Genomic DNA, 72,089 nt, shown 5'->3' on the forward strand with positions numbered 1-72,089 from the left:
GACAACGTGGATCTTGCTGTGGTTCTGAAAGTCTGTGTAATTGTTTTGTTTTCTAAGTCCTCATAGACTATTTTTTCAAGGCAATATCATTCTAGAAGAAGCTTTAATCAACAGGCTTGCCAAGTGAGATGGATGCTCAGTTACATGTAAATATAAAAGGCCTTTTTTTTTTTTTTCCTGTTTAACTACCTTAGAAATAGTTCTGTATGCCTTGATAAACTGACTTCACTTTTACCTAAGATAAACACTGCCCTTGAAAATCACTTGATACCTTTTGCCCTTGGTTAGATGTCAAATCTGATGAACATTTCTAAAAGCCATTTCTCTTTCAAATGACCTATGGAGGTTGCTTCCAATACTGAAATTCTAAATTGCCTTTTATTTCTCTGTAATAGTCTTCTGCCTCTCTATGTGGAAGAAAGGTTGCTTATTATACCCTCTAGTGGTGATTGTGACAATCTTAACAATATTTTTATTGCATTCTTTGGCCTTTTCCTATAAACTTACTATACATTTACTTTAAAATATATGTATATCATTCTTTGACTTTATACTGTAAATTGTACAGTATAAAAGAAATTTATCAGTCTATGCTGCTGCCGTTGCTAAGTCACTTCAGTCGTGTCCGGTTCTGTGCAACCCCATAGACAGCAGCCCACCAGGCTCCCTCGTCAAAATACAAAATGTAAATCATTTGCATTATACTTAGTGTTTATAAATACATCAAAAACAGGTTTATAGATTGATCCATTTTCCTCACATTTCGTATACTCCAATTTTATTCCAATTTTAAAAATATGTCTTATCCTTCTCTTCCATTTGGAATACTGTCAGTAAGCGGTTATTCACACCACTGGAGGAAGTATACATAGACTTCTACATATCCCAAAATGTCATTATATTTTGGTTTAGAGTCCTTCTTTACTCATACTTAGTCATGAGTACATCTCATTTTCTAAGAATTCACAACATTTGAAATAAAATAAGGAAGCCACCCATGGAACTTCTGATTCTACAGGAAATAGGAATTTGTCACTCCTTCCTTTTTCACTCTGCCTTCTCCACCCCAAGAAGGACAAGGGAACATTTTTTAAATTGAGGAGAAATACACATTTTGAAAGAACATCTGCCAAGATTGTTGCTATGTCTCTGTCTACATTCTTCTCAGGTAAAAATTTAATTAGGTATTTTCTTCTAAACTTCTTGCTTTCAAAATCCTAATCAGTTACAGTTTGTATATAGATGATCAGAATAAAGACAGTTAAGAAAAATAAAGGAGACAATCAAGCAGAACAGGTGGTTCTCAACAAAAACTTGAAATTAAGAGTTGTCTGCAACTGAGAGTAATCAAGAGATAACCATAAATTAAAATGACTTTAATAAACAGATAAAAATGTCTTGTTTCCAGATAAAAAAGACTCAGTATTTTGAGATATCAATTTTCCTAGATTAATTCACGTATTCATTGACAACCCCAGTAGAAGGTTAATATACTTCGATCAAAGTATATTTTGACCAAAGTATTTATGTATGTTTCTAAAGTTTATCTGAAAGAATATGCAAATGAAAATAGCCAAGAAGAGCAAAATTAAAATAAGGATACTAGAAGGAAGGACTAGATTTAATGTGTTTGAATATGATATGAAGCTGTAATAAAAAACAGCATGTTATGAGCCTGCTAAAAGAGACATGTATCAGTGGAATAGGAAAACAAACAGTGATATTTTAGTAAATGCTAATACTGACATTTTGAATTGGTGAACAAAGAAGGATTAAAACAACTATTTGGAGAAAAACTACAAAATCTTCCTCCTTTTCTCTTCACATCAAAATATATTCCTGTTAGATCTATGAGTTAAATTTTGAAAGACAAAATACAAGAAATAAATAAGAATTAGTATTTTAGTAAGTCTTGGAGTTAGGAAGGCATTTATGAGCATGTGAAACCAGAGACCACAAAGAAAAATATCTGTAAATATACGACTGCATATATTTTAAATGTTGGAATTATTCATAAAAATATTTCATAATTATGGTCAGAAGTCCAAAACTGGAGAAACATTCATGTTTGTGAAGACAAAGTGCTAATTTTCTAATTTACAGAGAGCTCTCTTTTGTCACTAAGAGAAAGAAAACCCAATAGAAAAATTGGCAAAGTATGTAAATCAGAAAACCACAGATGAACAAATATAAATGAACAGAAAACAATGAAAAATCTTGTACCACCTCACTAATGAATACAGAAACACAAATCTAAATAAGCTTAAAAATCTCATCTGATCAACTTGGAAAAGATGAAAAGAGTTGGTAATACAGAATTTAATGTAGTGAATTTCAGCACTATAGGTAGGAATGTAAATTAATATTTTGGGGGGTAAAGTTGGCAATATTTATTAAAATGTTTCTCAGTTATTTCACTTCTACAATTTTAGGATTTTATTCTATGGAAATACTTCACATGAATATTCAGAGATATATGTATAAAGCTGTCTTTATATTATTAAAAATGACCCAAATACCACTGTGGAAGAAAGTATGGCATGCCCTCCTAAAGATAAATATATAAATAAACATAGTAACTTAATATAACATGGTAACTTCACATGATCTAGCAATTCCACTTCTGGGCATATACCCAAAAAAACATGAAAGCAGGGACTCAGATACTTGTACGCCCATGTTCAAGCATTATTCTCAATTGCCAAAGGTAAAAACAATCCAAGTGTCCATCTGTGAATGGATAAATAAAATATATTACAGTTTGACCCTGAACAACACAGATTTGAATTGCCTGGGTCCATTCATACATGAATTTTTTTTCAGTCGTTAATACTGCAGTACTGCATGATCTGCGGTTGGTTAAATCTGCGGTCGGTGGATGTGAAATGACAATATGGAGGAAACTTGGACATGGAGGGCCAAATATAAGTTACACATGGATTTCTGACTGCATAGAGTGTTGATACTTGGAATGATGTACAAAATGCATTGCGAAGTGAAATTAAGAAATGGAAGTGGAAATTGCATTATGGTTGTTTTATATATTTGTTTTATAAAAATAATGTTACATCCAGTTAACCAAGGGTACGTCTATCTAACCTATATGATAGAAAAATTGCCTTTGTGGTTGTCTTTTTGGAAATAGAGAGTCAGATCTCACTTTTGTACCTATGAGTTGGGTTTCCTGTAAGCAATGAATATTCTCTGCTGTCAGTCATAGTAGGAAGAGCTTGATTCATCCAGGGACAGAAAATGGGGACATAGTGAGCAAGAATTAATTAGACTGAAATAAGGAAAAGATTTTCCTCCTTTCTCTGGGCTTGAGACTTGTCACACTAGGAGCCCTGCCCTGTGCTCTTTCATATGGAAACAATCTAATGACAAGTTAGGAAGGTGTCTTCTCTGGTGCCTCAGAGGGTAAAGCATCTGCCTGCAATGTGGGAGACCTGGGTTTGATCCCTGGGTCAGGAAGATGCCCTGGAGAAGGAAATGGCAACCCACTCCGGTACTCTTGCCTGGAAAATCCCATGGACAGAGAAGCCTGGTAGGATACTGTCCATGGAATCACAAAGAGTCAGACACAGCTGAGCAACTTCACTTCACTTCACTTAGGAAGGTGGTTCAACCCATAGAGGACCCAAAGTAGGCTGGACAAGAGCTGTAGTAGCAATTTATTTTTCATATCGGACTTCCCTTCCATTTGTCCCTGTCCTTCTGTAAGGTCAGCAGGCTGAAGAAAACTTACTGGAGAGGCTGTGTCCATGCTAGTGGACAGTGGTAACTGCCAAAGAGCTCCCATGTCCTGTGGAGCAAAGATGGTGAGCTTCATCTCCAGAGCAAAGAGGGGCAGTTTAACAGGAAGAGAGGACCAGAAGGGAAGGGGACATGTTCCTTAGCAGATGTCAGGTACCGAAAACCATTAGAAACATACGAGAAACAGTCTTTGCAGGGGATTCTTCTTCATCATTGAGAAGCTTGGGGAGAGGTCCCACCATCATGGTTTGGATTAGAATAATTTTAATCCAGATATTATCTTGGGTCTTTCTGACCTTAAAAGATGGTTCAACACCCAGCTTCGATGTCAAGTCCGGTAGATTTCAAAACTTTCCCAAGGGTTCTGTGAATTCAAGGGGATAAGGCAGGAAAGAAGGGACTTACAACTCATGGCTCCGTCTAGTGTGGACTCCCTCTGCTGCTGCGGCTAAGTCGCTTCAGTCATGTCTGACTCTGTGCGACCCCATAGACGGCAGCCCACCAGGCTCCCCTGTCCCTGGGATTCTCTGGGTAAGAACACTGGAGTGGGTTGCCATGTCCTTCTCCAATGCGTGAAAGTGAAAAGTGAGAGTGAAGTCGTTCAGTCGTGTCTGACTCTTCGCAACCCCATGGACTGCAGCCCACCAGGCTGCTCCATCCATGAGATTTTCTAGGCAAGAATGCTGGTGTGGCTTGCCACTGGACTCCCTCTACCCAGCCTCAACATGGCTTTGACACTCAGCCCCAGGACCTATTCTCACAAGGAAAGCTGATTCATACCAAGCATTCTGTGGATCTAACAATCTTTACTACACCACTGGGGGTCATGGAAGAGGTGGCATCACCACTGCATACAGATGACATGAAGCCCCCAAGAGAGACCCTGGTCTCTGTGCTTCTTGGTACCTCAGCACCGTGGATTCTCTTAACTCCTCCTCGTACATTCTCACAGTCTCCTTTCTCCTCCCCCACCCCGTATTTCCCCCTGATTATTTCTTCTCCACACTTCCCTCTGCCAGTGTTTAAATGAAAAAAGAACTCCTCTGCTTGTCTCACATAGAGCAGTTCTTCCCTATTCTCTGTGTATCACATCTTGGCCAATCACTTTAAGGGTTCACCTTTCAACTCAGTCATTGATTAAGGTCTTAGGCATCTTTTCATGTGATTTTTGGCCATCTATATGTCTTCTCTGGAGAAATGTTTATTTAGCTCTTGTATCCATTTGTTGATTGAGTTGTTTGCTTTTTTGATATTGAGCGGCATGAGCTGTTTGTGTATATTAGAAATTAATCCCTTGTCAATTGCCTCATTTGCAAATATTTTTTCCCATTCTGTGGGTTATACTTTTGTTTTGTTTATGATTTCCTTTGCCCTGTAAAAGCTTCTAAGTTTAATTAGGTCCCATTCGTTTACTTTATTTTTGTTACTCTAGGAGGCGGATTCAAAAAATATCACTGCAATTAATGTCAAAGAGGATGCTGCCCATGTTTCTCTCTAATGGCTTTATAGTATCAGGTTTTACATTTAGGCCTTTAATCCATTTTGAGTTTATTTTTGTGTATGGTGTCAGAGAATGTTCAGACTTCATTCTGTTACATGTGGTTATCCAGCTTTTCCAGCACCACTTATTCAAAGTTAGTGTTAGTCGCTCAGTCACATCCGACTCTTTTTGACCCTATGGACTGTATTGCCTGCCAGGCTCCTCTGTCCATGGAATTCTCCAGGCAAGAATACTGGAGTGGGTAGCCATTCCCTTCTCCAAAGGTCTTCCTGACCCAGGTATCAAACCCAGGCCTTGTTCATTGCAGGCAGATTCTTTACCATCTGAACCAGAGACTGTTTTTTTCCATTGTATATTCTCACCTCCTTTGTCATAGATTAATTGATGGTGAGTGTGTGGGTTTCCTTCCAGGTTTTCTGTCCTTTTCTTAAATTTTCACGAAAAAAGGATTTATTTCTTTCCTCTGGAACTTCAGAAATCTGCCTCTTGCCCTTGGGGAGCTCACAGTGCACAGAATGAAGGTATGAACCCCAGTGTGATAAAACTGATCGGTACAGCTTGTTTCACTAGCAACCCAAAGAACTGAGATGTCTAATTGCATTATCTGTACTTGTCAAATTAATTTTATATGGCTGTGAAATATTTTCTGAGTGACAATAGACATACTTCCTGTCTCCCTAGAACCATAAGTTGCCAGAAGTTCCTAGTTTTGATGGATCTCCGTAATAGGATCCTTCTAATAAAACTGGTATTTGATTTTCTCTGTCATTCATGCTACAATTTATTTTTTGTTAGGTTTTAATTGAAAACATCCACATATTTCCTCTGGCGCTGTAATGCCAAGGAGCCAGTTATAGTAGTAGGCATACTTTCCTGCTCATCCTGATAAGAAAGCCAGGGAATTTTAATTCTACCTGTTCTTCCCCCTAGATTTAGAATGTAAATTCTACATATTTATGAAACAAGACAAGCTGATAGCAAGAGCAGTACTCAGTAATTGGAAAGTCAGTTACCTTTTATCTCTTGGTTAAAAAGAGGAAGTAGGTCAGTTCTTTGTTAATATTAGAAAATACTATTTAGGATGATACATTATCATAGGATGATACAAATTACTAGGGGAAAGACATTGTAAAGTTGATTTTCAAGCAAGAGGCAATAGCTAACTTATTCTTTTTCTTAAATATATTAAGAATCCAGTGACCGATTTTTCAGTAATCAAAGTCTGAATCTTTTTGTGTTCAAACTAATTATTTTAATTAGTTTTTTGGATACCTTACCAAAAAAAATAACAAAAACTAAACTAACTCAGCAAGCTATTTTCACTACTCAGATCAAGCACCTGCTAGAAGGGTTTGTTCAGATGCGTTTGTTGCTATTCGGTTGCTAAGTTGTGTCCATGCATCTGAACATATTTCAGCCATATACCACAAGTATATGTGATGGAGAGAGAAATATAAATGTGAGAATAAAATATTTATGGCATGGAATTACTCATGCCCATTTGTTTATATAGCCTTCTGTGTGTGTTTCTGTCACAGACGTGAAACTAAAATTCGAGTAGATCCCTCTGCATTTGAGTCTTCTGGTGAGGAAATTTAAATTGCCCATCTACTAATTTTTTTTGCATTTGAGATAAATCATGAGGTATTTATAAATATCATTTCAAAGGCTAGGAGATGATATCTGTGTATTTGGCTTATACTAAACCAAGAAGAAGTTTGTTTTAGAAGTAATATGATTCTCCAACAGCCTCCATGTTTGCATACATCAGAATTGATGGCAGTTTGGAAGCCAAATACAAAAGCAAACATTTCTCAGGAAGAACTACAATTTGCTGCCATCCATCTCTATCAAACTCTGGGTGAAACATTACTGAAAACCTACTTCTCAGCCTTGATCCTAAATGGCTTAGAAGGCTGGTGACCTCATCCTTTGATGTTTAAAAAAGGAGGAAACTATATTTCAACTAAAGAGGCTAGAAAACATTAAAACTGCTCAAACTGGAAATTTCCACAACATCTGACAACACACCAAAAGCCGCTGAGACAAACATGCTCTCAAGTGCTGTCCTGCTTCCAGTTTCCTGTGCTTTCTGCAAGTACTTCAGTTTTTCAGTCTGCTCCTGGAGACTGCTGGCCACTGTTTCAGGGAAAATGCTTCCATGACTGTTGCTCCATGCTGAATTCTTGCCCAGACCAGGGAGAGCCTAGACACTAGCCTGCACACAACGGCTGCAAGTGAAGTCAGGAATCTGATCCGCAGGAGCAGCTTCTAGGTCTGTCATTGTCCCAGAGTCCGTGAGCTTTGAGACTGGGAATTAAAGCAAGAACACTAGAGGCTGAGTGCCTAACTCCTATCAGAAACTTCGAACCATCTTTAAAGATGCGAGAACTCAACTCTGAGTTAGCGCATTTTCAGTAGTTCTTTGCTTGCTCTTTCCACAATTAGTGAACACCCCTTTAGATTCTGCAGTTCTGTAAATCCATGGATGATTTAACCTGAATCATGACTCTCTTACTTGGTAGTTAAGAAGAATGACTACGAATAGGATAGACTCAGTAAAGTTGAGTCTCCCAAGGATATTTGTCCCTTATTGCTGATCCATTGGACTTCCATGGCCCTCAACCCTCAGCTCTTTATATTCCTGAAACATTTGAATCCTTTACGCGATCTGTTTTCAGAATAGATCAGCCAAGTTAATTTGTAGTTCCATTAGTTACATTGCAACCTGAACTTAGATTTTTGATGTCACAACTCTTGGTAGACTCCTCTGGAAGATGATCATGATAATAACTAGCATTTGCTGAACTCTTCCTATGTGGTAGCTCTTTTACAGACATCATCTGTCACAGAAATTCTGGGAGATAGGCACTAATATTAGCCCTATGTACAGATGATTAAACAGAATCAGAGAGATTAAGTTACTATCCCAAGCTCACACAGTGGTTGAACTGAGACTTGAACCCAAGCAGTGTAACTGCAGAAACTGTATTTCTGTAAAAGTCAAGTAAGGTGTAATCCCCTGACCACAATGTCTGGGAAAAAAATTAAACGCTCCAAGTAGTAGGATGACTGAATAAATTATGGTTTACCCATGCAATGAAATATCAGGTAATAATAAAACAAAATAATAGTTTTATGAATATGTAATGGTATGAGAAAATGTTAAAATGTAATATTAAATGAAAAAGTGCTGCACAGTAAAATCTCAATTTTGTACTTAAGAAAAATAGATAATAGAATGCCAATGTTGATTATCTCTAGAAACTGGATGAAAGGTGATTTTAGTTTTTTCTTTATGCTTCTCTGTATCTTCTAAATTTTGGAAGTGGCCATCATCAGGAAAGTGAGCTCAGTCATGTCTGACTCTTTGCAACCCCATGGACTATATAGTCCATGGAATTCTCCATACCAGAAACTGGAGTGGGTAGCCGCTCCCTTCTCTGAGGGATCTTCCCAACCCTGTGCAAGTGGCCATATATTACCTTAAATTCCAAAAATTAAGGTATAGTGAAGCATAAAAATGTCTGAAATTCGCTTCTGCTAATTTCTAGCATTGAAGAAAAAGGAGTCTGTTTCTGTTTTGTCTGAGACAGTGATGTCCACCTCTACCCAGAGGTATGTGGCCTCTTATCCAGACCTCTGTCTGGATTAGACTCCTTAATTTTCATAAGAAAATGTCAATTCTACCACCAGCTCAGCTGACACTGATAGATGTGTCCTTCATTGTCCTCATAGATTATCTATACTCGAGCATCTCTCCACAGAGGATAACCTTGAACTCTGCTGTCCCAAACAGAGAGCTTGATTACTTTAAATATGTTTATATATTATATTCATGTGTATTATTATATCTGAATATATATTATATATTCAGATAAAACTCCCAGATGCCCATATTGTCTATTTCTCTGGGACTTAACATTTTATCATTGATCCTTACATCTGTATCCTACAACCACCTTGCCGAGCTCCTCACAAAATTACGTTTGCTGAGCTGAGTTTAGCCCCAAAACCATGAGCTTGGCAGTGAAGAATCTTATAAGTAAGAGCCCTATTACATTAAATGTAGAACTGTTGAAACAGTTGTTCACCATATCATTAGACTATTAAAAGGAATTTTTCCCAAGTCAAAAGTCATCATGATCTTTCTAAGCAATAGATTTGTTTTAATCTTATGGACACTATAATTTGTATCATCAACTTAAAAATTACAGACCACAAATAACCCTCTGTCTTAGCTGCTGTAAAGCCCTGGGCCAGATACATGGTGGTCCTCCAGCAAATGTCCAGATTTGTTTGTTGAACCGATCTCTGATTTTCTTCTGGCATTGACTTTCTCTCTCTCTTTTTTTTTTTTTTTCATTTTAATGTGCTCCTTCAAAGCATATGAGGAAGGGGAGAGAAGAAATAAATGGATAGATAAATGAATAAAAGCAAATTTGTGTTGGGAACTTATGGCTATGATTTCAAATCAACACAATGAGCATGAGAGTGTTCTTCCTTGATCTGTTTTTCTAGAACAATTTACAGAGATTTAAGAGTTGGTGACATGATGATGACAAGGCAAATGGAAGATTTTCCCCACCGCTATTTGTTTTAAAGAAAAATGACAGAGTTCAAGTCCTGGGTTCATGTACTGCTCTGACAAGATCCAGTGTAACACTGGGAACACCCTAACATGAACTGTTTTCTCAGGAAACAGGCCAACTGCTTTGATCTCAAGTGGACAAATCAGAAAGGCACGTAGGAGTGACTTGTTTCTTTGTAATTTTACAAGCTCAAATTCTACATTCCATCCAGTTGTTTCACAAGCTCCTGAACTTACAAACTTTCAACGTCAGAAAAGTGAACACAAAGCCCCAAATGAGAACAAAGGCGTGCAGGCTCTGCCTTCCCCACAACAGACTGATCACTTGAGCAGAGCCCTCTTGCTCCTGGTACCAATAAATTTACCTGCTCACATGTGACAGAGCTTCTGCAGTTGCTTTCCCCACCACCTTGTCCTTGCAGGACTTCCACCATCTGTTGTTTTTTTCCACTCAGTCTTTAAGTAAGGTGTTTCACCTTCCCCTGGAGGCAGCACTTGATCTCTTTCTTTCCTGTAAACAGCAGTGTGGCCTGTCTTAACATTCTCTCCAGAACAATTTTTCCCTCTAAAGTGCTGAGTCACTGAAGGGAGAAAGAGACATTCTGTGGGCAGCAGTAGTCAACTGAGAAAACAGAATCATTTCCCAGGACTTAAAAGGGTACTTTTAAGAGTGAGCAAATTCAAAAAGTGGGCAAGAAGTCCATTCAGGGTGAAAGGTACAAAGTCCTTTTCACATAGTCTGTGGAAGATCATCTTTCATAAATGAAAAAGGTATGAGTGGAAAATTCCTTTATTCTGCAGCAGGGGGGCAGTGCATCAGCCCTGGGCTGGGATTGAAGAGAGTTCTCTTGAGTTCTTAGCTTTTCTTTCTGGCCCCTTCCTTTCAGTTTTTCACCAGTTCAATGGGAAGATGACCTCTGCTCCTACCGCAAGAGGAGGGTACCAACAGAATGAGTGTGTGGGAGTTCTGAGTTTTTGGACACCTGGATTTGACTGTTGATCTTCAAATATCCACTGCTTCAAAATCAGTCTTTTTTTGAACTTTTTATTTTGTATTTCTCAAAGACTACTGAATTAAACTTTTTAAGATAAAGAATGAAGTGGGGCAGGATATACAGGAAGATTCTAACACTATAAGCTTTTAAAATGGAGACTGGTGGCAACTTCTTGTGAATCAAAAGTATCGCAAAATAAAAACAGTTTAAAAATGATTATTAGCCCTACCCAAACTCAGGGTGGCTTCCCATACAGTAATGTGTGTTATATTTCCACAGCCTCCTTTTCAAACCCTTCCCATATCCAAATCATCACACAGCTACCATTTGAGTAGCATGGTCTCATTATAAATATATTATCTTACCCATCCTGGTTAGAAACATATGAGGTAGGTATAATTATCCCATATTTCCAATAAGAAAACTGAGGCTCATAAAAGTTAGGTAATTTGTCTAAAATTATGAGACAGTAGAAACGGATGTCTGGCCTGGCTGAACTCAAAGCCACTCTATTTCCACTGTTTGGCTGGCTAATCTGCTATGCTGATTTCTATCTTAACTTCCTACCTGCAGTCATTCTATGGAAAAGGTGTAAAGTTTGGAGCTGTATTCTTTAATCATTCACTGTATAACTGGTAATGGTACACAGCTGTCCAGGCTTTAATTTCCTCAGGTCTTAAATATGGATGACAATGCCTCCCTAATGTTAAAACCATTAAATGAGATAATATATTTAAAACATGGGCCAGTGTCTGGCTCATACTAGTTGCTTAATAAGTATCAGAATATGGCCATACCATCCTTTACTTACACTAAAATTCTCCAGTATTAAAATTCTTTATATGTATTCTAGTTCCCCCACGAAAAAAAAAAAATCTATGGCTCATATTCCTTTATAACCTCCTTGTGTCAGCATGCTATTGATTACATGTTCTGGAAACTAAATTTATGCTGAGTTAAACAGGAAGGAAATCAATTACCTCACATAGGAGGATGGTCAGGGCAGGCTTGAGGGGTGGCTGATTCAACAGTTGACAGTGTCATTAGGAGCTAGAGTCTTTCTGCTCCATGATGGACAGAATCTGCTTCACCCTAAGGTTTGTTACCCTCCCTGGTGAAAAGGCCTCTGGTTGCCTACAGTACCCAGAAGTAATCACATTTCATTTATATCTGAGAGGAAAGAAAGGCTATCTCACTATGGTTCTACAGCCGTCAATCAGCTAATCTTTCCTTGCAGAACCATTCACTGGTAAAGGGAGGTGAATTTTCAGGATTGATTTGATTCATCATCTGAAGGGAAGTAGAATTTGTCCACTACCCTCCCCAAAGTTTTATACTGTAAATCTCAATGGTTGAAAGAACAAGCTTATTTATGAGTACAGGTGGAAACTCTAGTAATATCCAGAAAAGAGATGGTGAATTTTCACAGAAATAAACTGTCTATTATATTTCAGAGCCCAAAATGCCTCCATGCCATTGGTTATGCAGAAAGGAGTGGTAAGAGTAAGCTCTTTAACACATTTTTGCTTTAGATCAATTCTGTTGTGACACTGATTAACTTAGATCTCTAAATATACTTCTCAAGGACAGATGACACAGACACACAGAAGAAAAACAATACCCTTAACACATTATCTATAGCTGGTTCCCCACAAGATGATTTAGGTGGTACACATTTACCACCTTAAATAACACTGAATTACAGAGAACTGAATCCTTCTGATACTATCAGAGCAAAAGCCAGTTTAATGCTCTGAGTCTGCAACACTTTCTAACAGGTGTAAATCTCCCTTTAACAAAGACAGGCTTAGAGCTTTGAAGGACATCACCTGGACTTTTAAACATTGTTTTGTCTTCCTTTCAAGTAGCTTTTCAGTTACTTTGTATTTGTGATAAACAGTACTGGTCCTGGGGCTTCCCTGGTGGCTCAGCGGTAAAGAAACCACCTGCCAACTCAGGAGACAGGGGTTCGTTCCTGATCTGGGGTTCGTTCAAGATTCCCTATGCCATGAAGCGACTAAACCCATGCGCCACAACTATTGAACTTGTGCTCTCGAGTCTGGGAGTCGCAACTACTGAGCCCACGTGCTGCAATCGCTGAAGTCCTAAAGCCTATGCTCTGCAACAAGAGAAGCCTCTGCAGTGAAAAGCCCATTCACCGAAACTGGAGAGTAACCCCTGCTTTCAAAAACTAAAGAAAAGCCTGTGCAGCAATGGAGACCCAGCACAGCCAAAAATGAACTAATTGATTTTTTAAAAATTGGTCTTTCCATTTGAGATAATGATAATTAGGAAATAATATGAAATTCCCTTTGAAAGCAAATCTAGTTAAGGAAAACAAAATTAAGCCAAAGAGTAATTAGTTTTGAGAAAGGGTTATGCATGGATGTTAAAAATTATGAGGCAATATGTAGTGGTATATGAATAAGGAAAAAATATGAAAGTGTTTTGAGAAAACTAAAGCTTGAAAAGCACTTACCTGGAGTAACTAGAGAACGAGTGCAAGAATAATTTAAATTCAAGACTAAAGAAATTGCTAGCACGCAGGGTAACTACTTCAGGAGCCACAAGAGGGCAGTGGATCAGTGGCTGTAAAGCCAGTTTGGTCAGTGTGTCTTCCTTACCCAAGCCCTTGTTCCTCAAAAGTGTGGTCCACAGACCAGCAGCATAAACATCACCTGAGAGCTTATTGGAAAGGTAGTGTCTCTGGCCTCATCCCTGGGCTACTGAATCAGATATGCTTTCTAATGAGATTCCTACTTAATTCTTATGCACATTCAGTTCAGTTCAGTTGTTCTGTTGTGTCCAACTCTGCAACCCCATGGGCTGCAGCATGCCAGACTTCCCTGTCCGTCACCAACTCCTGGAGCTTGTTCAAATTTGTGTCCATCGAATTGGTGATGCCATTCAACCATCTCTTCCTCTGCCATCCCCCTCTTCTGCCTTCAGTCTTTCCCAGCATCAGAGTCTTTTCCAATGAGTCAGCTCTTCGCATCAAGTGGCCAACGTATTGCAGCTTCAGCTTCGACATCAGTCCTTCCAAAGAATATTCAGGGTTGATTTCCTTTAAAATTGCCTTGTTTGATCTCCTTGCAGTTCAAGGGACTCTCAAGAGTCTTCTCCAACGCCACAGTTCAAAAGCATGGATTTTTTGGCACTCAGCCTTCTTTATGCACATTAGAGTTGGAAAAGTACTGACTTTGGGCTCAGAGTTTTGGGTCTCTTTTGGCTACTCTTCCTGATGTGGAACAGGGCTGACCTGGTTATAATTTTAAAGAAATACATTTGCCACGGAGTCTACTATGATGTTGTCAGATTACTACGTTCGAGTCTCAGTTCCTCCTCTCACAGTAGCATTTGGATGAAAAACTGCATTTCCAATACTTATAACATTTCTTTAAAGAACAGATGCTCAACAAATGGATGGATAAATGAATAAACCATTCAGACACAGAGAAATCCTATTTCCTAACAGTGTTTCTGTGTTCATGCCATCCTTTATTTTGTCAGTTTGATGGAAGATGAGGGTTTATTTGTGTCTTGTAGTATCAACTGCTTTAAATCTTTTTGCAACAAGACAGGAAGTAAATGTTCCCACATGAATACATATCTGTTCAGAGGTTTCTGGCACATTTGGGTGAGCTTTCCCAGGGCTTTCCTCCATATTCTGATATCTGCTCCTTCTAATATAAGACTGTGGGTATGCAAGCCATGTACAGGTTGAGACAAGTAGAGTTTGAAAGAAAGGGTTCACATTCTGATCATGTTATAGGTTTCAGACCGTCTAGGCCTTAGGGAAATTGAAGTAAAAGAATAAAACCTACTTGTGTTTCCTTGCCTAAAAATCAATAGGTTATTCCAGAAAAATATTAAAAATGACTTGTATACTTTGGGGAGTAGAGCTTTTAGTAAAATACTAAAAGAATACTTTCAGTATTTTCCCTTTTAATAGGTACAAGTGCAGGATATTGAAAAAGCAGTAGAATGCTTCAAAAAGTCCAAAATATAAGGCCTCTTGCCTCTGTAGGCTTTGCGTGTTTTCCAATCATTCACCCACCACAAATCAATTTACAGTTGAATGGTTTCTCCATTAGGTCTGGTGCTGGAATATATTGAGAGGGAAGAGAAGTCTAATTGATGGGGATATTCCTGGGCTGAGGTGAATCTCCCAAGCTCCATCCTTGAAATTTTACAGAGTAACTGGTCAACAACTCAAGAAGGAGGTTTTCATAACCCCAATCATAAAACCAGTACATAAAACTCTCCCTACTATTAAAGCCTAAGTAATGAGATACTCCCTTCCTCCTTTCTAAAGCTGCAACCCTGTGATTTTTCTTTCATTTCATTTTTGCATTCATCCACTCATTCATTCAACAAATATTTTTGAGTACCTGCTAAATGCTAGGGATATAGAACAAAAAGACAAAGTCTCTGCTCTGGGGAAACTGACATCTAGCATGTGAAAGAGGAGAGAGACAACAGCCAAAGAAGCAAAGATTAATTCTGTTAGTTACAGAAGAAGGAAAAGCTGGGTGATGCGATTGTGCACGTGGAACATGTGCAGACTTAGCATGAACCAACAGGCAAAGATTCTGAGAATGTGACATTTGCTCCAAGACTCGAACGGGAGTTAGCAGAGCAAGCCTTGCTGGAAGAGTCTTCTAGCAGAGATCAGCTACAAAAAATCACCAAGGCAAGAACATCATGTTCAGCATGTTTGAGGAACAAAAAGAATATCAAACTATGTCTGTATCAAATCGATTAAGGTGGAGTGGTGTGTATAAAAATATACTCACGAAAGTTCAATGAGCAGATACATTTATGTGTAGTGGAGGGTATAGGGAATGTGGAGATACTTGATAGCACAGTGTAATGAGCCCAGAAAGCCCAGGCTCTGCTGTGATTCTACTTATTCATACTACCTGTGCTTAATTAGTGGTTGTAGGGAAAGAAAGATGCTTTGCATTATTGGGACTGCATTGACTTGAGTTTTGTTGATGCTCAGAAGTGGACCTATTGGAATAGACTTCATCATGAGCTGCACTGGTGTCTTATCCTATCAATTTATGTTGTTACTTTACATACTAAGTTATTTTGGAAGCTGCTCAATCACGGTGGCTCTTAAAGAGAAAACTGCAATATAAAATTCCAACCCACCCATGAAAAGTTTTGGATATTAAATTTTTGAGACCTATCAGTAACTGTTATAATTAGCTCCTGCTGAAAATCTGTATTTTTTCAGAGCATCATTACTCTTCATAATTAGTTCTATAATTTCCCCATAGAATATGATCCATTTTATCTGAAGTGCTAAAATCAAACACAAGTAGTTGATCACTGTCTATCTGTAATTTTCATTGCTCTTTATCCAAGAAAATATTAGTTTTTGTTAGCCAGATAGAAATCTATTATGAATGTCAATGTAACTTAATTAAAGCATAATATTAATCATAAGACTATCTTCCAGACTCAAATACGTCCTCAATGATGTTTACTTGTCTAGGACTTAGCTGATGAAATGCAAAAATAAAATTGGATAAAGGCATTTTGGTGAGTAGGGAGATTTAACAAAAGCCTTTCTTAATGAAAAAATAATGTAATAGAAAGTACAGAAATAATTGTACCTACTAAATTACATTTGAAAGACTATCACAGTAAAATAAGTTGTTTTGCTCATTTTATATCTAAACATTAAGTAATATTTATTAAATTTCTGCATTTCATCGCACTGTTCTGTAAGTTAGTTAACAAGACATAGGTCATACCCTCTATTAGTTTTTGCAAATTTTATTCATTTTAATATAAAATACCCGAGCAGTTTTAGGCATTAGAAAACGTTCTGCCATAATCACTATTTTTTGCATAATTTTAATGTATGTAATAGCATAAAAAACTGAAGTGTATTCTATATTAATGAGGGTGAGTGCAACTTCTTTGGGGAAAATTGTCCATTTCTTTAGAGAAATATTTTAATGGATCTCTGGTTATGCAAGATAAGGCCCCAAACTTGGTGCTAATGTGGTAATTTTGAGGTCGTGGGCATATTCAGGTAATGAGGTATTACGGAGAGACAGTAATTCTCTCTGTAATTAAATAAAAGTCTGTCTTCCACAAATGTAAAGATTGTTATAGTAACTAATTTGGAACTTCCTGGCTGGGGTTGTACTTGTCCTAGAAACAGAGTTGTCATCGTGAAACTAGAGGGAAAGAGAAAACTTAGCTAATGAGAGGGGCCCCAGCCATGAGAGAGACAGTGACAAGAGAACACCCCACAGAGAACCATTTCCTAGCCATGCTCAGAGCGTTCGGAAACCGCACGGCACCGCTAGCATTCTCCCGGGGTGAGGGCCGGATTACGGTATTAAAGGAAAGAATGACTCCAGAAGGTAGGAGAAGTTGGTGTGCGCTCAGATTGCACCCAAAATTGTGTCAGCTGAAATGCTTTTGGATGGAGACAGCAAAAAACCTCAAGCCAAACTGAATTAAACAGTAAATGGGAATTTGGGGCTCAAAAGGCTAAATCTTCATCCAGAGATTGTGTGGGGGTTGAGGCAAGATTCAGGGTACAGGAACCTTCGAGGGATGGTTCTTCAAGTTCCTGCCTTCCCTCAGGTTGGCTGTCAGCCTCAGCTGCTGCTCCTCATTCACACCCAAGGTAAGGGAAGAGGCAGGCTTCCCCAGCCACTTAACAAGACAAAGGTCATGTGCTGATCACCTAGGCGTGAGTTCAGTTCGGTTCAGTTCAGTCGCTCAGTCGTGTCTGACTCTTTGCGACTCCATGAATTGCAGCACGCCAGGCCTCCCTGTCCATCACCATCTCCCGGAGTTCACTCAGACTCACGTCTATCGAGGTGGCCAAAGTACTGGAGTTTCAGCTTTAGCATCATTCCTTCCAAAGAAATCCCAGGGCTGATCTCAGAATGGATTGGTTGGATCTCCTTGCAGTCCAAGGGACTCCAAGAGTCTTCTCCAACACCACAGTTCAAAAGCATCAATTATTTGGTGCTCAGCTTTCTTCACAGTCCAACTCTCACATCCATACATGACTACTGGAAAAACCATAGCCTTGACTAGATGGACCTTAGTCGGCAAAGTAATGTCTCTGCTTTTGAATATGCTATCTAGGTTGGTCATAACTTTCTTCCAAGGAGTAAGCGTCTTTTAATTTCATGGCTGCAGTCACCATCTGCAGTGATTTTGGAGCCCGAAAAAATAAAGTCTGACGCTGTTTCCACTGTTTCCCCATCTATTTCCCATGAAGTGATGGGACTGGATGCCATGATCTTCGTTTTCTGAATGTTGAGCTTTAAGCCAATGTTTTCCCTTTCCTCTTTCACTTTCAACCAGAGGCTTTTTAGTTCCTCTTCACTTTCTGCCATAAGGGTGTTACCTGAACTAATAAAGGTGTCAAGGGAACAGGATCACTCCAATTGTTTTAGCTATATCAGGCCTAAGCCCTGTACCTGGAAATGGAGTCAAGCCTGAAAAAGAAAGTCGCTCAACTGTATCTGACTCTTTGCAACCCCATGGACTGTAGCCCGCCAGACTCCTCTGTCCATGGAATTCTCCAGGCAGGAATACTGGAGTGGGTAGCCATCCTCTTTTCCAGGGGATTTTCCTGACCCAGGGATTGAACCTGGTCTTTTGCATTGTAGGCAGATTTTTTACCATCTGAGCCAACAGGGAAACCCAGGAGTCAAGCCTACTGAGGCAGAATAGTATTAAGGGAGCCAGGGAGGATGTTTGGAAGACAACTTTGGTGTTCTTTATAAGATCTAACAAGCTTCCTGAACTTTGCCTTCTGGAAGAGTTTCAGGAATGAATTTTCAGTTCAGTTCAGTTCAGTCGCTCAGTCGTGTCCCACTCTTTGCGACCCAATGAATCACAGCACACCAGGCATCCCTGTCCATCACCAACTCCTGGAGTTCACTCAGACTCACGTCCATCAAGTCAGTGGTGCCATCCAGCCATCTCATCCTCTGTCGTCCCCTTCTCCTCCTGCCCCCAATCCCTCCCAGCGTCAGAGTCTTTTCCAATGAGTCAACTCTTCTCATGAGGTGGCCAAAGTACAGGAGTTTCAGCTTCAGCATCATTCCCTCCAAAGAATGAATTTCAGGTCCACTCAAATTTCAGTGACTAGTCAAGAAAATTTAGTTTTAATTCTCTTTCCATAGCTGGTATATAGTAAAATCATGTTAAATTTAACAATTCCATTTTCTTGGAGTTAAATAATACCCATTTAAGCTATAGTTTTTTTGTTTTTTTGTTTTTTTTAGTGAAATCTACTATACTTAGAGCTAAGTGTTAATGAGCAATTTGAAAGCATTTAAGAATCAGTAAACTCAAGAATTCTCATGAAGACGGCAGGTGGGTACTGAAGAGTTTGACAGTCTTGGGACAGCATGGGGCACTGGCTTCTCATCCCCACAGACAGAAGCTACGGCACACTGCCCACATATACCAGCTGTACAGCCTGAAAAGAAAGCCCAGCTGGGAGCTGCAAAGGATTTTCCAGGACTCCCTCTGGGCATCCTTGCACCTACACATGGGGCTCTCCCAATGAAATAGCAAAAGACAGAGCAGCAGGAAGCCTACCAGCAGTGCACAGTTGGAGTGATGCTTCAAGCAGCAAGCAATATTTTCCAGATGTGGAGACTCAGTGTGCTTAGAGATTTGCATGGGAACTATAGAGTAGCTGTCTATTGCTGCTGACGAAAGAGCATACATATGTGGCTGGAGCCCTTCTAGACGTGAATGAGAGGATTTGGTTTGTATTTGCTTTAGCACAGTGAAGAAAACTAAAGAATAATAAAGGTGAAGTTTTTAAGACTCAGGAGACCCTGGACTCAATAACAGGGGGAGATGGAGACTATTTCACTTTCGTGAAAGATCTCCTTTTGACTTACACTGAAATCTGTCTGGCCAATGCTCTCCTTCTAAAGTCTTCTGTGAAATTCACCTGGTAGAAATTTATTGTCTATTTAGCAAGGTCTCCAAAGACATGAGTTTTTGCATTTTAAAGAATGTTAACTCCCTTGATTATGAAAGCCAGAAAGACAGGACAAAGTTGGGTGGCAAATGCATTATGTATGTGAGTTTGTTTTTAATTGATTGATTTGAATAATCTTCATCATGCTGGTTCAGATTGACAGCTAACACATACTATTCTGTAGCTGCTGCTTTAAACTGTATTAGCCTTTTCTGATAGAGAAGGAAATGGCAACCCACTCCAGTATTCTTGCCTAGAAAATCCTGTGGACAGAGGAGCCTGGTGGGCTGCTGTCCATGGGGTCGCACAGAGTCGGACACGACTGAAGCGACTTAGCAGCAGCAGCAGCAGCAGCCTTTTCTGAAAGAAGTTAGTTTTTCACCTGACACCCTGACCTTTGACAGAATAGACTTGGCTGTAAACTCATCTCAGCTGTTGCACAGATTCTCTACCTCAAAAATTCCTGCCTTGCAGGTGCTAAACTACCCATATGCCTCGCAGCTTCGGAGAAGGCAATAGCACCCCACTCCAGTACTCTTGCCTGGAAAATCCCATGGACGAGGAGCCTGGTAGGCTGCAGTCCAGGGGGTCCCTAAGAGTCGGACACGACTGAGCGATTTCACTTTCATTTTTCACTTTCATGCACTGGGGAAGGTAATGGCAACCCACTCCAGTGTTCTTGCCTGGAGAATCCCAGGGATGGGGGAGCCTGATGGGCTTCCATCTATGGGGTCGCAGTGTCAGACACGACTGAAGCGACTTAGCAGCAGCATACCTCACAGCTTAGAAGAATTAATTTTCTTTTAAGAAAATGAAGGCAACTTCTAAGAGTTGCCTTCTAAAATGCAAATACTACTGGCAATTCTTATATTTAGCCAGCTCACATCTGGTTTATATAGAATGTCTTGAGTTTTAATTTGTTGTCTTACACATTCCATCTGGGGGTGGTACCTAAGATTTTTTTTTTCCCCATTCTATTTGAATTCTTTATATTTGAGTTGCTCCTCCTTCCTATGGGCTTCCTTGTGGCTCAGCTGGTAAAGAATCTCCCTGCAATATGGGAGAGCTGGGTTCAGTCCCTGGGTTGGGAAGATCCCCTGGAGGAAGGCATGGCAACCCACTCCAGTATTCTGGCCTGGAGAATTCTATGGACTGTATAGTCCATGGGGTTGCAAAGAGTTGGACATGACTGAACACTTTTCACTTTCATTCCTTCCTATAGACGTGCCTGTAAAATTTTAACACACATTTGCACACACCTGTTCATGCAACCAATCCCCTGAAGTGTGTGCCACAAAGCACCATTTTATATTGATGTAATTATAAACTTATTGATAATAGTCATGCATTTTAGCCCTCCTGAGATCAGTGTCACATCCTATTCTTGCTATTCTGTTTTGCCATTTTCTAACAAGAACAACAAAATGTTACTCTGTTACTAGGCAACCGTGGCAATTTTGTATGTGGCCCTCTACTTTCATCATTCTTCCGGCTTCCTTCTTGTGGTCAAAATATAATTGCTTTTCTTCTGAAACTTTTTTCCCATTCCTGGCTGCCATTGTCATCGGATAACTGTCATCCTATTATTCTCACTATTGAATTCAGTGATGAGAAGCCACAATTTGCTCATCCTTCCACAGAATAGAAAATTGACATGTTCTTATGATGCATCTGTGTGCTTTCAGAGAGAGTTCCTCTTTTAGAGGTCACATTCCGAAAGAAGGCTTTCAGCACTTGGCAACCCTCCCTCTCTAATTCGCCTCCTCTTTACAACCCCTATTATAATCCCTTTCTTTCCAGAAGTAGGTTTGTGGCTAGAGTATGGTCATGTTTTGTCCACAATGATTACATTCTGACAGAAAGTGAAGTTATTTTGTAGATGCTTCACCATGAATGATGCTCAGTCTGTGAATTGATATACATCAGCAACAATAAAAACAACAATAACTCTGATTTCAGCTGTGGGCCTATTGTGTGCCAGGCACTGCTCAGTGATTGATATACATTATTTGGTAAATCTCCATAAACTCTGTGAGATACTATCACTCCCATGGTGTACATGAGGCAGGTGAGATGAAACTCAGAGAGCCCAGATCATACGCTTAGTGGGTAGCAGAACCAAGGTTTCTTAATTGACAATGTTGTTGATTATGAGAAGTAACATCAACTTAATAACAGCTTAAGTATAGATGATAACTGGAAGATGAATCTTGCATTCAGAAATATTAAACTGGAAAAACGTGCACATTAGAACCAAGAAAATACTACACATATGTGTGTACTTAATCACTCAGTTGTGTCTGACTCTTTGCGACCCCACGGACTGTAGCCCACCAGGCTCCTCTGTCCATGGGGATTCTCCAGGCAAGAGTACTGGAATGGATTGCCATGCCCTCTTCCAGGGGATCTTTCCAACTCAGGGAAAGAACCCAGGTCTCCCACATTGCAGGCAGATTCTTTACTGTCTGAACCACCAGGAAAGCCAAATATATATATATGCGTGTATATATATATATATATATATATATGTATGTATATACACATGTATATATCCCTGGAGTAGGACATGGCAACCCACTCCAATGTTCTTGCCTGCAGAATCCCATGGACAGAAGAGCCTGGCGGGCTGCTGTCCATAGGGTCACAAAGAGTCAGACACTACTGAAGCCACTTAGCACACATAGTAAATATACACACGTGTATAATGTACTACCATTCTCTTGCTTACAAACTGGAATTGGTTTCCCCTAATTATTGTTCCAAGTAAATCACATAACAGTGCCATCTAATTTCATTGTTTCCCTTCCCCACACCCCAGCTCCCATCTCCCTGCTACCATTTAATGGGGTTCTTTCCAATACATGCATGCCTAATGAGTATTTTTTAAGTTGTGAAGAGGTGTCTTTACAATTAGTAAATCTGGAGTCAACACCCACCTCTGCTGCTGCTGCTGCTGCTAAGTCACTTCAGCCATGTCTGACTCTGTGTGACCCCATAGACGGCAGCCCACCAGGCTCCTCCATCCCTGGGATTCTCCAGGCAAGAACACCCACCTCTACCACACGCAAAAAAAATCACCTTAAGGAAGATAATTCTCTGACCTTATGTCTCTGGGTATATTTTGTTTATCCTTATCAAATTTTTGATAGAGATAGATAAATCTATGTGAATGGTTAAGTCTCCCACTAGCCATGACTTCTTTGATAACAAAGTCTTTCTTTTATTTATCCAGGTATTTCTCTGTAGTATCTTGCACATACTGAAGTAGGTGTTCAATAAATATTTATTTGATCACATTTGTTAATACACTTCTTTTCCCCAAATGGTTAATCACAGCATGCTGGTATTATGAGAACTAATCAAGTAATTTGGGGAGAACTTTCCATTTCTTCCATAAGCAGTATCACCTCAGAGCTGTTTTCACTTGTCCCTTGAGGATTTGCTTCAAGAGGCAAAGACCCTGCCCTTTCTGAAGCAAACCTGCCTTCTCAAAAGTTGGATTTCTACCTTCTTCCTTAAAGAAGAGAGAAGGCACAAATCAATGATGTAGAGAAAGGTTGAGCACAGAGTTAATTTTACTAAGCTTGACTCTTTAGTAAATTGAGTTTTTAAAAAGTTTCATGTAATGAAAAGAACAGATTATGTCTGAGTTCTAGAAAAGAGTTGAAATTTTATTTATCAAAGATGGCACATTAAACTTTTTAAGAAAATAGACATTTTCTTTTCCCCATTTTAAGAAAATGGCCAGTTCAAATGCATAAATTAAGCCACATAAAATGTGGTAGGAGACATCTATTTCCTAGATGCTTCTACTTAGCCAGCAGTGAAACAAACAGAATAGCTTAATTGTGGCATTATTGTTTTGCAAAGGTGCCAGCCTACTAGAAGGAAAGAGATAGGAGATAAGCCTTTAATTTAAATAGGTGATTAGTCATTTAATTTCCTTTGTCTTTTCTTTGTTTTCTATTACATTTCATCTCAGAGTTGTATATAAAATAAACCTAATTAAACTGAAAGAGAAAAGTAGAGAGATAGCCTGATTGACAAGTTGGGAGAAAAGCTCTACTTTGAATCAGCATTAAAATAAAGACAATCTAAGACTGAACATCAAATATTTGTTTAAAGTTTGGGCTTATATTTCATTCATAGTTTTGAATGTTAGGTTTGGTGGAACGAATCAGTGATGTTTAGGTCATGCATCTCTGGATGATAGGAATGTGCATTTTCCTTGTTTTGATACCTAGATTCTCTGTTCCTTATTTGATAATTTACCTCTTATATCACGCTATTTCAACAGTATCAATGTTCACAAATTCCAGCCATTACTAAGATGCAGAATTTCCTTCAAGGGCTATTAATTATCTCTTCCCATGGCAGACATTGTCTTTTATCTAATCAATGTTTTACCCATTTTGTGGGGGTTGTAATTTTACCTTCCATTTTCAGGAATCATGTTTACATCACAAGTGCCACACTCCCTTTCAGCATGATGATGCCCTTAAACTCTGGTTGGTAAATACATGGGTGGGTGCTATCAATCCTCAACTCCACACCCAAAGCAAGCATCATTCATTGATCCTTCCTGTTCAGCCTGTTTTTAAACTTGGAATTCAATGCCACAAAACAGACATCTGCTGCTAAAGCAATCTCAGCATAAATCTGTTTGCCAGTCTATACTAGACATTAATCTATCCCCTTCCTTTTCTTTAATATTTTTAAGTACTGTCTTCTTAACTAAATTGTTTTAGTATTCCTTCTCTACCTGATCCAATGTCTCCTGCCTTAATATATTTTCTCCTGAATTACAAAGTAATATTCATTCACTAGGACAAAGAGGATTCCTTCATGGAATTTCCAGTAGAAATTCCAGTCTTGTGGTTTGTTTTACACTTTGAAAGGAATGGGCAAAATTTTAATCTAAGAATTTTGTAAGTGAAAACATGGAATCAGAAGTACAAGGTAAACATGCAGTCTTAGATCTTTCTATCTTTGGTATATACTTGATTCATGCCTTCTTAGAACATTTTGAAATCAGTTGAATCGCTGTCCCTCTGATGTTCTTATAATGTGCTCATTTGCTCAGGTCAGAGTATGGAAACTTCTTCAGAGTTCATTTAGCAATGATGCAAACCATGTCAATTTTCACTCATAACAAATTGTGGTGGGAAAAGGAAAAATATTTCCAGCACTTAATTTGGAGTTTTATATGTGTTCTTTTCCTCTGCATCAATTTTATCAAAGTTCCAACTAGTTTTATTAAATTTGGCAAAGTCCAGCAGATCCTACTGGAATTGTTGCCGATTCTTTTCTCCCTTTCTTTCCTCCTTTCTTCCTTGTTTCCTTCCTTCCTTTCTTTCTTTCTTATTTTTATTGGGGTATGGTTGATTTATAATATTATATAAGTTTCAAGTGTACAACATAGTGATTCACAATTTTTAAAGGTTATACTTCATGTATAGTTTTGTAGTATATGTTGACTATATTCTTTGTATTGTATAATATATCCTGTAGCTTTTATTTAAGTAGAAGATGTATTTCCAGGCAAATTTCAGCAAGATGTGGTCAAAATAGTGCTTTGAGTGGCCAATTACCATGTGATAAGCAGACCTGTCCTGTAACTATGTGTTTGGAAATCTAAATATGAAGTTCAGACAGAAATATGAGAGCTGAAAATATAGCCTGATCACCTTCACATCCCTGCAGGAGGTATGGACCATACCTATAAGTATTATGCAAAGATATAGAGTGAGTAAGATGAAAGAGAGAGAGAGTGTGTGTATGTTAAACATTGGGAAATGGCCACATCGTCATCTCAGAGTGAAACATTTTCATTGGTAGATTAGCTCAGAGAAAGAGTCTGAAAAGTGGTCTGAGAGGTTAAGAATAAAAGCAGTAGGTAATGGAGAAAGGGAACTCAAGGGAAAAAGAGTTCCAAGAAGGAGAAAGGGACTCACCCTATAAAAACATCTTTTTAATAGAAAACGTAATGTATAACAGGCTCAAATTGAGACTATAAAGAAAGGAAGTACCAAAGAAAATAGAGACACTTACAGTTAGAATTGTGGGAAGCTGAGAAATCATTTATTGCAATGCTTCCATTTTCATGAGAAATTGAAGGTAAAGTCATTTAATAAATATTCTTGGGGTGAATTATGAGACTTTGGGACAGCTGCAATGCAGATGGAAAAAAAGAGACAAGCAGGAATAAACAGAAATATTTTGGAGAGCTTTGAAACCCAGGTAAGGCTGGAGACAAATGGCAGTGGCACCAATTATGTTGCTATACTAGCTTCTCTAACAGCTCGGGGACACACACCAACAGGGAAAGATTAGAATGAATTCATCCTTACTTATAACACACTGACTTCAAAAAACGGATTGAAGGGGCTTCCCCGATGGCCCAGTGGTAAAGAAGCTGCCTGCCAGTGTAGGAGACATGGGTTCAGTCCCTAGTCTGGGAAGATCCCACACGCCACGGAGCCACTAAGCCCATGCTCTGTAACTGCAGAGCCTGTGCTCTAGAGCCCAGAAACTACAGCTCCTGAAGCCCGTGTGCCCGAGCGCCCATGGTCCGCAGCAAGAGAAAGCAGGGCAATGAGAGAAGCCTGTCCACCAACGAAAGAGAAGCTCCTGTTCCTGCAGCAACAAAACCTGCGCAGCCAAATTAAATAAAAAATACTAAAAATAAAATGGATTGGAAACCAGTAACAGCCAGAGTCAGAACTAAAATTCTATTCAAAAATATCAAAGAAGTATGGAGTATACTTTATAAGGCAAATAACCTAGATTGTATCACTGACTCTGCCACTAACTAGCTATGTGACTGACTAGCTTAAATGACTAGCTTGCCTGCCCTTCACCTTTCTGGAACTTAACCCATCTATAATATGCAAAAGCAGAAATGATTAAAGTCTCTTAAACTCTAAAGTCTGAGATCTATGAGTCTTTGTGATATTCATTTATTTACTTAACAACTGTTAATTATCAATATGTGCCAAACACTGTTTAAAATATGGATTATAATAATGAACAAGTTGTTGAGTTACATTCTAGAAGGAGAAATCAACAATTAACAAGTTAAATATATATAATTGAAAATAGTAACAGGTAAGAGGAAAGGAAAAGAAAAAGAAAATACAGCTGACCCTTGAACAACCTGTGGGTTAGAGGTGCTGACCCTCCACACAGTTGAAAATCTGCGTATAACTTATAGTTGGCCCTCTGGATCCATAATTCCTTTGTATCCTGGGTTCCTCTGCATCTGCAGATTCAACCAACCAGGGATTGTGTGGTACTGTTCTATGTACTATTGAAAAAAACCTCTGTGTAAGTGAGAACTCACAATTTAAACCCCTGTTGTTCTTGTTAACTGCAAGGTGAATGGAAGGTAATCTGAGAGAAATAAGGAATAAACTATACAGGCAATGACATTTGAGCAGTTATACCAATGACAAGAAAGAGTCAGCCATACAAATACTTAAGGCAATAAACACTCTAGGCTGAACAAGCAGCTAGTACATAAGCCCTGAGTAGAACTGAGCTTAGTATATTTGGAGAATAAGAAGACCAAGTGTGCCTCACTTCTGTGATATCCTTCCTCCAAATTCATATAACTCCAGTCTAATCATGAGAAATATGAAACACTCAAATTGAGGGGCATGGGACATTTCACCAAACAGCTGACTCAGTTCAGTTGCTCAGTCGTATCTGACTGTTTGCAACCCCATGGACTGCAGCACACCAGGCCTCCCTGTCCATCACCCACTCACGGAATTTACTCAAACTCATGTCCATTGAGTTGGTGATGCCATCCAAACATCTTATCTTCTGTTATCCCCTTCTCTTCCTGCCTTCAATCTTTCCCAGCATCAGGGTCTTTTCAAATGAGTCAGTTCTTCACATCAGGTGGCCAAAGTATTGGAGTTTCAGCTTCAGCATCAGTCCTTCCAATGAATATTCAGGACTGATCTCCTTTAGGATGGACTGGTTGGATCTCCTTGCTTCAAGAGTCTTCTCCAAAACGACAGTGCAAAAGCATCAATTCTTCGGTGCTCAGTTTTCTTTATGGTCCAACTCTCACAGCCATATATGACTACTGGAAAAACCATAGCTTTGACTAGACAGACTTTGTTGGCATAGCAGGGTCTCTGCTTGTTAATATGCGTTCTAGGTTGGTCATAACTTTTTTTCCAAGGAGTAAGCTTCTTTTAATTTCATGGCTGCAGTCACCATCTGCAGTAATTTTGGAGTGCCCAGAAATAAAGCCTGACACTGTTTCCACTGTTTCCCCATCTATTTGCCATGAAGTGATGGGACCAGATGCCATGATCTTCATTTTCTGAATGTTGAGCTTTAAGCCAAATTTTTCACTCTCTACATTCACTTTCATCAAGAGACTTTTTAGTTCCTCTTTGCTTTCTGCTATAAGGGTGGTGTCATCTGCATATCTGAGGTTATTGATATTTCTCCCAGCAATCTTGATTCCAGCTTGTGATTCTTCCAGACCAGCGTTTCTCATGATGTACTCTGCATAGAAGTTAAATAAGCAGGGTGACAATATACAGCCTTGACGTCCTTTTCCTATTTGGAACCAGTCTGCTGTTCCATGTCCAATTCTAACTGTTGCTTCCTGACCTGCATATAGGTTTCTCAGGAGGCAGGTCAGGTGGTCTAATAGTCCCATCTCTTTCAGAATTGTCCACAGTTTATTGTGATCCACACAGTCAAAGGCTTTGGCATAGTCAATAAAGCAGAAATAGATGTTTTTCTGGAACTCTCTTGCTTTTTCCACAATCCAGCAGATGTTGGCAATTTGATCTCTGGTTCCTCTGCCTTTTCTAAAACCAGCTTGAACATCTGGAAGTTCACAGTTCACGTATTGCTGAAGTCTGGCTTAGAGAATTTTGAGCATTACTTTACTAGCATGTGAGATGAGTGCAATTGTGAGGTAGTTTAAGCATTCTTTGGGATTGCCTTTCTTTGGGATTGGAATGAAAACTGATCTTTTCGAGTCCGGTGGCCATTGCTGAATATTCAAGTTTGCTGGCATATTGAGATCAGCACTTTCACAGAATCATCTTTCAGGATTTGAAATAGCTCAACTGGAATTCCATCACCTCCACTAGTTTCGTTCGTAGTGATGCTTTCTGAGGCAATCTTGATTCCACTTGTGCTTCATCCAGTCCAGCGTTTCTCATGATGCACTCTGCATATAAGTTAAATAATCAGGTGACAATATACAGCCTTGATGTGCTCTTTTTCCTATTTGGAACCAGTCCAGTTCCATGTCCAGTACTAACTGTTGCTTCTTGACCTGCATACAGATTTCTCAGGAGGCAGGTCAGATGGTCTGGTATTCCCATTTCTTTAGATTTTTCCACAGTCTGTTGTGATCCACACAAGTCAAAGGCTTTGGCATAGTCAATAAAGCAGGAGTAGATGTTTTTCTGGAACTCTCTTGCTTTTTCAATGATCCAACGCCTGACTAGCATTCTTCAAAAGTGTCAAAGTCATTAAAAATAAGACAAGATTGTGAAAATATGTCTCAGATATATGTCAGAGATTTGAGGAGACTGAGGTGATGTGATGACTAAATACAAGGTGATATTCTGGATAGGAACCTGGAATAGAAACCGGTGAAATCTGAGTCTGTAGTTTAGTAAAATAGTCTTGCATCAAGGTTGATTTCTCAGTTTTGATAAATGTATTAGGGTTATGTATAAGATGCTGACATTAGGAAATGCTGAGTGAAGAGTGTAGAGGAACTCTGTTACTCTTTTTGCAACTCATCTGTAAATAAAAAAGTTTTTCAAAATAAAATTTTTAAGTTGATATATTAATAACTTGTTTCTTGGCAATAAGACATGGAGGAATTAAAATATGTTGAGTATGACCCACAGTTCAAGAAACTAATAAAAATTTGAACTTTTCAATGAAAAAAACAATTACTTGGGTTGATAAGTATAGAAGCAGGAAGACCAGTTGGGTTATTCCTTATCCCATGTGAAAGATGAGGTTGCTTGAACATTAATATTATGGTCACAGTGGAAATGGAAGAACGTCAATGAATTTGGGATATATTTTGGAGGTAGAACTGACAGGACTAGATGAAACATTAGGCAGGAAGGAATTATATAGTCAAGAGTTTAGTTTGGTTTTGTTTGGTTAAAATGCATGTCCTACAAACTCAACTCAAGCATTGTTCAGCCAAGTTGCTGTGAATTGCTATTTATGTCTTCTGTCTGGCTTCTATGTCATTTCCTTTCTTTCTGCTTATCATAGTTCCTTGATTATTTTCACCCTAGAACTTGTTGTTATTCAGTTCATAGCAGGCAGGTGAATAAACCAACTTCTTCCCATTTTAAAATTCTTGAATTAAATTCTAGAGAGAGATTTCAAATATTTAATCCAATTGTTTTGTGTCTAGATGAGGAAACTGAAGCACCAAGAGCCCAAGTAGAATGCTTCAGTGATGGATCCAGAAATAATAACCAATGATTTTATTGTCAGGTAAGACATACATTTCTCCTCCTTGAATTTACATCTGACTTTGCATCTAAATACATCTAAACAGTATTATAGTCCCAGGTCCAGTAACTGGCACATCTGAGTGCTGTAAAGCATCTTACCCTTAACCACTGAGACTGGAAAGCTGTCATTTTATACCACACCCAAAGCAACTGCTATGAACACTTGGTATTTTTTTGTTAATGTAGTTAAGAAATCTTTCGAAACTTTGAATTGGGCAATAAGAGGTATTTCATTACAAACAGTAGGAGATGCCTTGTTCTTACAGATTAGGAGCTCTTGTTCAGTCATGAGTCCATGAAGGGCAGCATGTGACTCTGAATTTCCAGTGCCTCGCTCAGGGTAGATGTCCAAGAAATCCTTGTTTCTTGATGGAAAGAATGAATTGAATCATTGCTGTTCAGTTTGCTACTTAGAAAAACACACTGCATTAGGACTCACAATGCCTTTCACTGTCTTTAGATTAACATTAATATTTTAGGTCATGTTGTTCATCTCCATCTTCCTTTGGTTAGTTCTACATAACAACAGTTTCCTCTCTTCCCTGTTTTGTAAAGTGAGGTATCTGTGTATCACCTTCTCTTATCCTTGATCTAGTAAGTGGCTTAATATCTAATCACTTTTTGAATCTGAAGATATATTTGAATATTAATACTAGTCCTAATTTATGAATTAGAAATTGAGAACTTTGTCTTTTTTACAGGCATTAGAGAAACATCAGAAGTATTTAAGGAAACTATTTTACTATGTACATCATTTTCTATATTCTTTACAGAACTATATAGTTCAGTGATCTAAGCTTTGAGTATAAGAACTGACTTTTAAGTCTGTTTCTGAAGCTCATGCTGTAGAACTGATTTCATCTGAAAAATGAAAAGTGACTCCTGTTGAATAGTTGATGTAATGGTGAACATTTCCAAAACCATCTGAAATATAATTTTAAATAGAAGATAAGAGAAAAATAGTCAAATTCCAATTGAGGAAACTGTACTTAAGAGGATATTCTTTAAGGTAAAAGATGAAATTTTAGTATAAAACTTTAAAGAGGAAAAAAATTTCTACTATTTCTAACAGTGTTTTTGAAATGTTCTGTAATGTCCAGAGAGATTAGACTCAGTCTTAAGGAAAATCTATTTAACTTAACAATAATTTAAAGTGATTTTTAAAATCTAATATGGGGAAAAACTCAAAGGAATAAACAAAATATTCAAATTCAAGGAACCTATGTTTCCCTGACAACTTTTAGGAAAGTTACTTTATTTTCCTGTGACACATTGCACATCTGTAAAATTATTTGCCAGTAAGGATTTTAATAAAGGTAAGCTTCAGTGTCCGATAAAGTATTCTGTGGAAAACTATGGAAATCTGGAATTTCAAAATCTAATTTTCCTTTAGAAAGGAAATTAATATCCCACTGGAGACTAGATCAGTTTCTTATTGGCATGATCCTAGTCATAGCTAAGCCAGAAACGAAGAGAGCTGAAACAATTAGACTCAACAAAGCAAATATGAAATACCTAACTGGAAGCATGCAAGGAAATTTATGGTGTTTGAGACTTTTCCACTAGAGTGAAACTCAAGATTTGTGGCAGAGTTTGACTCCAAAACCACCAAGTCACACCTAACGGCTCCTTTACCACATAGGAACATGTGGAGCCCAGCCCAAATTCAGACTAGGCACTTTATGCTCACACTTAATATGTATAGGAGTTTCCACTTACAATTCATGATAAAATCATAAAAGAGGAGCCAAGATTTTTTCCACCACTGAGAAGAGTTGGTGGGTGCTAGTTGGTGGGTGCTAGTTTGGTGGGTGCCACCACTGAGAAGAGTTGGTGGGTGCTGGTTCTTAGCAAGCACCCACATGTGGTGTCTAGAGGCTGCTGCAAACCTTAAGTTCCCAAAGGCAAAGGGAGCGACTAAATCATCCACGGTTTGGAGTTCAGCCCCTGGTTTGTAGTTCAAACCACGCTCAAGAGGTTTTTGAGTTAAACAATGGCTAAAGCAGAGTACAGAAGAGAGGAAAGGCTGGTCAAGAAGACAGACTCCAGAGTAATGACTAAAAAGGTTGCTTTCTAACATTTTGAAATTTTCTAAATTTGAAAATTCAACCTACAATTGAGCCTTGAACAACACGAGTTTGGACTGCATGGGTCCACTTATATGAGGGTTCTTTTTTCCATTAGTAGGTACTACATTTACCATTAGTAGGTACTATTATATAATTCACAGTTGATTGAACCTACAGATAGGAGGGCAGACTATAAATTGCACTTGGATTTCCGAGTGGGCAGAGAATCTGCTCCCCTAACCCCTATGCTGGTGAAAGGTCAGCTCTGCTTCGGGTACACCAATGGCTTCTCAGGCACTTAGAGAAATATCTTTGTAAGGTGATAGCTAGAGGCCTTTTAGGGTTCCACTGATGGTTTTCAAGTAAGAACCAGATGATAATATTCTTTTAGTTTCAACTTGTGCTTTTCAGTGTGCATGGCGAGAGTGGGTGGATGAAAATTTTATAGATGCTTTTGTATCATCTTACAGTTCTTCATTTTATGTGATAAATTGTGGGAAAGCTGTGTGCAAACCAAATTATGTTTTAAATGCACTCACTGAGCGTGCTGAACAAAGAGATACAAGCATGTATTCTCCAGTAAAGTCAGCAATCACTCTGCAGTCTCCTTTGTGGGAATCTAGACATTCCCAATTGGGTTTGATTAAAGCTAGGTCCATGTGCCTTATTAAATTCCGCATTTGTGTAGAAATTGTACTTCTTTGATGGAAAATCACTAATTACTTCTTCCAGTTCTCCTTTGAGGTTGAGATAGAAGCATTATTAATCCAATTTTGTTTCTATATATGATTAACATAAACCACTTTGACTCAAATGAAAGATAGTTATTTTCTCTCTATCATCCTGATACATGGTGTTGGAACATATAAATAGGTGAATTAAAAACTGTCAAAAGCTTACCTATGAAATGAGATTTCTGTCTGCTAACAGTGTAAAGTTCATTCTTTTCCAATAGAAATGAATAGGAACATTATGTTGAAAATATTTAGAGTATGTATGTATATCATAGTATTAATACATGAATTGTCAAAACTATGGCCCACCGGTCAAATCCAGCCCATCATTTGTTTCTGTATGGCTCACAAATGTGTCCATACTCTTTTTAATGCTTGAGAAACTTTGACAGAAGAGTAATATTTTGTCACACATAAAAATTTTATGAAATTTAAATTTAATTGTCCATAAAAATGTTTTATTGGCATAGAGCCATAGTCCTTGTTTATATAATGTTTCCACGGCTGTTTTCTTGCCACAAAAGTAGAAACGAATAATTTTGACAGAAACTGTATGATTCATAAAACCTAAAATATTTACCAGCTGACCCTTTACCAAAAATGTTTGCTGAAACCTAATATATAATGTATGAGATGATTTGCATCCCAATGATAAATAGTCCAACAATGAAAAACAGTGTTCATGTTTGATTAAAATAAAATATAAAATATAACAAAGTTGTCTGAGATTGAAATATGTTTAAATTATGTAGACATAGAAAATCTAATATTCTAAAGAGAAAAGATACATGTTGAGATAGTAGGTGATTTAAAATGAAGTTAGTTCACCTTTTAATAAAATAAAAATAGTTTATAAATAGATGTGGATTGAATCTATACATCATTTTCATTTTGGAACACTTTAATTTATGATACAAATTTCTTTTAGCTGTAACTCAAGCTAAGGACAGAAAAAAATCAGTAAATAAATAACTCCAAAATATGGAGAGAGAAATGATAATACAATCAGAAACCCAATTAGTGAGTCACAGTAGAGGAAACATGTTTAGTTAAGTTATTAAATGCCTCCTGAATTTCATTCATCTACAGTTTTTCATTGTTTGGTTCTATTTTGGAAGTGTGGGCATTCTTTTTGATGACTACAGACTAAAGAAATAATTTTGTATTCTGCTAAGTGTAGAGGGATTTTACAGTGCTACCTGGATAACTGGTGTGATTCCTTAGCCTATTTAATGAGACTGACATTAGGCTGCAGCCATACTTGGGCTTCTGAGGTAGAGCAGTATTCTGAGATAACAGAGTTTAGAATTATATGTATTTTAATGCAAGGAAGGTTAGTGAATCAGGAGGGGAAATAAGGTCACTTCTTGTTCATTGACTATACTTACTTGAAAATAAATGTTAGTATTTCGTCAATCACACCCTAACTGATCCTTTAATTCTAAATGTCTTGTGCGTGTTCTGGTCTTTTGTTGTTGTTCAGTGGCTAAGTGGTGTCTGACTCTTTGCCACCCAACAGACTGTGTCATGCCGGGCTTCCCTGTCCTCTACTATCTCCTGGAGTTGGCTCAAGTTCATGTCCATTGAGCCAATGAGGCTATCTAACTATCTCATCCTCTGCCACCTCTTCTCCTTTTGCCTTCAGTCTTTCCCAGCATCAGGGTCTTTTCCAATGAGCCAGCTCTGCATCAGGTGGCCAAAGGATTAGAGCTTCAGCTTCAGCATCAGTCCTTCCAATGAATATTCAGGGTTGATTTCCTTTAGGATTGACGGGTTTGATCTCCTTGCAGTCCAAGGGACTCTCAGGAGTCTTCTCCAGCACAGTTCAAAAGCATCAGTTCTTTGGCACTTAGCTTTCTTTATGGCCCAATTCGCACATCCGTACATGACTACTGGCAAAACCACACCTTTGACTATACAGACCTTTGTCAGACAAGTGATATCTCTGCTTTTTAATATGCAGTCTAGGTTTGTCATAGCTTTCCATCCAAGGAGCAAACATCTTTTAATTTCATGGCTGTAGTCACCATCTGCAGTGATTTTGGAGCCCAGGAAAAATAAAATCTGTCACTGTTTCAACTCTTTCCCCCTCTTATATGCCATGAAGTGATGGGGCCAGATGCCATGAACTTATTTTTTTGAATGTCGACTTTTAAGCCAGCCTTTTCACTGTTCTCTTTCACCCTCATCAAGAGGCTCTTTAGTTTCCCTTTGCCGTCTGCCATTACAGTGGTACCATCTGCACATCTGAAGTTGTTATTTCTCCTGGCAATCTTGATTCCGGCTTGTGATTCATCCAGCCTGGTATTTTGCATGATGTACTCCTCATATACTTTAAATAAACAGGGTGACAGTGTATATCCTTGATGTACTCCTTTCCCAATTTGGAACCAGTCCGTTATTCCATGTAAGGTTCAAACTGTTGCTTTTTGACCTGCATGCAGCTTTCTCAGGAGACAGGTAATGTGGTCTGGTATTCCTGTCTCTTTAAGAATTCTCCACAGATTGCTGTGATCCACACAGTCAAAGGCTTTCTTGTAGTCAGTGAAGCAGAAGTAGACATTTTTCTGGAACTCCCTTGCTTTCTGTATAATCCAACAAATGTTGGCAATTTAGTCTCTGGTTCCTCTGCCTTTTCTAAACCCAGCCTGTACATCTGGAAGTTCTTGGAATACATATTACTGAAACCTAGCTTGAAGGATTTTAAGCATAACCTCACTAGCATGGGAAATGAGAGCACCTGACTGGCAGTTTGAACATTTTTTACACCGCCCTTCTCTGGGATTGAAATGAAAACTGACCTTTCCTGATCTTCAGACATATTCATATTACCTCCAATAATTTACAGTAAGGTAACATATGGCAATAAAGAGAACAGGACTCTCACTGAAGAAATAAGAGTGGCAACACAGGAGGGCCTCAAGGAGACAAGAGAGGCTTGGCTAACCAGAACCCCCACAGTAACTAATATGCTAATAAACAGCAAATATACTAATATATAAATAAATAACATGTAAATATTTGATATAAATATATAAATATAAATAAACATATAATAAATAATATATAATAATAAAATAAATAAAAATAAATAATAAATACATATAAATATTTGATATAGATAAATAACATGTAAATATTTACTAACAGGCAAATATATAACATGTTAGTATATAAAATATCAATATATATAAATATGTAAATATATTAAGCATGTGAAAATAATCTCTACCTGATTATATAATAAAAAGACACTAAAAGAAAGCAAAAGCAAAATAAATGTCAAAGTAATTTTGAAAATTAAAATAGAATGATATAAATATCTAATATTTGAAATGATTATTCTTAAAACTTCAAAATGCACCTAGAATTAATTGCTTGCTCAATGTAGAAATCTTTCATTTATTTTACATTGCTATTGTCAAATTGCTAAAAGTGTGTTCAAAAGTGTCTTCAAATTGGGTACTTCTGTTTCATAAAATTTGTTTAATGGTGATAATATTATATCTTCTTGCCTTGGTTTTGGCTTTGCTGTTGAAATCAATATTGCTTTTGATAATTCAGATCTTAGATCTGTTTCTAATTTCATACTAGTATTCCACAACATATGCATCTTTTTCTTGCTGTATTTTTCTATTATAGAATTTGCAAAGATCTGTGAAATTTGCTTAGTCGTGTCTGACTCTTTGAGACCCCATGGACTGTACAATCCATGGAATTCTCCAGGCCAGAATACTGGAGTGGGTAGCCTTTCCTTTCTCCAGGGGATCTTTCCAATCCAGTGACTGAACACAGGTCTCCCACTTTGCAGGTGGATTCTTTACCAGCTGAGCCACCAGGGTAGCCTAAGAATACTGGAGTGGGTAACCTATCCTTTCTCCAGCGGATCTTCCCAACCCAGATATCAAACTGGGGTCTCCAGGATTGCAGGTGAATTATTTACCAACTGAGCTACCAGGGAAGCCCCTGTAGCTTATGGTAAATATTCCAACACCAATGAGCAAATAATTCGAGGCTTCCTGATGGCTCAGTGGTAAAAGAATCTGCCTATAATGCAGGAGACATGGGAGATTCAGTTTTGATCCCTGGGTCAGGAAGATCCCCTGGAGGAGGAAATGCAACCCACTCCAGTATTCTTGCCTGGAAAATCCGATGGACAGAGGAGCCTGGTGGACTACAGTGCAAAGGGTCGCAAGAGTCGGATATGACTGAGCGACTGAGCACAAGAGCATATTTAAATAACTTAGCATTCAGATCTCCTAGCAAAGTTCATAACACTTCATTGAATTATGCATGAAAATTGCCAATTTAAGGACTCATTTTGCTTCCAAAACTTATTTTTTGGAACGCTATTCACAGAATTTTTATTAACTGTGCTATACACGTAAACTTCTTAATTTCTTTCTATTTGCAATAATAACTCATCATGAACAAGAAATGGGGTCACAGAAATAACTTACAACATAGCCCCAGCAGCAAGCAGAAGTGACTGGCTGGATTGCAAGTAACCATGCCACTCCTGTATGTTCCTGTCCTATCCTAATGCTAACCTAAACCTTTGTTTCCTCATGTCGGCATTTCCTGTTCCTTTTGTCCACCGTGATCTCAGTGGCTTGTACGGATCCAGTGATGTTTCCAGGTTGATTTCTCTGCTCTAATTCTCGCAGCATAACTGTAGTGCCTGTCCCTGTTTTCTCCGTTTCTCAGGTGATTTTTCTTGGGATTCAGCATTAAGAAAAATACAGATTTCCTCAGAAAGGCTGGGTAGGAATTTCCAGAAGGAAATATGAAAGCAGCCAACCTTCCTCTTTCTATTGATGCATCTTTACTGGACCTCATAGCTTCCTTACTTAGGGCTTTCTGCTTGCCTTCACAGCGTTTTCCAACTGGCCCAGCTCACATTGATTATCACCTCTTTGGGCTGCACTATTATCTCCAGGCTTTTCTTAGATCAGATGCTTATCTCTGGTCCAACTGGTTGCGACTTGGAAGAAATGGGGTCCAAGACCTCTAAACTGCTGCCTCAGCTCCAGGTGAGCAATAGGACAGTTTCCTCAAACAGAGTTTGTAGGTAAACTGGGCACAGTGAGTAACGGGTGTCATGCCATCCCTGTGACTTGCCATAGCTTCCTTTTAGGGAAAATACTGTCTGTAGACTGAAATAACAAAAACCATTGCCTTGTGAAGACAGTCACATGAATTCCCTTGTGGATTTCCTTACCCTCTAGCTCTTTTTGTTGCTCAGCTCCTGTACACATACTGAAGGCCAAACCCAAGGCAGAGCTTAACTTCTGTGCCAAATAAAAGAGAGGAGAAGGCACACAGGATCTGAGTATCTGGGGAGGGAAACCCAGAAGGCAGGAACTAGAGAAGGTAAGCACAATGTGAAGAGAAGGATGCAGGAAAGAGGAACTCTTCTTGGCAGCACAACCGAGGAAGGAACTTCAAAGTCAACAAACAAAAAAAGCCAAAGTACGAACTGAGTGTCTTGTTTTTGTCAGTGACATACTCTCTCCTATTGGTTCATTTCCTTCCATTCTTTTCACTCTGCTTTTTTACATTTTTATAAGACGGTGTTAAAATGTAGACTTTTTGTTGTCCTCCAAAGTCTCTTTTCTTTCTTCTATGGTGATTGAGCCCCTGACTTTTGGCTACACATATGGCCATCTAGATTAGAAACACTTCCCACCTTTCCTTGCAGTGAGGAGGGGTCATTTGACGGAGAGTTCAGGACGGAGGGATCTAAGCAGGAGGAAGGGTCGTGTGATAACTTCTGGGAATCATGCCTCAGAGACAGCATGAGTGCCCTTTGCTTTTTTCCCCTTCATCTCTTTCTTCATCCTACTGCCTGAGATAGAGACATTTCCACCTGCATCCTACTGCCTGAGATAGAGACATTTCCACCTGCATCCTACTGCCTGAGATAGAGACATTTCCACCTGCATCCTACTGCCTGAGATAGAGACATTTCCACCTTCAGCTTTGAAGTTGAGTCCATGCATAGAGAAACAACAGCAGTAATATCTGTGTAGTCTCATGTATTATATACTAAAATATTATATATTGTGCCGTACCAGCCTTAGACAGGCAAATAGACTTTCATTTAACAGAAAAATTGGCTTCTACTTACTTTAACCCATGGTATTTAGAAGTTTCTTCACATACATTTGTACTTAAGTAATGTACTTGCATAGATTTTGCTATAATCCACCCTTTTCACTTAACAATGTATCATACAGTTTTAATGCCAATATTGTTTGTAACTGCTATAGACTGAATGGCTGTGTCCCCCACAACTCATGCTGAAATCCTAACCCCAGTGTGATGCATTAAAAGGTGGGGCTTTGGGGATGTGATTAGGTCACAAGCAATTCTCATGAGTGGGATTAGTGCCATTATAAAAGGGACCCCAGAGAGTGCCTTCACCACTTCCATCATTGACCTTGGCAGCGTCTGGAATTGTGAGAAATAAATTTCTGAAGTTTATAAACCATTCAATCTATAGTGTTTTGTTATAGCAGCCTGAACAGATTAAGATAGTAATCATAATTTTTGATGACTGTTTATAATTTCATCTCATAAATGTGCCGCAGTTTATGTAAGCAATCCCCCCTTATTAAATGTTTAAGTTGCCATTTAATTTATATATTTAGCTCTTAAAACTCCCTAGTTTTAATTCAATCATCCATACTAGAAACACTACTATATAGAACAAGATGAGGATAATTAATTTTGTGGCTATCCAGTAACCATGATACGAATTATTCAATTTATTTCCCATCCCATTTAGATTTGTGCTGCTGCTGGTGAAGTGAAGTGAAGTGAAGTCGCTCAGTCGTGTCTGACTCTTTGCGACCCCGTGGACTGTAGCCCACCATGCTCCTCTGTCCATGGGATTTTCCAGGCAAGAGTACTGAAGTGGGTTGCCACTTCCTTCTCCAGAGGATCTTCCCGACCCAGGAATCGAACCCAGGTCTCCTGCATTGTAAGCAAGACACTTTACCGTCTGAGCCACCAGGAAGTCTATGCTGCTGGTATCTGATATTAAATTCTCATTTCATTCATTTCTGTTTTATTTATTCTGTTCTGTTAATCTATATATCCTTGGGCCAATGCTCTATGTTAATTATCATACCTATAAAGCAACCTAACTACAAATAATATGTTAAAATACTTATGACTTTCTTTTTTCACTTGGGTCAGTCTATTTTTACCCATGTGTCTTATAACCATGATATTCTTTTTAGAGCTGAGTCTGTTATTCAAAAAAAATACTAGTAATAGTGATACCTTGCTTTGAAACAGTATTTATTTCTCAGCTCCTTCAAATGTATTGTTTCAGCTAAGTTCTAAATAGAACTATTATGACATTCATTATTCAGATTAATCACATTCAACTACTGTCTCCAAAAATTTGAAACCAGAGGATTTTTAAAAAGAGGTTACAATCAGGCTGTCTGAAAATTTTCTGAAATGCTCCTAAGGAGACAGCTGTCAACTCCTTTGGCTGCAGCCTGCAGTGTTTGCTGCAGATTATTGATGGCATTCTGCAGTCAGGTCAGAGCCTGTGAGCCTCTTGCTAACTTTGGTTGCAGCTGTCTGCAGTCACGCTGAGCATGTGAGGTCCAGCAGCACAGACCATCAGAAAGCTGTTCTCTGCCTGCTTTAAAAATAAATCCCTATAAAGTAGAACAAGTAATTGATGTTTTGCAATTTTTCTACTTGGGGACTCGAATCTGATCTTAAGTTGATGAAGCATTAGTAGATCTGCTTAGAAAAGAAGTGAAAAGCTGTTGTTTGAATAATAAAACATGAGAGAGACGTTTTAAAAGATTTTCAGTCTGTACTGCTGACATCAGGATGATATACCATACTCAGAGTTCAGTGGACTTCTCAGAATAGCATCTGTTATGTGCAAAGAGATATGGAAAGAATATATTCCATACTTTAAGTGCTTTAACTACCAATAAGATATGGTTCAAGTGTGATAAAGCAAGAAATTCAAGCAATTTCTAAGATCATGTATTTTTTAGAAAAGCTTAAGTGCCAACTAGATTAGCTTGGAAATGTTCCATAACTATACATCTATAAAAATGTTTTAAAATGTTGTAAAGTTACAGCCACTCTAATCAGTAGCAAAAAAGTAAAATGGAAGACTTAAGAAGTGTTGTGTAGCTAACTTTAAGAAATTCCATAGAAATTAACTTTTACATTGAGGCAGATCCAAACAGAAAAATGGATTATGTGGGGATAACAATCAGATTGGAAAGGAATCGTCAAGGGCATTCTTTGAGCTGTGAAATAGTTGTAGCTTAAATCAAGCTGTTTAATATACTTAATGTCAATATATCTATGCATATCATATATGCTTAGTCCTGTGCTTATATTATAAAGTCACAGGAACTTTATGGAAAACAAAAACAAAAACAAAAATAAGCAGTAGAAAGGTTGCTCTAAGTCAGTTTCCCAAGTTGGTTCCATCAGAACAAATTGCCACAGGATATGAGCACATGTGACATGAAAAAAGTGTTTCACGCTAACGTATCTAGAGAAACGCTAAAGTGAAAGAAAGTGAAGCTGCTCAGTCATGTCTGACTCTTTGCGACCCCATGGATTGTAATCTACCAGCCTCCTCTGTCCATGGGATTTTCCAGGCAAGAGTACTGGAGTGGGTTGCTGTTTCCTTCTCCAGGGGATCTTCCCAACCCAGGGATCAAACCTGAGTCTCCTGCATTGCAGGCAGATGCTTTACCATTTGAGCCAGCAGGGAAGCCCTAAGTGCCTATTTATATTGCTAAGCACATAGCTATATTGCAGGACTCCTCTGAGCCTTCAATAAACCATGATAGATTGTGCACCTCAAAAAGGGTTTTAGGAGGCAACAATTTCTCAAACTTGATCTCTACTGAGGTGACCTATTTCAACCTCCTGGAACACTGGTTTGGAGAATGAATCTAAAAACAAACATGTAGTCATTCAGACATTTTCCCCAAAAATGTCAAGCGTGCCAAGAGAACAAATGAAAACTTTCTTTGATACCTTGCAGACAGAAATTTGGGGACCCTGATTCTAGGAAATTGTGGAATAAATTTATAATATCCAAAGAGCATATAAAAATTAAAACAGAAGAAGGGAACTCAGGTTTCCATTATAAAGTAGTTCATTCTTTCCATTTGTAAAATTGAATTTTAAACCTCAGAGAGATCTTAAAATAACACCTCATTTAGCCAATTGTCTGATTTTACAGATGAGGAAATTGAGGCCCAGATCAGTAAAGTGGTTTGTCCAGGATTATTCAGTTAGTTAGAACTCTAGTGTGGGATGAGAGCTTGGTTCTGATTGCACTCATTTCATGTTCTCTTTGGGGTTTTTTGTTTGTTTGTTTGTTTGTTTTAATTAAAACACAGAAAGAGAAAAATTTAAATTCTTCCTTTTAGTTCAGGTCAGTTCAGTCACTCAGTCATGTCTGACTTTTTGCGACCCCATGGACTGCAGAACACCAGGCTTCCCTGTCCATCACCAACTCCCAGAGCTTGCTCAAACTCATGTCCACTGAGTCAGTGATGCCTTCCCACCATCTCATCCTCTGTCATCCCCTTCTCCTGCCTTCAATCTTTCCCAGCATCAGGATTTTTTCCAAGGAGTCAGTTCTTGAATAAGATGGCCAAAGTATTGCAGTTTCAGCTTCAGCATCAGTCCTTCCAGTGAATATTCAGGACTAATTTCCTTTGGGATTGACTGGTCAGATATCCCTGCAGTCCAAGGGACTCTCAAGAGTCTTCTTCAACACCACAGTTCAAAACCATCAATTCTTCAGTGCTCAGCTTTCTTTATGATCCAACTCTCACATCTGCACATGACTACTAGAAAAAGCAAAACGTTGACTATACAGACCTTTATTGGCAAAGTAATGTTTCTGCTTTTTAATATGCTGTCTATGTTGGTCATAGCTTTTCTTCCAAGGAGCAAGCATCTTTCAGTTTCATGGCTGCAGTCACCATCTGCAGTGATTTTGGAGCTCAAGAAAATAAAATCTGTCACTGTTCCCATTATTTCCCCACCTGTTGGCCATGAAGTCATGGGACCAGATGCCATGATCTTAGTTTTTTGAATGTTAAGTTTTAAACTAGCTTTTTCACTCTCCTCTTTCACTTTCATCAAAATGCTTTCTTTACTCAGTCCTTTATTCCACAGCTCTCTCCAGAGTTAATAGTTTTGTTGCCTTTTTATTTTGTGTGCAGGTTTCTGTACTTCTCTAATTTATTCAGAAGTATATTGCTCATCTGTAAATTTATTCAGTAAACATTCAGTGAGCACACACTCTGTTCCAGCCATACACAGTTGGCGTTTCTGCTCTCAGATTGCTCAATCTAGTGTGAGAGATAGAACATTCTATGATAAGCGCCATGACAGAAGCTAGATAAAAACTTAAGGACCACATTTCTTGAATTGTGAGAAGTAAAGAGAGATTTTCTAGAAGGGACAAAACCTTAACTGAATCTCTCTGGGGGCAGATAGGTGTAAGGTGGATAAATAATAGATGGCTGTTCTGAGAGCAGTACTCCTAAAGCAGGGAAAGTGTACAGTGTGTCTGCTGATAGGAGTGTAGCAGGGAAATAAGTTTGGACACACAGAGAAACACCGGATCATGGAAGGCCTTGTATCCAATGCTAATGATCTGGATCTCACATGTTAAAAAGATCCAGCTGGCAGCAATGAAGAGAAAGGATTAGAGCAAAAGAAGGCAAGAGGCCATGGCAGTGGTCCAAGGAAAAAGTGATGAGAGCCTGAAATGTGACATGCAAGTAAGAATAGAAAGGGAGCCTCTCCTCTCAAGAGAATGAATGTGGCCTGGAACTAGGAGACGAAAGTGCAAATGGAGAGCGGATTGGTGTGCAACTTGTTTTGGAGATAATATCCCAGGATTGTTATTGGACTAGATGATGTGGGCATGGACCCAGAGAAGGGGGAGGTGAAGATAACTGACAGGGCTGGCTTAAACATCTAAGTAGAATGGCCCTGATCTGAGTTACAGAAATAGGAGACAAGCAGGATTAGGAGAAAATGTTTGGACATGTTAAGTAAGACATGTAAGAGTGTGGCAAGTTGACAATTGGATATATGTGTGTTGGATGCAGAGGAGAGGTTTGGCCTAGAGATATTAATCTGGAAACCCTAAGCATACAGTATAGATACTGTGTTTAAGGTTATTAAATGGACGAGATTCTTTCCAGAGAACATGCACCAAAAAAAGAGTAAGTTCAAGATACAGAATATGGAAGGCCGGAAAAGAAGAAGACACCAACAGAGGAGACCTAAGAATGATCCAAGAGACGGCAGTGATGTAGGATGAGAGCTGAAAGGTCTGTGGATGTATAAACTAAAAGCTCTGGAACTGAGCTATACACAGGTGAAGAAAACAGAGATTTAGGAAGTGCAGGGGAAAGGTACAATTCTGGAGTTGGCTGGGAAATAGGGAAAGATTCAGAGTGGTAGGGTCACACATAAAGTTGACTTGAGAGGGCAGGAAATTGAGGAATTTTTCCCCCTGAAAATTGTGGGTTTTTTTCTCTATAAAATAGAAGCAAGTTTATTTTCTGAAACAAAGAGGGGGTATTGTACTTGAGAGGATTTAACTAGACTAGGGAAGAGTTACAGATAAATGTTGTGGGGAATGAATGAGGGAGTCAGCCACAGTGGTCTCATGGAATGATTGGCGCACATCATTAATGGTCGAGCTAAAATGAAACTCCAAGATGCTAAGGGGGCACTGATTCATTCTTTTATTTATTTATTTATTTATTTGGCTGTCGGGACCTAGCTGCAGCACATGGGATCCTCCCTGAGGGTCATGAGTTTCTTTCCAGTTGTGGCACACAGGCTTAGTTGCCCCACAGCATATGGCATCTTCCCAGACCAGGGATTGGACCTGTGTCCCCTGCATTCTTTTTAAATATGTAAGAGACAAACACTGTCATTTAGGAAAAGAGCTCATTTTTATAGAGAACTGATGAGCTTCTGGACTAGTCTTCCTTTTGGTTAATTACCCACATCACAAGTAAGCCGGGATAACTCAAAACAGCACTCTTCACTTGATACTCCTGTTACCTGAACTGTGGTCTGAGTGCAGAGCACGAAGTATGTAGACTAAATCCTGTGAACTTGGAGATCAAAGTTAGCCAAGGGTCATAATCTCAGGATAATATATTTCACTGGATTGTGACATTACCTGATCAGATGATTGATATTTCTACCTTCTTTGTTGAATACTATAAACCTAAAAGTTAATCATGTGAAAATTCTTTTCTAATAAGAAGGCTTGTTTTGTTTCTTTAGCTGTAACTAGACGCCAAAGTATAAAATGGAAACATTAAAGAATGTATTAAAGCTTTTAGACATGATCACGTTTGTGAGGGAATTTAAGCAATAAAGAATAAGAAAGTCCACTTAAGGGGGAAACTTGAGACTAAATGAAAGACATTTTCAAATAAGGCATTAATTATACTCCCATTAAAATCAGAATCTATTGTTTATTATATAAATAAACAATGTATATATAGATATACATCCTATTGCAACTTTGGGGATCTTAAAAAAGTTGAGAGGCCAGTTGCTTATGGGGCTGTAACACAGTGGCTTGAAAATCAATATTCATCTAAAAGACTGTATAAGATAGCAGTTATGAGAACAGGCTGTGGGCTCAGATTGCCTGGGTTCACATTCTATTCATCATTTCTAGAACAAGATCCTTGAACAAGTTATTTAATTTCTCTGTCATTCTGTTTTCTAATCTGTAAAATGAAATTTAAATAGTATATATCTCATTGGGTTTTATGGAAATAAGATAATCCATGATATTTTATAAGTACTTGATAAATGCTAGAATAAACTTTTGAATTTTTTTCCAATTTCTGGACTAAACAATACAGATAGTCTCATGGGATAGGAGATACATTTTCAAACATAAAATTTTAGAACATACATTGTTTATTAAAAAAAATATACTGTCAGCTATCAATGAGAGGCAAAAATCCTGTTTCATTTAGTCATTCAATATTCAACAAATATTTATTGACTAGCTCAGTTCAGTTCAGTCGCTCAGTCATGTCCGACTCTTTGCGACCCCATGAATCGCAGCACGCCAGGCCTTCCTGTCCATCACCATCTCCCAGAGTTCACTCAGACTCACGTCCATCAAGTCAGTGATGCCATCCAGCCATCTCATCCTCTGTTGTCCCCTTCTCCTCCTGCCCCCAATCCCTCCCAGCATCAGGGTCTTTTCCAATGAGTCAACTCTTCGCATGAGGTGGCCAAAGTACTAGAGTTTCAGCTTTAGCATCATTCCTTCCAAAGATATCCCAGGGCTGATCTCCTTCAGAATGGACTGGTTGGATCTCCTTGCAGTCCAAGGGACTCTCAAGAGTCTTCTCCAACACCACAGTTCAAAAGCATCAATTCTTTGGCACTCAGCCTTCTTCACAGTCTCTCACATCCGTACATGACCACAGGAAAAACCATAGCCTTGACTAGACGGACTTCAGGTGGCAAAGTAATGTCTCTGCTTTTGAACTGGTCATAACTTTTCTTCCAAGGAATAAGCATCTCTTAATTTCATGGCTGCAGTCACCATCTGCAGTGATTTTGGAGCCCCCAAAAATAAAGTCTGACACTGTTTCCACTGTTTCCCCACCTATTTCCCATGAAGTGATGGGACCGGATGCCGTGATCTTTGTTTTCTGAACATTGAGCTTTAAGCCAACATTTTCACTCTCCACTTTCACTTTCATCAAGGGGCTTCTTAGTTCCTCTTTACTTTCTGCCATAAGGGTGGTGTCATCTGCATATCTGAGGTTATTGATATTTCTCCCAGCAATCTTGATTCCAGCTTGTGTTTCTTCCAGTCCAGCGTTTCTCACGATGTACTCTGCATATAAGTAAAATAAGCAGGGTGACAATATACAGCCTTGACGTACTCCTTTTCCTATTTGGAACCAGTCTGTTGTTCCATGTCCAGTTCCAACTGTTGCTTCCTGACCCGCATACAGATTTCTCAAGAGGCAGGTCAGGTGGTCTGGTATTCCCATCTCTTTCAGAATTTTCCACAGTTTCTTGTGATCCACACAGTCAAAGGTTTTGGCATAGTCAACAAAGCAGAAATAGATGTTTTTCTGGAACTCTCTTGCTTTTTTCATGATCCAGAGGATGTTGGCAATTTGATCTCTGGTTCCTCTGCCTTTTCTAAAACCAGCTTGAACGTCAGGAAGTTCACGGTTCATGTATTGTTGAAGCCTGGCTTGGAGAATTTTGAGCATTACTTTACTAGCGTGTGAGATGAGTGCAATTGTGTGGTAGTTTGAGCATTCTTTGGCATTGCCTTTCTTTGGAATTGGAATGAAAACTGACCTTTTCCAGTCCTGTGGCCACTGCTGAGTTTTCCAAATTTGCTGGCATATTAAGTGCAGCACTTTCACAGCATCATCTTCCAGGATCTGAAATAGATCAGCTGGAATGCCATCACCTCCACTAGCTTGTTCGTAGTGATGCTTTCTAAGGCCACTTGACTTCACATTCCAGGATGTCTGGCTCTAGATTAGTGATCACACCATCATGAGTATCTGGGTCTTGAAGATCTTTTTTGTACAGTTCTTCTGTGTATTCTTGCCACCTCTTCTTAATATCTTCTGCTTCTGTTAGGTCCATACCATTTCTGTCCTTTATTGAGCCCATCTTTGCATGAAATGTTCCCTTGGTATCTCTAATTTTCTTGAAGAGATCTCTAGTCTTTCCCATTCTGTTGTTTTCCTCTATTTCTTTGCATTGATCGCTGAAGAAGGCTTTCTTATCTCTTCTTGCTATTCTTTGGAACTCTGCATTCCGATGCTTATATCTTTCCTTTTCTCCTTTGCTTTTCGCTTCTCTTCTTTTCACAACTATTTGTAAGGCCTCTCCAGACAGCCATTTTGCTAGCCATTGACTAGCTATTATGAATCAAATATATTCCAGATGTTTGGCACAGAGGATAAATCAGAGAACAACAACAACAACAACAAAAAACCCTCCAAATACCCCTGTTGTTTGGAGCTTAAATTCTATCAGGGAGAGATAGTAAATAAAAAATAAACACAGTAAATGAGTAATTTTAGAGTGTGTTGGAAGGTGATTAATATTATTAAAGTAAAATAAAATGTAATGTATGGGGGATTATGAGTGGGGATTGGAAGGTTGAGAATGGACAGGGAACAAAGGAAAGTTGTAATTTCAAGTAAGATCATTGTGATTAAAAAATGGGCAGAGGAACTGAATATTTTTCTGAAGACACAAACAGCAAGCAGCCATGAAAAGTTGCTCAGCATCACTAATCATCAAGGAAATGCAAATTAAGACCACAGTAAGATACTGCCTCACACTTATCAGGATGACTATCATCAAAAAGACAGGAGATGTATGTTGAAAGGATGTGGAGGAAAGGAAAGCTTCATGCAGTATTGGTGGGGTTGTAAGTTGGTGCATCCACTATACGGAAAACAGTGTGGAGGGTCCCTGAAAGATTAAAAATAGAACTGCCATATGATCTAGCAATTTCACCTCTGGGTATTAACCCCCCAAAGCACCAAAAACACTAATACTAAAAGATATTTGCACATTAGCACATATATGCAGCATTATTACAATAGCCAACCCAAGTGTCCATCCATAGGTGAATGGCTAGAGAAGATGTGCAGCACACTTGCGCGTGCACACACACACACACACACACACACACACAGGAATATTACTCAGCTATAAAAAAAAATGAAATTTGCTGTTTGGGACAATACCGATGGATCTAGAGGGTATTAGATTAAGGAAAATAAGTCAGATAGAGAAAGACGAATATTGTATGATCTCACTTGCCTGTGGAATCTAAAAACAAAACAGATAAACCAAAATGAAAATAGACTCATAGATACAGAGAACAAATAAAGTAGTTGCCAGAAGAGAGGGGAATTGGAGAGTGGGCAAAGTAGGTCAAAGAGATTAAGTTGTACAAACTTCCAGTTGCATAATAAATAACTCATGGGGATGTAATATAAGCATAAGTAATGTGTATGGTCTAAACTTACTACAGTGATCGTTTCATAATGTGTATGTACATTCTCAGTCACTTCAGTCGTGTCTGACTCTGCGATCGCATGGACTGTAGCCCACCAGACTCCTCTGTCCATGGAATTTCCCAGGCAAGAATACTGGAGTGGGTCGCCATTTCCTTCTCCAGGGGGTCTTCCTGACCCAGGGATTAAACCTGGGTCTCCTGTGGCTCCTGCATTGGCAGGCAGATTCTTTGCCACTGAGCCACTAGGAAACTCCATTTCATAATGATTGTATGCAAATGTCAAATCATTATGGAGTATACCTCAAACTAAATAATATCAAATATCCACTTTATTCAGTTTTTAAGATACCAAAAACTAAGCTCTATATTGGTTTTAAAAAAAATTAAGTAATCAGAGTATGTCTTATTGAAATGGTAACATTAAAAAGAAAAAAAAAAAAAAAACCATGAGAAAGTGACCCCTGGGGATTATATCGGTCGCTAGCAGTGCCATAACAAAGTACCACAGACTAAGCCACTTAAACTACAGAAATTTACTTTCTCACAATTCAGGAGGTTAGAAGTCCAAGATCAAAGTGTCTGCAGAGTTGTTTTTTCTGGGCCTCTCTTCTCGTCTTATAGATGGCCGTGTTCTCCCCATGCTCTCACATGGCTTTCAAACTGCATGCCTGTGTCCAAATGTCCTCTCTTTGGTGGATTAGGGTCCACCTTATTTGCCTCATTTTAACTTAATCACATCTTTAAAGGTCCTATCTCCAGTCACATTTTGAGGTACTTTAGGGGGCTAGGAGGCTTCCCAGGTGGCACTAGTAGTAAAGAACCCACTTGCCAATGCAGGAGACCTAAGAGAGGCGGGTCCAACCCCTGGCTTGGGAAGATCCCCTGGAGGAGGGCATGGAAACCCACTCCAGTATTCTTGCCTGGAGAATCCCTTGGGCAGACGAGCCTGGAGGGCTACAGTCCAGAGGGTCGCACCGAATCAGACATGACTGAAGCGGCTTAGCATGCAGGCATGCACAGGGACTTAGAACTTAACACATGAATTTGAGAGAGACACAAACTCAGTCCATAGGAGGGATATTCCACAAAGGAAACAGCTAGTTCACAGGCTCTAAAGTAGGGATTTACAAGAGGTCCTCGAGGAACAGCAGGGACAAGCATGGAGTGGAATGGGTGAGGGTTGAGGGAAAGGCAGTTTGCGTGGGGTGTTGCACACCATTTTAAGATCTTTGTGTGTTACTCTGAGTGAAATGGAAAATTGTGACCTCACTTTCAGTGAGATAGTGACACATTTACTTTATTTTTTAAATTAATTTATTTTTAAATTGAAGGATAATTGCTTTAAAGAATTTCGTTGTTTTCTGTCCCGCCCCTCTAGGTTGATACAGACCCCCTGTTTGAGTTTCCTGAGTCATACAGCAAATTCCCATTGGCTATCCATTTTACACATGGTAATGTAAGTTTCCATGTTACTCTTTCCATACATCTCACCCTCTCCTCCCCTCTCTCCATGACCATAAGCCTATTCTCTATGTCTGTTTGCCACATTTACTTTATATTCCAAGTCACCGGCTGCTATGTTGAAAACGTACCATCAGGAATAAGAGAAGGATGACCAGCTGAAAGACTCTGCCATGAGCCAGAAGGAGGCTCAGAGCAGGAGTACAGCAGTACGGATGGTGGAGAATGTCAGGATGCATTTTGATATTTATATATTCATTTATCAAGCATGCATTGAGTGTCTTCTATTTGCATGGCTGCCAATGGGGCAGAAATGGTCAGAAATGTGTCGAGAAAGATTCATAGGAAAAAAATGAGGTATGAAAGGAAAAACTGCATTGCCTTCTTCAAAGAGAAAGAAACAAGAGACAGAAATGCTTATAAAGATATTAAAATGTAAAATCATTAAGTGGTTATTAAAAAGGTCTTTTAATTAAATGTCTATTCTATTCAATATCAAGAAATTTGTGTATAAGATGGTGGAGAATGCCATCCCGGTTCATTTAAGCTCTGGAACCATCTATTTCCCCTTACCTTTCAGCTTGTCTCTACATTCCATGTAAAATAAAACTTGACATTTCCCCTTTCCATAATCCAGACATCTGGTTGCAGCATGTGGGGCATTTTTAAGGCACGAGAAGGGGAAGCGCTGATGTGAAACAAAGGGCAAGATGAAAAGGAGGGAAGAATGGGCGGGAGGAAAGAAACAAGGGAGGTTTGGTGAAGGGGATGGGCAAACGAAACTCATCCAGCCCTCATGCCAGGGTCCACAAACAAGCAAACAAACACTAACTTCAAATTGCATTTAGTCAGGAACTAAATGGAAAGGGACGTAGCTGTTACAATCAGGGTTAACAACTACCACACTTTAAAAGCATAATGTATTAATTTGCTTGGACAGCCATTACAAAGCACCAGAGACTATACAGTTAAACAAGAGAAATTTATTTTCTCTCAGTTCTGGAGGCTGGAAGTCTTAAGATCAAGAGGTTGGCCAGGCTGACTTGCGGGTTTTGCTCTTTGGCTTGCAAGTGACTGTCTTGCTGCATCCTCATGTGGCATTTCCTTTGACTCATGCATCTTTTGTGGCCTTCTGTGTGTCAAAACTGCCTCTTCTTATGAAGACACAATTCAATCCATGACAGTACTTATGCAATTTCATTTAATATTTTAAAAATTATTCGTATATTCCTTTAATCCGGATTGGAGTTTAAAACTTTAAAAGAATGCAGAGAATGAGATGGTTAGATAACATCGTCGACCCAGTGGACATGAATTTGAACAAACTCCCGGAGATAGTGAAGGACAGAGGAGCCTAGCGTGCTGCAGTCCGTGGGGTTGCAAACAGCTGGACACGGCTGCGACTGAACACCACCAGCAAAGCTTATTAATGAAATATAGGGTAAAATACTTTAGTCTTTAGTACAGTTGCAACAAATATACAATAAACATTATCTGAACTTACTACCTTTTCATCATTAGGAAATAAAAGTTTGATTAGCAAAATGAGCCTGATTCAGGCCATGTGTTACAACCATAGGTTTTTCAAGTAAAGTACTTAGGTAAACAGTACTGTAAACTTAGGTTTACAGTACTTCTGTAAACAGAACAAAGATACAGAATATACTTTAAATCTATAATATCATATGTGAATACATGTATAAATCATTGGAAACTAAATGCATAAATAATTCCTATCATGATATAGTGTGTTCAGTTAGATCTCATTTATTATGTTGTCTTAAAATGTTTCAGAAATAAAATTAAAAGGGAATTTTCTACATATTTGGTTTTAAAAATTCTTCACAGATTGAGAATAATAATTATGTCTATATCAAAGATAGGCTGATAAACTAATTTGGAAGGATCTTAATTCTTTACTAAAACCAAAAGTAAAAAAAAAAAAGCTCATTTAAAATACTGTGTGAAACCAGTTCATATTTCTTATCATATTTCATTTTTTTGTGGAGCAGAGGGAATTATAATTTGGGCTAAATTCTTAGAAATAGAAGTCAAAACATTTATTACATTTTATGGAAATGGAAATGTGTGTTTGAGTATCTGTTATATTTTCTAAAATTTCTTCTTTCAAGTACAAATAGATATTTATCTCCTCAAAAGGTACTGTTAATTTTCCTTTGCCCTTCTCTTTGAAGAAACCTATGGCTCACTGCAAAATCTGATGCTTTGACTTTACAGCTGTTGGAATTTCAATCTCATAGCTATCCTGTGTGCCTGTTTAAACACTTGTTTATAAAGATGTGTTAAAGAAATGGCTGCTACCATGTGTTAACTTCACAGTGGGCAAAGCTGTCAGTCAGTTAGACTGCCCTATTTTTTTCCAGTCTTTTTTTTCAAGTTGCAAATTCTAAATAAGTAGTCTGTTAAATTATTTCACATAATTTAAAAATAGCATGTCATTACCATCAACCACCAAAAGTAGAATGATTTAATTTTAAATCCCTTCTCTATTCATTTACTGAAGAAATGATTCTGTGATCAATTTGAACTTTCACCAGCCTAACTGCCAAGTAATTAACAATGATAAATGATTACCATTTGAAAATCTTAACTAATCATTAAAGGATGGCATAGAGTTGGTACAAGCCAGGAACTGTTTTCTACAAAATATTAGAAACACTTATTTCACCCATTCAGTGCATACTTTTGAAATGTCTATTATGTGCCAAAATTGTCCTCAAGTTTATTTTCCTAAGCTAAATGAAAGAAATAAATGATGTATTAGAAGGTATTAAGTGGTACAGAAAATAATAAAAGTAGGAAAGGGGAGCTGGGAATATGTATGTGAGATTTAAAGGGTGCAATTATAAGTAGGATGTTTAGAAAAGATGAGTGAGACATGTGGGCTTCTGGAGGAAGTACAGCTGACCTACCATCCTGACTTGTCTGAGACTAACGGTTTCCCAGGATGCATCCTGTTGCTAAAACTAGGGCCATCCCAGCATAGGCAAACCAGACAACAGACCACCTGAGGTGTGTTCCAGGTAGAGGAAGAAGAAGACAAAGGTTCTGAGAGGAGAGCATGTCTGGCAGTTTCAGCAACTAGTAAGGAGGCCAGTGTGGCTAGAGAAGAGATAAGTTCTGTCATGGGAAGGGATCTCATCATTCAGGGCCTGGCCATGGATGCCATGCAGCCTGAACCCACTCCTCAGCCTTGATGCACTCAACCCCAAATGCTGCTGATAAGCTTGCCCATGTTCTTTCCAGGGGTCTTTCTGTCAGCTGTAGAGACTTGCCTCCTCCAAGCTGTGTTTCTTTGAGGGAGCAGCCCGTGACTAATGACTGGCTAAGATGGGACTACAATGGCCTGGCTCCCTGTCCTCAACCTGGCTCAACTCAGCCTGGACCTCCCCCTAAAACTGATCGAGGCCTCATCTGTAACCAACTGCAATTCAGCTCTTCCCTCCACCTTAGTTCCTTACCCTGGTGCCTCAGATGGTGAAGAATCTGTCTACAGTGCAGGAGATGCATGTTCGATCCCTGAGTCAGGAAGATGCCCTGGAGAGGAAAATGGCTACCCCTCCGGTATTCTTGCCTGAGGAATCCCATGGACAGAGGAGTCTGGTGGCTACAGTCCCATGGTTACAGTCCATGGGGTCACAAAGAGTCAGACATGACTAACAATTTCACTTTTCTTTTCAGTTCCTTACAGGTGAGTTTCCTGAGAGCACTCCTCAGTAAGCTTTCCAGCTGCGTCTCCATTGTAGAATCTGTGTCAAACAAACCCAAGCTAAGACGGGACTTGAAAGTGATTTTGAGAGACAAGTAGAACCTCTGAAGGCTTTTGAAAGAAACTGAAACCAGAAATGGTTTCTCTTCTCTCTCTCTCATTAGTCGTAAAAGACTATAGAACTTTCTTAGTAGCCTATTTCAGGTTATTCTTCTGAATTTTGTTGTGGTTATTGCAGAGGGTGAGAGAACGGGGCTATAACCCCAACTGGAAATTGTAGATTTGCTGAATGGTTGGCATTTCCCCCTTTGTTTTGACATGTGAGCAGTGGGAGGACCAACTCCTCAGTTGATGCAGAGAACCCATATATTCCTAGATGAGTTACATCATACGTTGAATTCCATTGTGTTATTGGGACTGTGGTGGTTGTTTTAAATAAAGTAGGTACACCAAAGTGAAACAAGCAGAAGGGAAATCTTTGCCCTCAAGGATTTGATTCTACTCTCTCTGATCCATTTTATTGAAACTGTTGAATAATAAATGGCTTACCCCAGCATACCTCAGGACCTTAATTTCCTGTGGAGCCAGCAGTAGTAGGTAGTGGTTGGGGAGATGAGGAAATATCAGATGGGAACAGTGATCTCCTTTCTAGTCACACACAGCCACTTAAGTGTCCAGCTACCCAGGACATGTATTAGGTGTATTTATTATGTCCAGCATTTTCATATTTCAGGCTTCACTGTAGAGTTTCTAGGCCAACAATAGGCTCCAAATTCATATTACTTAGGAAAACAATGACTAGGAAAATATTAAGTAGGTGGTAGCTCCATTCTTCATCTTGTGTTTGAAGAGCCTCTTTGTCCCACGGTTCAAATGTTGTTTTTAACAAACTTGTTCAGTGTAAAAGTCTCCCTGACATATGAATTTTTCCTGAGGATGTGTGAATTTTCTATATGATTAAAATTTTTTAGAGATGGACTATGGTTAATTGTGTTTATGGTCTGTGTGTACAGTCTTAGCTATTCAGATTCAGAAATGAAAAAAAAAAAGGATGTTTTGCTTGATAAAACATTTATAAAGCTGTGAAAAGTACAGTTCTTTGAAAGTGGATCTGAGTTTATTCCTGACTCTAAAACTGCTTCAGGTGTGACAGACCTTAGAGGGGAGAAGTCCTGTAACACAATGAGGTTCTAAAAAAATCAAGCAGGTTTTGAATGAATCTTTCACATGAATTTTTTAAAAAATAATTGTATTTATTTATTTGTTTCTGACTGTGCTGCATTGTCATTGCTGTGCAGGCTTTCCTCTAGTTTGGGCAAGCGAGGACCACTTTCTTGTACTGCATGGGCTTCTCACTATGGGGCTTCTTGTTGCAGAGCGGGAGCTCTATGGTGCATGAGTTTCATCAGTTATGGCTCCGGGGCTTAGTTGCTCTGCAGCAAGTGGGAGCCTCCTGGATGAGGGATTGAACTTGTGTCTCCTGCATTGGTAGGCAGACTCTTTACAATGAGTGACCAGGGAATCCCCTCTTCCACATGAACTGAATTTAAAAAGTAGGTGGTGGTGGGGACCCAACTGCGGATTCTGGGGCTCACTAAACAGATCTACAGCCTCTAGTAAATCCCTTAATCCTTCAGAGCCTTGGCTACCTTGTCAATTTAATAGGACTGATTCCTACTCGGTCTGTCTCTAAGAGAGAACCCTAAGAGATGGAGGTTCTATCCCTGGGTCAGGAAGATCCCCTGGAGGAGAACATGACTCCCCACTCCAGTATTCTTGCCTGGAGAATCTCATGGACCGAGGAGGCTGGTGGGCTACAGTCCATAGGGTCACAAAGAGTCAGATAATGACTGAAGCAACTTAGCATGTATGCCTGCTATCTATCTCAGAACTGGGTACACGTATTCATAGATGTGAGCATGACTTGAAACCCATTCTTATTCTCATTACTTGCCTTATTAACCAACTATTTCAGCTGAAAATGATGATGTAGAAGGAAAGGTGAAGATAGGGTAATCCATAATTGCTTTCCTTTGTACTCCTTCCTTACATAGCAGTATGCCCAAAGTATACAGTGGGGGTAGATGCATGAGTACCAAGAAGTGAAATAAAAACAGTGGAGTTAGTTTTGTGCGGTATTTCCACTGTCCTCTTAAGAACAGAATGTGCAAATTGTGTCATTTCAGTGATTCTGCATACATTAAATGCTCTATTTCTGTTTGAAACTGACATTGCACAAAATAAAGATGAATGGTAAAATGCACAGTAATTATTAAAAGTTTTGATTTTTCTTTCTGTTGGATGATGTTACATGTCAAACAAAAACATACAAATTAAAAGAGAGAGCAAGGGTTAGGGTTATACTTTAGCAACTTTAATAGTACTTTTTTCCTGCTTTCCAACAAAGAGCCCTTCCTTTTTATTTTGCACTAGGCCCCACAAATTATGTAGCTGGCTTTCAGTATGTGTGTGTCTGTATGACAAAGAGAAAGAGAAGTAGGGAAAGATAAAGAGAGGAAGCACATAGGCAAGTGTGTCCACTCAGAAGCTGTATATAAACCTACTATGTGCCAGGTATGTGTCCCTGTATTAGGCTCTGATGCAGAAGTGAAGAACACAGACTACATTTGGCTGCTGAAGAGTGATGAACCAAATTTGACACTTGCTGAAATTAAAAGATGCTTACTCCTTGGAAGAAAAGTTATGACCAACCTAGATAGCATATTCAAAAGCAGAGACATTACTTTACCAAGAAAGGTCTGTCTAGTCAAGGCTATGGTTTTTCCAGTGGTCACGTATGGATGTGAGAGTTGGACTGTGAAGAAGGCTGAGCACTGAAGAATTGATGCTTTTGAACTGTGGTGTTGGAGAAGACTCTTGAGAGTCCCTTGGACTGCAAGGAGATCTAACCAGTCCATTCTGAAGGAGATCAGCCCTGAGATTTCTTTGGAAGGAATGACGCTAAAGCTGAAACTCCAGTACTTTGGCCACCTCATGCGAAGGGTTGACTCATTGGAAAAGACTTTGATGCTGGGAGGGATTGGGGGCAGGAGGAGAAGGGGACGACAGAGGATCAGATGGCTGGATGGCATCACTGACTTGATGGACGTGAGTCTGAGTGAACTCTGGGAGATGGTGATGGACAGGGAGGCCTGGCGTGCTGCGACTCGGGTCGCAAAGAGTCAGACACAACTGAGTGACTGAACTGAACTGAACTGCACTGAACTGAGTTTGAAATAATAGGAGAACCTTCAGGTGAAAACAGTCTAAAAAACAGCTGGCCATGTATGTGTGGTGTTTTTAAAAGATATGAAGGTAAACATATCAATTTGAAAGTCATTTTCATAGGAGCAATAGATGTTATAATAACAGTGAAAAGATGAAATATATAAGGATAAACTTTAAGATACCTGTGTGCCATTTACATGAAAAACACTACTGAAAGACACAAAAGAAGACTTTAAATCAAAAACATTCTATGTTCTTGATGGAAATAATCAGCATGATAAAAGTGTTAAATCTTCCTAAATTAATCTGTAAATTAAACCTGATCCCAATCTGTACAACAATAAGAATGCTTAAATTTTAGAACTAGACAAGCTGATTCTAAAGTTTATATGTAAAAATACATAAGCAAGAATAAAGAGGAAATTTTCAGAAAACAAGGAAAATGAGAGTAGATTCCCTATTACATAAAAGTACTCTCTGTTTAAAGTACAATAATTAAACTAGGTTGGAGCATGTTCATCAGTAAAACACAATAGAATGTCCAGAAATAGACCAAAAAATGCAAGGAAGTGATTTTAAAAAAACAGCATTTCAAATTAAGGAGGAAAGTAAAATTATTCAACAAATGGTTTTGCAGTGAGTGGATAGCAGTTGGGAAAAAATAAAACTTGGATTCCTACCTTACACTTTGCATGTAAATGAGTTCCAAATAGATCAAAGATCTAGATGTAAAAATAAACCCATAAAGGTACAAATGTAAAACTTGGCAAAGTTTGCTTTAAATATCAGCATGGGAAGGGTTTTACAAGTATAACATAAAACACAGAAGCCATAAAGCAATGATTGGTGAATTTGTTTCCATAATAATCAGAAATTTTATAGGAAACAAAACACAACATTACTAACACAAACTAAAATTTGAGAATATATACAACACGTATTAGAAGCAAATTCCTATAATTCATACGAAAAAAGGCCAACTATTCATACAAAATAGGAGTAAGGGGGGAAAAGGAATGAAAAAGTAGTTTATTAAGAAGGAAAATACAAATTACTCTTATATGTATAGAAAAGATTCCAATCCTCACCCAGTTATATACTACATTAGAAGCTACATTTCACTTACCAGACTGGCAAAAAAAAAAAATTAGAATTACCAAGCATTGCTGGAGAGGTTGTAATTGGAATAACCTTAATAAAAGGCAATTTCACAGGAGTCAGTCAAAATAACAAATGCACATACTCTTACTCTTCATAGACAAAGCGAGGGAATTCCAGAAAATCCTCTACTTTGGCTTCATTAAATACACTAAAGCCTTTGACTGTATGGATCACAATAAACTGTGGAAAATCAAAAAAGAGATAGAAATACCAGACCACCTTACCTGTCTCCTGAGAAATCTGTATGCAGATCATGAAGTAACTGTTAGAACTGGACATGGAACAATGGACTGGTTCAAAATTGGGAAAATCAAAGCTATATATTGTCACCCTGTTTATTTAACTTATATGCAGAGTACATCATGCAAAATGCCAGGCTGGATGAATCCCAAGCTGGAATCTAGATTGCTGGGAGAAATATCAATAACCTCAGAGATGCAGATGATACCACTGTAATGGGAGAAAGCAAAGAGAAGCTAAAGAGCCTCTTGATGAGGATGAAAGAGGAAAGTGAAAAAGCTGGTTTAAAACTCAACACTCAAAAAACTAAGATCATGGCATCTGGTCCCATCACTTCATGGCAAATAGAAGGGGGGAAAGTGGAAACAGTGACAGATTCTATTTTCTTGGGCTCCCAAATCATTGCAGATGGTGACTGCAGCCATGAAATTAAGAGACATCTGCTCCTTGGAAGGAAAGCTATGACAAACCTAGACAGCATATTAAAAAACAAAGACATTATTTTGCCAGCAAAGGTCTGTCTACTCAAAGTTTTGGTTTTTCTAATAGTCATGTACAGATGTGAGAGCTGGACCATAAGGAAGGCTGAGCACTGAAGAATTAATGTTTTTGTATTGTGGTGCTGGAGAAGACCCTTGAGAGTCCCTTGGACTGCAAGGAGATCAAACCAGTCAGACCTAAAGGAAATCATCCCTGAATATTCATTGAAAGGACTTATGCTAAAACTTCAGCTCCAATACTGTGGCCACCTGATGGGGAAGGGGTTACTCACTGGGAAAGACCTTGATGCTGGGAAAGATTGAAGGCAGGAGGAGAAGGGGGTGACAGAGCATCCCTGATACAATGCACATGGATCTGAGCAAACTCAGGGAGACAGTGAAAGCCAGAAAAGTCTGGCGTGCTGCAGTCTGTGGCGTCCCGAAGAGTTAGACACAACCGAGCGACTGAACAGCAATACTCTTAGCAATTCTAGTCCTAAGTACCTATTCTGTAAGTACAAAATGATGTTTATAAAAGATTGTGGTATACTTGAAGCGGACTAAATGTTTAGCATTAGAAGACTGGTTTTAAAAATATATATTTAAATAATGCAATTTAATGTGTCTCATGTGTACTGGGAAAAGATCTCCAAAATCTATTGAGTTCAAAAAGTAATGTGTAGATCAGGGTACTAACATGTGGGGGAAAATTATATATATAGTATATATATAATATAGTGATATATATTATAATTACAGGCTTTCCTGGTGGGTGGCTCAGCAGTAAAATATCTGCCTGCAATGCAGGAGATGCAGGAGACACAGGTTTGATCCCTGGGTCAGGAAGATCCCCTCGAGGAGGAAATGGAAACGCACTCCAGTATTCTTGCCTGGAGAATCCCATGGAGAAAGGAGCCTGGTGGGCTATAGTCCATATGGTGACAACACACACAGCCTACTCTTAGAAGGTTCTGCAAGAGACTATAATCGTGGTTGCCTCCTAGGAGATAAAGTGGATGAGTATGGGTCAAGGAGAAAAATAGATTTTTTTTCACTTCAAATTACTTTGTACTTTTGAATTTGATACTATGTATATTACCGGAATCAAGATTGCTGGGAGAAATATCAATAACCTCAGATATGCAGATGACACCACCCTTATGGCAGAAAGCAAAGAGGAACTAAAAACCCTCTTGATGAAAGTAAAAAAGGAGAGTGAAAATGTTGGCTTAAAGCTCAATATTCAGAAAACGAAGATCATGGCATCCGGTCCTATCACTCCATGGGAAATAGATGGAGAAACAGTGAAAACAGTGTCAGGTTTTATTTTGGGGGGCTCCAAAATCACTGCAGATGGTGATTGCAGCCATGAGATTAAAAGAAAAGTTATGACCAACGTAGATAGCATATTCAAAAGCAGAGACATTACTTTGCCGACTAAGGTCCACCTAGTCAAGGCTATGGTTTTTCCAGTAGTCATGTATGGATCTGAGAGTTGGACTATGAAGAAAGCTGAGCGCCGAAGAATTGATGCTTTTGAACTGTGGTGTTGGAGAAGACTCTTGAGAGTCCCTTGGACTGCAAGGAGATCCAACCAGTCCATTCTGAAGGAGATCAGCCCTGGGTGTTCTTTGGAAGGAATGATGGTAAAGTTGAAACTCCAGTACTTTGGCCACCTCATGCGAAGGGTTGACTCATTGGAAAAGACTCTGATGCTGGGAGGGATTGGGGGCAGGAGGAGAAGGGGACGACCGAGGATGAGATGGCTGGATGGCATCACTGACTCGATGGACGTGAGTCTGAGTGAACTCCAGGAGTTGTTGATGGACCGGGAGGCTTGACGTGCTGCAATTCATGGGGTCACAAAGAGTCGGACACGACTGAGCGACTGAGCTGAACTGAACATTACTCAGGAAAAAAAAAATTTAGATTAAGAGCGTCAATATTTAAAACCAGTAGAAGATTTGAAATAGGTTAGATCTCTGAGTGTAACGACATTAACATAAGAAAGCAAAAGGCCGTGACAAATCTCTATTTGAAGGTGGGAGACGTATCAGCTAGACACTATAGCAAAATGGACTAAGAAATAGAAAACAATAAAACAGTGTCACAGACAATGAAAGAAAAGTGTTTAAAAAGGAAAAGATCTATATATTTGGCTATAAAATAGCTATAATATTTGTATATTAATATATGCAAAAAAGGATGGCGTATTAGAAAAGATCAGTATACTTAACATAAATCAAGAAAAAACAACATTCTAATGGAAAAAATGATCAAAGAACATGAATGGATAATTCCCAAAATAAGAAAATACAAATTTCCAGTAAATGTACTAACTTGTAATTCTGGAAATGCAAATTAAACATAGAGGAAATGTTTGACTATACACTTAGAAAATTTTTCTTAAATTTAATGCAATTCTTGGTGCTAATGGAAACATCTACGGAGACAGTCATTTGGAAAGCCGTTTGTCAATATGTATCAAGCAACTTTGTAATTGTTAACAAATTTGATACTGCAATTTCTACTTCCAGGAATTTCTACCAAGGAAATAATCAGAGTGATATAACGCTAATGTTATTTTACAGCATTATATCTGATGGCAAACGGAAGTTAATCTCAATGTTCATCAGTGGGTCAATGTTCTCAATGTCTCCTTTCTCCAGTTTTAGAGCCTTCCAGTTAAGACTCCTTCCTGCTAGAGTGTTATTTCTAAATTATACACATAGTAAAAAGAAGAAAAAAGAAGGAGGAGAATCCCTTCAGCACTTTGTTGAATGCTGATAATAGTCCAGACTCCTCGGAAAGTTGAAAGTCTTCTGTGATTTTGTATTGCTTTTCATTTTGGCCCTAATGGTCAACTTGTGTCTTCTGTCCCATGCAAACTGTCCTGTTTGCATAAATCAAAAATAAACTCGACTCACTTGGATGTTTAATGCTCATGTGTTTACTCTGCTTTGAATGATGCCTGAGTCTGCACACTTTCACCTAATCAACACACACTGTCTTTCAAAAACTCAAGTGTAAAGTCTTTCCTGATTCCCCTTCTCCTACCTCCAGCCCCTCCCCCAGCCCCACCAGAGAGAAGTGATCACTCCCTCTTCAGTGTTTTATTTCATTTTGTTGTGCACATGTCTTCTCTGATAAGTAAACTGTAAACCACTTGACATCAGAGAATTCTCTTTTTATTTTCAGGACCTAGTTTAGAGACTAGCAAAATTTTGATAAATATTTGTAGATTTTTTAAAAAGAAGGGAATGAGTTATCAAATACTGCATAGAGGGAAAAGAGGAAAATTCGTTGACTAAGATGAGCAGTCATTGTTAACTTTGAAAGAACTGTTTCAGTTGATTAGCTGGGAGGCAGCAAGTAGTGAATGAACAGAGAACAAATATTCATTTCAAGTCTAGATGATTTCATTTTTTCCCAAGAAATTTATTATTGAATGGAAGGGGAAAGAAAGACAATAACTTAAAAGAATTATTTGAATTTTGTTTTTTATAAATAAATAGAAACTTAAGCATGTTTGCAGGCAAAGAAGAAGAAACTACACCCAAATGAAAGTTCTGTCGCATGGCAAGATTAGTCTGATATTAAAATATGAGTATAATGAGTGACTCCATAGTTTATGCATTACATTTATTATTGGTAACTAGGATGAGGAACTTTTGTTGGCTCTGTCATTTCCCCAACCCTTTTCCCAGCCTCCCCCAAAGGAAGAAATACTAATCAGATCAGTCTAACATTTGATGGTACCAGTCAGGTTCAGAGTCAGTGATTATGAACCCTGCGGGTTTTATGTATCTTCTTGCCTACTTGGTGCTAGGTATGTGGCACAAACAAGCTTTCTCTTCCTTTCTTCCTAGCAATATCATATGACTATTTCTATATCTGTTAACCTTTTATATTTTCCATCTGCTCATCTTCTGTAAAATTTCTTCAGATCTGTCCTTTAAATTTACCATATTTTTATTCCACTGTGCATAATATGTGTTTTAACTAATCAACTGAGACTTGTTTAATGGTTGTATTTTAAAAAATTTTTATTGGAATATAGCTGAACTATAATGTTGTGTTAGTTTCTGCTGCAGAGCAAAGTGACTCAGTTGTATGTAGACATGTACTATTTTTTAGATTCTTTTCCCACATAGGTTATTACAGAGCATTGAGTAGAGTTCTATTTCTATTTCGTAAAGTTTTGTCTGTTTTTTTTTTCCCCAAAATGTTTCTGGTTTTAGACGTGAAGCTTCTTATTACTTACTCACCTTATTTATCATTTTTTAATTTTTCAACATGTTATAGTAAATTTTTGCTTGTTTGGTAACATGAATATTTGAAACTTTTGGGAGACTAGATCAGATGTTTGCTGCTTCTGATTCTCTCATGCATTTTTTGCTTATATATTTCTTATACTGATTGATTTAGTTGATATTAATTTGTGGGATTCTCAAAGTTTTAAACAAAAGATATGTTTCTCCAAAACCCCTCTTCTGTGTGAAACCACATGTACCACTCACCTGGGACCACTGGGACTTCTTTTCAGGTCTCCAGCTTCAGGAGAGAGCTGATCTCCTTTAGGTCCCTGTCTTGTCCCTAGATTGCTTCTCTGGGTGCTGGCAACCGGCACCAGGTCAGTCTGCCTTGGTGGCTTAACACTGCTGTGTTTTCTTTCCCCCATGTCCAATGAACCCAGAAGTACATGGCATTCCCCCTCCTATTTTCTTGTAGACTCCTTCCAATCAAGCTTTCTCCCATCATTCTATCAAACCTGCTCTTCCTTGGGTCGCCAATAGCCTGGTTGTTGCTAATTACACCTGCCATTTCTCAGCCTCATCTTTGTTGCAGTGACAATTTTACGTGTCGCCTTCTCTGGGTCATAGTACCCAGATATTTGGTCAGACATTTATTTGGATGTTTTGGTGAAAGTGTATTGGGAAAAGGTTTACACTTAAATTGGTGGACTTTGAGTAAAGCAGATTGCCCTCCATAATGTGGGTGGGCTTCATCCATTCAGCTGAACCCCTGACCAGAACAAAAGATGGACATTTCCCCCAACAAGAGGGATTCCATAGCAGAAGGCCCTGGGACTTGAACTGCAGCATCAAGGCTGCTTGGGCCTCTAAGTTACCAGTTCCCTCTGCAAATTGTGGACATGCCAAACTCTGTAATTGTTTAAGCCAATTTTTTTAAAAAAACAAACACAATACATACATCTATCCTACCTATGGGTTCTCATTCTCTAAAAAACCCCAGCTAATACACTCACGCTATTAGTAGTATTAGATTGAGTTGGTCATTCTCCTCTTTTAAAAATATTTCTTTACTTGATTTCCATAATAATACATGCTCCTGATATATATATATATATTTTTTACGGCCTCGTGATAGTTAAGTTTCCTTTGTTGATTCTGGCTCATCTTCCCAGTCTCTAAATGCTGGATGCTCCAGAATGGATAGCGGAGGCTTTAGATCTCTTCTCTACATTTGTTCTCATTAATCTCACCGAGTCTCATAGTTGTGACATTACCTTTACATTGATATACCAACATATTCCAAATGTATGTTTCTAGTCCAGACCTCTCAACTCATATTTCCAGCTGCTTTACTCTAAATTTATGCTTATTATCTGATATGTATCTCAAAGTTAACATTTTCAAAACCAAATTATTAAGCACTCCTCCCTTTCCATCCCCCTCAAGCCAAAGTGCTCCTCCCTACAATTTCCACATAGTAAATATAGAGTATTACTGTTCTAGTTGCTCAGGCCCCAAACCCAAGAGTTATCACTGGATTCTTTTCTTCCTAAACATCTACATCTGGTGTGGAATCCTGGTGCCCTGCTTTTATCTTATAACCAGAATCTAACCACTACTTACCACCTCACCTGCTTTCCCCACACTGTGACAAGCCACAGTCACATCAGTCCTGAGTATCGGGTAGGCCAAAAAAGTTCGCTTGGGTTTTTCCATCAGATATTACCAAAAAATCCAAAGGAACTCTTTTTTTTTTTGTTTAAGATTTATTTATTTGTATTTATTTTTGGCTGTGCTGCATCTTTGTTGCTGTGGGATTGCTGTAGTTTCAGTGAGCAGGGGCTACTTTTGGTTGCTATGTGCAGGCTTCTCACTGCAGTGATTCTCTTGTTGCAGAGCGTGGACTCTACATGCTGCTGCTACTGCTGCTGCTGCTGCTGCTGCTGCTGCTGCTGCTGCTCCTGCTGCTGCTGCTGCTGCTCCTGCTGCTGCTGCAGCTAAGTCGCTTCAGTTGTGTCCGACTCTGTGCGACCCCATAGACGGCAGCCCACCAGGCTCCCCCGTCCCTGGGATTCTCCAGGCAAGAACACTGGAGTGGGTTGCCATTTCCTTCTCCAATGCATGAAAGTGAAAAGTGAAAGTCAAGTCGCTCAGTTGTGTCCAACTGTTAGCAACCCCATGGACTGCAGCCTACCAGGCTCCTCCATCCATGGGACTTTCCAGGCGAGAGTACTGGAGTGGGGTGCCATTGCCTTCTCCGGGACTCTAGGTGCAGGCTTCAGTAGTTGTGGCACACAGACTTAATTACCCCATAACATGTGGGATCTTCCCAGACCAGGGATGGAAGCCATGTCCCCGGCATTAGCAGGTAGATTCTTAACCACTGGGCCACCAGGGAAGCCGGAAAATCAACTTTTTAATAACATACAACAAAAACAAAAACTCCCCAGTAAAGGAATACCTTCTAGCTTGATACATTATATCTTTCCTTTCCTCTCCTCCCTGCTCCCCCAAAGGAACTTTTTGACCAACCCAGTAGTTCTCTTCTCTCAGCTGGTCTCTGGGTTTATACCCTTCCCTTCAAGGCACTCTACACTCAGCAGCCAGAATGAGTCTTTAAAAGTACAAACCCCACCTATCACTCCTCTGCTCAAAACTCTGAAGCTTTTGCAATTTGCTTAGAGGAAGAACCGCAATCAGTTCCCTAAAAGACCCAGCACAAACTCTCTCCCTCTCACATTATTCCCTTCCCTCTCTGCTCTGGCAGGTGTTTTGTTTGTTGTTTCTGCTGCTTGAAACACTTTTCGCGCAGAATTCTGCCCGCTTTCAACTTTTCCAGTCTTTCTTTCATGGCTGCCTCCTTGGTGACACACCTTCCTGGTTATCTATCTGAAATCCAACATATCTCCCGTCCTCTATTTGTCGTCCTTCCTTTATTTTTCTCCATAGCATTCATCTAGCAGCTACACATTTTACTTTATTTTGTCTGTGTGCCCTTCAACTAGTGTATCAGTTCAATGAGGATAAAAATTTTGCTTTATTCACTGCTGTATCCTCAGTTTCTAAAAATACCATCCCTCATAATAGGAGGCACTCAATAAATATTTGTTGAATGAATGAAAAATATTGCTGTAAATACCCATTCTTGGCAAAGGTATGGGGAAAGATGCAATCTGTCATATTTGGGGAGGTAAGTCATTTGGTGCCATATTTTTAGAGGTTTTTCGTTCTGCAGTGAGCCATTCACTCACAGTGAATACATTTGCACCTAGACCTGCTCAGCTGCTACCATTTTCATTACTTGCCTGGACTGTGCAATTGTTAAATTTTCCACCCTTGTCCCACAGTTGTTTCTCACTTCCATCTTCCCTTAATTGACCCTCTCGCTGCTCATGTAGCCACAGTAAGAATACTCAAAATTCTTCAAGTAGCATGCTCTTTAGTGCTTCTTAGCCACTGTATATGGGGCTTCCTCGGAGGAGGCAATGGCACCCCACTCCAGTACTCTCGCCTGGAAAATCCCATGGAGGGAGGAGCCTGGTGGGCTGCAGTCCATGCGGTTATGAAGAGTCGGACACGACTGAGCCACTTCACTTTCGCTTTCCACTTTCCTGCATTGGAGAAGGAAATGGCAACCCACTCCAGTGTTCTTACCTGGAGAATCCCAGGGACGGGGGTGCCTGGTGGGCTGCCCTCTATGGGATCGCACAGAGTTGGACACAACTGAAGCAACTTAGCAGCAGTAGCAGCAGCATGGGGCTTCCTCAGTGGCTTAGTGGTGATACAGGTTTGATCTCTGTATCCAGAAGATCTTTTGGAGAAGGAAACAGCAGCCCACTCCAGTATTCTTGCCTGGGAAATCTCATGGACAAAGGAGCTGGCAGGTTACAGTCAGCTTTTTCAACCCTATGACACCACCCTTATGGCAGAAAGTGAAAAGGAACTAAAACGCCTCTTGATGAAAGTGAAAGTGGAGAGTAAAAAAGTTGGCTTAAAGCTCAACATTCAGAAAACAAAGATCATGGCATCTGGTCCCATCACTTCATGAGAAATAGAAACAGTGGAAACAGTGTCAGACTTTATTTTTTGGGGCTCCAAAATCACTGCAGATGGTGATTGCAGCCATGAAATTAAAAGACACTTACTCCTTGGAAAGAAAGTTATGACCAACCTAGATAGCATATTGAAAAGCAGAGACATTACTTTGCCAACAAAGGTCTGTCTAGTCAAGGCCATGGTTTTTCCAGTGGTCATGTATGGATGTGAGAGTTGCACTATGAAGAAAGCTGAGTGCCAAATAATTGATGCTTTTGAACTCTGGTGTAGGAGAAGACTCGAGAGTCCCTCGGACTGCAAAGCGATCCAACCAGTCCATTCTGAAGGAGATCAGCCCTGGGTGTTCATTGGAAGGAATGATGCTAAAGCTGAAACTCCAGTACTTTGGCCACTTCACGCAAAGAGTTGACTCATTGGAAAAGACTTTGATGCTGGGAGGGATTGGGGGCAGGAGGAGAAGGGGACAACAGAGGATGAGATGGCTGGATGGCATCACCGACTTGATGGACGTGAGTCTGAGTGAACTCCGGGAGATGGTGATGGACAGGGAGGCCTGGCGTGCTGCGATTCATGGGGTTGCAGAGTCAGACATGACTGAGCGACTGAACTGAACTGAACTGAACTGAGCGTTGCAAAGAATCAGACACGACTGAGCATGAGCCACTGAATTTGTTGTTTCTTCTTCTTTTTTCTTCTGTTTCCAGCCTAGACACTGCCCACTCTTTCTTCTAGACTTAGTTTAGGTGTCAAAGCCTCCTAAAGTATCACTAGACACCTTGGCAGCAGCTCTTCTCTGGATTCGTATAATGTTTGTGTAGAATTTAATGGTAACTCTAGCGTGTGTTGTATTGCAATGAGTGTTTGATTGGGTTGTGTCTCCCCATGAGACTGAGCACAAACTTATAATGTCTTCAACCTTGTCTCTAGGACTCTAAAGCAGGGTTGTTGCTGTTGTTCAGTCACTAAGTCTTGTCTGAATTTTTGCGACTCCATGGGCTACAGCAAACCAGGCTTCCCTGTCCTTCCCTGGGGTTGGCACTACAGATTTGGTTGTCTGAAAAAACATCATTGAATGTCTTTTCCCATGTTTCTGTTCATGCCCACCTTTTTTCCACCTAAAATGCTTGAAAGTTGCTCGTAGGACATTAAAATGACCATCAAAGCATCTTAGCATAATTTCAATACAGATCAGATACCTAGGGTTGTTTCTCAGAAGGGTAAGCTGAGTGCCAGCAACAGCTCTTGTGCCAGACTTGCTGCCACACTTTAACTGAAAAAGTGTAAACTGTAATTGTTTTCATCTTAAGAACAGTGATACAGTAATCAGATTTATTGGCTTATTTGCACATTTTTATATATAAAAGTTAAGGTTTCAGAATACGGTGGTCAACTAGAATTGTGTGACTCCCTTTCTTCAAGTCCCCGAAGGGAAACATGCCTTTTATTCTGTTCTTCTGAATCTAAGATAATATTAGTGAGGCACGAACCTAGATTGTGTAACATGTTTTGAGCACTGATCCACAGTGCGGGAATCAAGTAACTCCACACCCTAAGAAGTGGCTGTAACCCAGGATGACACAATCTGTATTTGTCAACTTGCCAATTAAAAAAAAAAAGAAAGAAATTGTTTAAAGGCCCTTTGTTATATAATAATGTTTTATTCAGAAGGAGAGCCAGAAGGAGAGGAAAAGTTGGATTGCTACAAAAGGCAATTCTTTCCATTTCCCACTTTATCCCACAAGCAAATCAATCCTTTGCTTTAGTATTGTTAGTGCCTCCTCCAACTTTATGCAATGGGCCTTCTCCCAAGCTGCCATTCAGCTGCTACAGTCACAGCCGAGTTTCTCCACCTCTCCAGACCAACTGGACAGTGACAGAGTGGAAGGATCCTGGACAATGGCTGGAGATTATTTTTAAATGTGGTTTCCCTATTTTGTTCAAGAACACAGAATTAAAACATACACATACACAAGAAGCAAACACACAGGCAAGAGAGCCTTTTCTGATCATGGAAGAACTGAAGCTAGGAGGGAACACTGTGGTCTCTGGCCTCAGATTTTGAGAGTCCAGAGCAAAACACATTACTTGATTGCTGAGGTAAACGTTGATGCTTGTAGTCAGGCTGATGACTGAAACACACTGAAAAACAAAAGTAAATCTTATGACTTGGACCCAGCTTGTTTTTAACATTCTTTTCTGTCTTACTAATAGTAGGACCTAGCCCCATACTGAAATACCATGTAACAGAAACTAGAGAACTTTCTCCATAACTTAAATAATAATGCCGTCTAAATGAGATCTGATTCTTTCACTATGCAGATTAAACTTGACAATCAAGTGCTTTTACCTCTTCAGCTTGGAATAAAATATTTTTAGATGTAATTTTTTTAGACCTTATAATGCACATAATAAGTAAAAATATTCTGATCAAGCAAAATTGTATTTTTCTATCCCAATCATGAATAATCATGAATCCTAAACATTCAAAACACTAAGATCGTGGCATCCGGTCCCATCACTTCATGGCAAATAGATGGGGAAACAAGGGAAACAGTGACAGACTTTCTTTTCTTGGGCTCCACAATCACTGCAGATGGTGACTACAGCCATGAAATTAAAAGACGCTTACTCCTTGAAAGAAAAGCTATGACCAACCTAGACAGCATATTCAAAAGCAGAGACATTACTTTGCCAACAAAGGTCCATCTAGTCAAAGCTATGGTTTTTCCAGTAGTCATGTATGGTTGTGAGAGCTGGACCATAAAGAAAGCTGAGTGCCAAAGAATTGATGGTTTGAAACTGTGGTGCTAGAGAAGACTCTTGAGAGTCCCTTGGATTAAATCAGTCAATCCTACAGGAAACCAGTCCTGAATATTCATTGGAAGGACTAATGCTGAAGCGCCAATACTTTGGCCACCTGGCTAATACTTTGGCCATGTGAAGAACTGATTCATTAAATGACCCTGATGCTGGGAAAGATTGAAGGCAGGAGGCGAAGGCCACAGCAGAGGATGAGATGGTTGGATGGATGGCATCACTGACTTGATGGACATGAGTTTGAGCAAGCTCCGGGAGTTGGTGATGGACAGGGAAGCCTGGCATGCTGCAGTCCATGGGGTGGGTTGCAGAGTCAGACATGACTGAGCAACTGAACTGAACTGAATCATGAATAAACTGAAGAATTATTGCAGGGTAGGGTTTTAAAGGTGCGTCAACAAACCAGAAAATAAGGTACTTGAATGTATGTTTTTAATATACTGTGATTAACATAATTTTAGTATTTGGGTGGGTAATAAGATATTTCACAAAAACTGCGCTTTTAGTCTGAGGTTTAGAGAGGCACACATCCTGCAGTGACTATTCTTTTTTGTCAGTCCGGTTCCCCATTCTCCCCTTTTACTGGCCATGCCTCACCTTTTTTTGAAGGAGACTTCCTCCCATGATGGGAGCTGCCTGTGATGATACCCAGCCCTCCACCCTCTAGGAGGTTGTTCTACCGTTCAGTGTTTGACCATTCATATGACCCAAAATTTTCACTCCCCTGGTGTTATTCTACATGAACAATCTATCAGATGAAGGATACCCGCTCAGTGCAAACAGTAGCTCTTCTCCTTATAACCTAAAACAAACTAGTTTGAAGCTCTACAGACTGAAGACAGGCCAGAAAGAAACTGGATTGGGAGAAGGGGCTCTGAGAAAGATGTTGACTTTGATTTGATTTCTGGTTCTGGCTCAGAAGTCCTCAGAAATGCTGTTCTTCTGTCCGTGCCCCTAAGTTATATCCAGAAAATCCATCATGCCTCCACCCCAGTCCAGTTCAGACTGGCTCTGATACTTGCCACCAAAGAGTTCTGACAGCTATTGGAGCATATACTGTACTGACATTTAATGGTACTGATTGGAAGAAAATTTATTGGACAGAACTATAAAAATTTCATAGCCAGTTTACTGTACTCTATTATGGAATGTATTGTATATTGCCAGAAGCATATAAAATAATTTGCCTTTAACCTGACCTCCTTTGTTCATCTCTATTACAAAGTTTATATTAATTAGGATTAACAGTAAATTGATTGCTAAAATTAGGGACTTTTCCTTAGTCTGAAATTTTATTTCATTTTCTATTACTCAGAATACTTTTAAAGCACTATTGATATTCAAGAAATAAACTTGTATCATGCCTAAATTATGCACCACATCTATTTACACACATACAGATGGTGC

The sequence above is a fragment of the Capricornis sumatraensis genome, chromosome 3 (genome assembly GCF_032405125.1).
Source record: "Capricornis sumatraensis isolate serow.1 chromosome 3, serow.2, whole genome shotgun sequence".
In the NCBI taxonomy this organism is placed as follows: Eukaryota; Metazoa; Chordata; class Mammalia; order Artiodactyla; family Bovidae; genus Capricornis; species Capricornis sumatraensis.